Source organism: Aulostomus chinensis, chromosome 1 (assembly GCF_037954235.1).
Source record: "Aulostomus chinensis isolate RoL2024-O1b breed Wild chromosome 1, RoL_Achi_v1.0, whole genome shotgun sequence".
Classification (NCBI taxonomy): Eukaryota; Metazoa; Chordata; class Actinopteri; order Syngnathiformes; family Aulostomidae; genus Aulostomus; species Aulostomus chinensis.
In genome coordinates this window covers 46799600-46871688 of record NC_141320.1, presented here as the reverse complement: position 1 = coordinate 46871688, position 72089 = coordinate 46799600, and the positions used below count along the sequence as shown (strand labels likewise).

Below are 72089 nucleotides of genomic sequence, written 5' to 3'. Positions count from 1 at the left end.
GTACTGCACTCCACTCTGAACAAACCCTTCACTCATTCTCTATTATTAAGCACATTAACGCACCTGTACAGGTGTGTTCACATAATATACATATTATATATTTATGCTTGGCCGTTTTTGATGAACTTGGGCGGTACTCTGGTGCAAAGATGAGGTCATGGAGCTGATCTGGGAGCAGTCCTGATGTTAAATGCTGTGATGAAGGACAGTGTGGAGGAAAAATGGGTCAAATTTAAATTGTCAACAGTTTAACGTTGTTGGCAGGACTCCAACCTGAGCAGGGAGACCCCAATGGATTTCTAGTCCATCGCCTTCACCACTCGGCCACAACGACCACATTCACACACTTTTGTAGGAGACTGAAATTAGACAATGAAAGTTCATGTCAGCACAGTCAAACATTTTTGTCCTCTCTCAAAGACAAACTGTGTGTGTGTGTGTGTGTGTGTGTGTGTGTGTGTGTGTGTGTGTGTGTCAGTGTTGTGACTGAGCAGTGAAGAAGACGACCTTCTGACTCCATTTTCTTTGTTGCTCTTCTATCAGTTCCTCAGTTTCACTCATCAAGTGAAGCAGCTTTGACAGGTTTACTTCTCTGTGTGCTCACAACTTTGGTCTTTAAACTCCTGACAAACTCACCACGTCACACATTTGGTGAATTAAAGCAACAAATAATGACATCATGATGATTCAGGTTCGGGGGCACGGCCTGGAGGCAGAGTGGCCGTCTAGCAGAGTTGCTGGTTCAGTTCTCACTTCAGCTGGTGACCATGTTGAAGTGTCCTTGAGCAAGACACTGAGCCCCTCATTGCTCCTGATGACCAGCATCCAAGACCAACAAGCTTCTGATTGGCTCTGATTCTCTGAGCCAAAATCCAACACAGGAAACAGAAAATCTTGAGGTTGTCTCACATTTTTTAAAGAAACTCAGCACAGGACAGTGATAGGAGGCTTGTTTCCTTGATGTGGGCTTCACCTCCACTGCTGTCCACATTTAAATGCTGGCTGATGCTGGTCCCCTGTTGAAACCTGGACCAGACCAGGGACCTTCAGACCTTCAGTCTAACGCTGTTCCAGCATTGGATGAAAGAGACTGGTGCTCTCATCTTCTTCAACACTGACTTGTTCTACCAGGACAAGAGAATCTGAGCTTGGATGTCATTTAGCAGTCAAAGGCTTGTTAAACTGGTCAACATCAGCTGGTGTTCACTCTGATGATGTAGCGATGGTCTGGATTCTTCCTTCTGGAGCACCAAGCTGCTGGGAAGAAGCCTGATGATGTCAGAGTTGTGTTCAGTGGCTCCTGCTGGGTCCATTTCTGACAACTGGGCTCCAAAGAGTTCACTGTTTAAAAGGCTCAGAGAAAGCAGCACATCATGCTGGTCAGGAGACGAGGTGGCCGAGTGGTTAAGGTGATGGACTGCTGATCCATTGAGCTCTGCAGGCGTGGGTTCCAATCCCATCCTCGTCGTAGGAGACTTTGGTTTCTGCTCCTAGATTCTGGAACGACTCTGAAGTGTGAGGCTTTTCAAGAGGAGATCCTGCAGCACCTGAGAGCTGCAGTTCCAGGACCCCACAGCACCACCTACTGAATTGGATGATAAAATGCAGTTCTGGGACTTTTGTTTTTTGGTGACAGCGCCACCTATCGAATTAGATGATAGCAAATTACTCCTTTCGAACTACAGTATTAAAGGTTTATTCCACCAAAATACTACTTCCTGTCCTTTAATTTCTGACAACTGTATAAAAGGATTATTCCAATTCCTCCAAAATACTTTCAAACAAGTTATAGTTTTAAAGGTTCATTCCACCAAAATACTTTCTAATTTATAGTTTTAAAGGTTCATTCCACCAAAATACTTTCTAATTTATAGTTTTAAAGGTTCATTCCACCAAAATACTTTCTAATTTATAGTTTTAAAGGTTCATTCCACCAAAATACTTTCTAATTTATAGTTTTAAAGGTTCGTTCCACCAAATACTTTCTAATTTATAGTTTTAAAGGTTCGTTCCACCAAATACTTTCTAATTTATAGTTTTAAAGGTTCATTCCACCAAAATACTTTCTAATTTATAGTTTTAAAGGTTCATTCCACCAAAATACTGCTTTCTGTCCAACTTCTCAGTTTTAAAGGTTCCTTCAGTTGAGGGATCCTGGTTCTGTGTGAGGGGTTGAGGGTCGATATGGGATGATGAGGAAGATTTCATGTCACGATGGTCCTGCTAAAGTAACTGAGAGTCATGACATCAAACAATGTCATCAAAATATGCTTGAACTCTTAAAATGGCAATAAAATCTACGGAATCATTTTAGCACAAACACTTTTATTGTGTTTTTGTGAGCATCATTTTTCAAACATTATAACATAAACTTTAAAAAGGGTCCATTCACTAACACTCTTACTTGAAGGTAGTCACTGATGTCAGTAAATAGCAGATAAAGATTTGTGTTCATGTTTTAATTCTCTACTCTGACCTGTGCTGAGACACTGGACCAGAGAGGAAGACCTGCTCAGCCTCCTGCATGGACCAGTTCTGCAGCTCAGTGATGACGACGAGGGATTCAGCATTGAGTTCATTTTTAAACTTTTTGGAGGAAACACCTGTAAATTAACCAGCAGTTACTGGTGATGCTTCACAGTTTCCAAGCTCAAACGGCCTCCTGCTTGTTGGACTCACAATTTCCAAAAAATGTAGACATCAAAAGTCAAATCATGTTTTTGTTTGGTTTTGTGTTGTTTTGTTTTTTACTGGAGGAAAACTTCAAATTGTGATGATGTGTCTGACTTAGAAACTGAACCCCCAAAAATCAAAAAGTCTCCTTCTTCTGTGCCGTGATCTCTGAGCTGATCATGATTGATCTCATCAATAATCCTTGGCAGCCGACCAGTCACACACAGCCCCCCCCCACACACACACACACACACTGAGACATGCAGCAGCTCACAGTAACTGCCTCAGTCACACAGCAGATAGACTCCTTTCTATAACAAGATAAGCAGTAGAAAATGGATGGAAGTGATGATGAACTGATGAACAGGTGATTTGTCCAAAAGTCAACATCAGATTCATTTCCAATCTGTGGAAGCAGTTTCATCTTGAGGTTCCAGGTAAGAACAGCCAGCTGTGGGCTGACACACATCTCTTCAGGAGCACTTCTATGGTCCAAACTTGCCAGGTTGAATTGTGTCTGTATTCTGAGGGCAGCAGGAGGACGGAGGAGTGAGGACACACACATTTGGAACTGAGAGCAGCTGTGTGTGGGATTTCCCCTCCAAAGATAAAACCAGCTCCTTCATGCTGGCTATGAAGGCTCACAGTCACACTGACCCAGCTACAAATACTTTGATATGCAACAGACTGGTTTCTCTTCTGGTAGTTTGTTATCAACTGTTGTCACATTTAAGGATCAATTTAGCTGATAAGATGAAGGCTGTTTAACTGATGCAGTTAAACTGTGACAGTGTTAATATTTAGAAATCCACAGTTGCTCATAACAACTGGTAGTACAAGTACACAGTAGAGACGACTGTAGGAAGTAGCAGTTGTGAGCCTTGAAGAAAATGCAGTAAAGACAGGAAGCCCCCATCACATCGTCAGTGTTTCAGTGACTGGCATTGTGAAGAGACTGAGACAAAGTCAGTTATGAATGGAGGGCTGAGTTGGAGCAGAGGGGGGCAGGATCCTGGGGGTGGACTGTCTTTAGGGGGCTGAGGTGTCTGGTGGTCTTGGTGGACCCTCTGCATCTCAAGCTGAGACAACAGAGTCCTGTGTTCTTGAGTCATTGTCTATAGTCTCTGTTGTTGGAGAGCTCAGTGTGGTCCCTGATGGTCTAGTGGCTAGGATTTCATCGCCGCGGCCCGGGTTTGATTCCCGGTCAGGGAATGAGATATTTAGAGGTTGAAGGAGAGGTGATCAGGTGGTCCACATGATGGTGGAGGTGATGAACTGTGAGTCCATCATGGCTCCAGTCTCACCCCCATTGTAGTGTTCTTGGTTCACTCTGCCATGGCCCCATGTTGAAGGGTGACTGTCTCATTCAGGTTCAACCCTTTGTTAGACACTATTAAGTCACTGACTCCTGCAAGGACAAACTCTGGTCAGTGTGGTCCCTGATTGTCTAGTAGCTAGAATTGGTGCTCTCACTGCCACAGCCTAGGGTTCAAGTCCTGGTCAGGGAAGCTGTGGATACCCTGAGGTTCTAGCCAACTATGGACTGATAGCTAACCTCCCCTCCTCTCTAAAATCCTAGAGAAAGCAGCTGCTAATCAGCTGAGTGACTTCCTCCATAACAAGAGTTGATTTGAGGGTTTCAGCCTGGTTTTAGAGCCCAGCACAGAGACAGCACTGGTAGAAGTCACTGGATATATAAATATATATTATAGATAAATATCGGCCGACTCATCAATGGCTGAGGAATACATTCAGTCAGTAGCATAACAGTCCTCTGAAGCTGTAACGTGAGCCCACTTCTACCGACTAGAGGAGAGGTAAAATTACACCTGAAATCTGAGGTTTGTCCCTCAAAAAGAACCGCGATGTACTAAAAGTTTCCTCCCCAGAATGATTCTATCAACAAACACTTTAAATTGATATTCTGGAGTTTTATTTCAGTCGCCTGGAATGTGCTGTGGAGTGAGTAAGATGGTATTTAAATGGCAGGCCTATCCACTCGCGCTAGCACGAGCATTGCAGATAGCGTCAGCAGGACCAGACCCAATGGGTCCAAAACTGTCTCCAGTTGCTGGTAGCACCCTGGTGAGCTTGGAAGGCCAAAGGTCCAAAAAACTGAACCTCCCCTTAAAGACTGCAGCTGCTCCAGAAAGCAGCTGCACGTGCATGGACAGGAACTAGGAGGAGAGACCACATCACCAATCCAGAACAGAGTTTAAAATCCTTCTCCTCACTCTTAAAGCTCCTAAAGGAAAATTCCAGCTAAAAAGGAACCTCAGGTGTGTTCTTGTGTTTTTATTATTTCCAACGATTGCAAGGATTTGGTTTGAGAGCATCCATGTCTAACAAGGTTTTGGTGCATACCGCTAATTAGCTCCCACCGCAGGTCCTGGGGGCAGCAGATAAACAGACAAATCATAACAAGAACATCCATTCAAAACAGCAGAACACCTCTGTGGTGATCAAGTAGAGCCTCTGCATGGAAACAAAAACACAGAACTTTGAAAGAGAACAGAAAGTTTATTAAAAGACAAGTTTATAAGGACAGTTAAAGGTGTGTAGACGGCTGTTTACACTTTAATTCAGCTGTAGAAGAAGAAGACCTTCACTGTGAAAACTCATCCTGTGTTACAGTCGCCCCTCCAGGATGGTCAGGGACCAACTTCAGTCCTGGTCCTGATCCACCGGAAATCCAACCAATCTCTCCCATAGGAACCATGTATTTGTTAAAGCAGCGCTCGCTGTGTCTGTGTAGGAACCGGTACTGAGCGTATACTGCATGTGTACTACTACTAAAGGTACTTCACCAGAGGCTCCAGCTGATGTCACATATTTCTCCAACAGCTGGATGACATCACTGATATCAGAGACTTCGCCTACTCATTTATTTTCACACATCTCAAAGACAATTCAGTGTTTGATCAGGATCAATACTTCATTATAAAGATCAGTACTTGGTGCCAAGTGGATCTTTGATGGTGACCTCAGAGAAATCAGATCAGCCCTCACACCCTCCTATCCAATGGTGGCTCCATGATTTCAGCTTCATCCTGTTTCTTTCCTGATGTGTTTTCCCTTCTGCTTTCAAAAACTCTTTACACCCACAACCTTCATGTCTGGCCTCCACCACCATGATTAGTTTCAGTTTCTCCTCAGCTTCAGTCACACAACACAGGATGGACAAAGGAAGTTTCTCTGTTGCGTCGTCTCAAGTTTTCCTGACCTGAGGAGCTTTGTTAACTAACTCAGCAAGACTGATGTCTCTCAGCTGTGTGTTCTCATCATTGTTCTCCATGTAGACACGTTGTCTCCACTGACCATAATCCACTCACCTTCCTTCATTCGTTGCAGTGTCCCAACCAGAGACCAGTCAGGTGGTCTCTGTTCCTGCAGTCATACTGCCTGGATATTCACGATGTGAAGGGGACCAACAAAGTGGTGGTGGACGTGTTGTCTAGAGTTCCTCAGTGTGGTATTTGATTGTGACCGGTTTTCCTCTCTCTGGTTCTCCTCTTGTCTTTTCCTAGCCTCTTAAATTGCAACAAGAGATGCTGGACCACCGGAGCAGGCCACTGGTTCCCCTCCTGATAGTTTGACCTTATCTGAGCAGTCCAATGGGGGACGTATATGGTTTTTAGAGGTTTAGTGAATTATCATTTTGGGCATTCAAGAAAAATTGCATTTATGGTATTTTGGTAGCGGGATTCCCTTCAGGACACTGTTCTTGTAGGGGGGTGTGATGGTCCCTTGGCTGGTGTCTTTCATGATGTTCCTTGTGTTGCAGCAGGTAGCTGGAGAGTGGGGAGCCGTTCATTCCTCCTAGTTGGTTAGTTGCTCTCTCCATACAGAATCCTCCTTGCCGGCCAGGAGCCTCTCTTCCTCCTCATCCATTGTCACTTTGATTTTCAGCAGCCAACATCTCTTCCTTACACATCCACAACACGAACTCGACTGACAACCACATCCCATTGTTATCTTAGTTCAATTTTGTTTTATCATTGTGATTTTTGAAAAAATCCTGTATTTGGCCTGCAACCTGCTTCTCCCACTCTTTTGTCACAGCTTCAGAGCAACATTTTGAAAAATGGTTCCTCTCAGGTGTGCGTTCTCATCTGTCTTCTCAGATTACCCGTTTCTGAGAATCTTTTGCCACAAACTGAGCAGGGGAATGGTTTCTCTCCAGTGTGCATTCTCATGTGTCTTTTCAGACATCCCCTTTCTGAAAATCTTGTGCCACAAACAGAGCAGGGGAATGGTTTCTCCCCAGTGTGCGTTCTCATGTGTGATTCTAGATTTGCCATTTCTGAGAATCTTTTGCCACATACTAAGCAGGGGAATGGTTTCTCTCCAGTGTGTGTTCTCATGTGTCTTTTCAGACATCCCTTTTCTGAAAATCTTGTGCCACAAACTGAGCAGGGGAATGGTTTCTCCCCAGTGTGTGTTCTCATGTGTCTATTCAGACATCCCTTTTCTGAAAATCTTTTGCCACAAACTGAGCAGGGGAATGGTTTCTCTCCAGTGTGTGTTCTTATGTGTCTTTTCAGACGTCCCTTTTCTGAAAAATTTCTGCCACAAACTGAGCAGGGGAACAGTTTCTCCACAGTGTGTGTTCTCATCTGTGTTTTCAGATTTCCCTTTGAGAATCTTTTGCCGCACACTGAGCATGGGAATGGTTTCTCCCCAGTTTTTCTTCTCATGAGTGTATCCAAACTCCATGTTGAGCACCTACATGGATGCTCATCCTCACTGACTTCTGTCTGAGATTCAGAAGGGCCAAAGGTCTTTATTTTTTGCTCTTTTGAGCTGCAATGACTCACTTCCTGTCCTGGGCTCAGTTTCTGAAGCAAATTCCTCCTTGAGCCAAGGGGTTCCTTGTGCTCAGAGGTGGCCGTGTTATCAGGTCTGACCCAATCATCCTCACTGACTTCAGTCTCAGCTTCAGAAGAGTCTGACATCTGGTCGTCAGTCTGGGGTTGTACAAGTGGATCTGGATCTACCTTGCTGGCTGGTTCTGGTCCTCCACTCTCTTCTCCATCAGCTTCTGTTTTCAGAGGATGAACTGGGCTGCTGCTCTGAGACTCTTCTTTCAAGTTCTCCTCAGTTAGACTCTGATGAAGCTGTGGGAACTGAGGTTTCTCTTCGTCCCCTTCACTCTTCACAGGGACCAGAGTGAAGGGGAACGTGGTGATATCAGCCTCCTCCTGCCCTTGAAGCTGCCCTCCCTCCTCACTGGTCCAGAGCTCCTCCCACTCCTCTTTAATGTGGGGGGGCTCTGGGTCCTGCAGCTCAGGGGGAACCTCTTCTTTAATCACCAGCAGCTGCTCCACATCTGCAGGACACAAACAGCAACATCAGAAATCTCTTCATTTGACTCTGAAACAGCGGAGCAACAGACAGAAACAGAAATCAACTCAATGAACAGAGACGTCCTGCTACTGACGACCAGTCAGCAAACTGGGAACAGAAACGCTGGCTTCAGAAGCTTGGATCAACGTTGGGTCACCCAGGTCAAAGGTCATAGGTCCCCTCTGCTGAATGGTTTTGTCCATTCATGATCACATCTGCTAGTCAGAATGTTCATTTCTAGAATGAGACCCTGTAGGAGAATGAGAGTTCAGTCCCTAGAACCAGAGGAGCAGACTTACTACATTCCTGTCAGACTCATTTTGAGGTTCGTAGCAACTCTTTCTACATTACTGTCAGCATCACTTTGAGTTTATTAGCAACTATATCTACATTACAGTTAGCATTATTTTGAGTTCATTAGCAATTCTTAGTACATCACTGTCGCATCATTTTGAGGTTCGTAACAACTCTCATTATATCACTGCAAGCATCATTTTGATGTTAGTCGCAGTTTCACTACATCACTGTAAGCATCATTTTGAGGTTCGTCGCAACTCTCATTACATCACTGTCGCATAATTTCTTAGGTTCGTAGCAACTCTCATTACATCACTTTAGCATCATTTTTAAATTAGTAGCAACTCTCACATCACTCTAGCATCATTTTGAGGTTCGTAGAACTCTCACCACATCAGTGTAGCATCATTTTGAGGTTTTTTGCAACTCTCACCACATCACTAGAGCATCATTTCTGAGGGTAGTAGCAACTCTTACTACATCACTGGAGCATCGTTTTGAGGATAGTAGTAACTCTTACTACACCACTGTCGAATCATTTAAAGGTTCCTAGCAATTCTCACTACATTACTGTCAGCATTATTTTGAGGTGAGGAGAACTCTCACAACATTACTGTAGCATCAATCTGATGATAGTAGCAACTCTCACTACATGCATGTAGCATCATTTTGAGGTTTTTAGCAACTCTCACTACATCAGTGGAGCATCATTTTAATGTTAGTCGCAACTCTCACCACATCACTGTTGCATCATTTTGAGGTTCGTAGAAACTCTTACTTCATTACTGTTGCTTTATTTTGAGGTTCGTAGCAACTCTTACTACATGATTGTCAGCATCACTTTGAGGTTGTTCGAAACACTTACTACATTACTGTAAGCATCACTGAGTTTACTAGCAACTATCACTACATTACTTTTAGCATCATTTTGAGTTTATTAGCAATTCTTCAACATCACTGTAGCATTATTTTGAGGTTAGTAGCAACTCTTACTAAATAACTTTCAGCATCACTTTGAGGTTATTCGAAAGTTTCACTCCATTACTGTTAGCATCATTTTGAGTTCATTAGCAATTCTTACTACATCACTGTCGCATCATTTTGAGATCATTAGCAATTCTTCTGACATTACTGTCGCATTATTTTGAGGTTCGTAGCAACTCTTAGTACATGACTGTCAGCATCACTTTGAGGTTATTCGAAACGTTCACTCCATTACTGTTAGCATCATTTTGAGTTCATTAGCAATTCTAAATAAATCACTGTCGCATCATTTTGAGATCATTAGCAATTCTTCTGACATCACTGTCACATTATTTTGAGGTTCGTAGCAACTCTTACTACATTATTGTTGCATTATTTTAAGGTTCGTAGCAACTCTTACTACATTACTGTCAGCATCACTTTGAGTTTATGAGCAACTTTCACTACATTACTGTTAGCATCATTTTGAGTTTATGAGCAATTCTCACGACATCACTGTAGCATTGAATTGAGTTCATTAGCAACTCTTACTAAATGACTGTCAGCATCACTTTGAGGTTGTTCGAAACTATCACTACATTACTGTTAGCATCATCTTGAGTTCATTAGCAATTCTTCCGACATCACTGTCGCATTATTTTGAGGTTCGTAGCAACTCTTAGTACATGACTGTCAGCATCGCTTTGAGGTTATTCGAAACCTTCACTCCATTACTGTTAGCATCATTTTGAGTTCATGAGCAATTCTTACTAAATCACTGTCGCATCATTTTGAGATCTTTAGCAATTCTTCTGACATCACTGTCGCATTATTTTGAGGTTCGTAGCAACTCTTCGTACATGACTGTCAGCATCACTTTGAGGTTGTTCGAAACACTTACTACATTACTGTAAGCATCACTGAGTTGATTCGCAAGTATCACTACATTACTGTTAGCATCATTTTTAGTTCATTAGCAATTCTTCCGACATCACTTTCGCAATATTTTGAGGTTCGTAGCAACTTTTACTACATTACTGTCGCATTATTTTGAGGTTCGTAGCAACACTTACTACATGACTGTAAGCATCACTTTGAGGTTATTCGAAAGTTTCACTCCATTACTGTTAGCATCATTTTGAGTTCATTAGCAATTCTTACTACATCACTGTCGCATCATTTTGAGATCATTAGCAATTCTTCCGACATCACTGTTGCAATATTTTGAGGTTCGTAGCAACTCTTACTACATTTCTGTTGCATTATTTTAAGGTTCGTAGCAACTCTTACTACATTACTGTCAGCATTACTTTGAGTTTATTAGCAACTATCACTACATTACTGTTAGCATCATTTTGAGTTGTTGAGCAATTCTCACAACATCACTGTAGCATTAAATTGAGTTCATTCGCAACTCTTACTAAATGACCATCAGCATCACTTTGAGGTTGTTCGAAACTCTTACTACATTACTGTAAGCTTCACTGAGTTTCTTAGCAACTATCACTACATTACTGTTAGAAATAATCTTGAGTTCATAAGCAATTCTTCCGACATCACTGTCGCAATATTTTGAGGTTCGTAGCAACTCTTAGTACATTACTGTAAGCTTCACTGAGTTTCTTAGCAACTATCACTACATTACTGTTAGAAATAATCTTGAGTTCATTAGCAATTCTTCCGACATCACTGTCGCAATATTTTGAGGTTCGTAGCATCTTTTACTCCATTACTGTCGCATTATTTTGAGGTTCGTAGCAACTCTTACCACATGACTGTGAGCATCACTTTGAGGTTATTCGAAACACTAACTACATGACTTTCAGCATCACTTTGAGTTTATTAGCAACTATCACTACATTACTGTTAGCATCATTTTGAGTTCATGAGCAATTCTCACGACATCACTGTAGCATTAAATTGAGTTCATTAGCAACTCTTACTAAATGACTGTCAGCATCACTTTGAGGTTGTTCGAAACTCTTACTATATTACTGTAAGCATCACTGAGTTTCTTAGCAACTATCACTACATTACTGTTAGCATCATCTTGAGTTCATTAGCAATTCTTCCGACATCACTGTCGCAATATTTTGAGGTTCGTAGCATCTTTTACTCCATTACTGTCGCATTATTTTGAGGTTCGTAGCAACTCTTACTACATTATTGTTGCATTATTTTAAGGTTCGTAGCAACTCTTACTGCATTACTGTCAGCATCACTTTGAGTTTATTAGCAACTATCACTACATTAGTGTTTGCATTATTTGAGTTTATGAGCAATTCTCACGACATCACTGTAGCATCATTTTGAGTTCATTAGCAATTCTTACTACATCACTGTCGCATCATTTTGAGATCATTTGCAATTCTTCCGACATCACTGTCGCATTATTTTGAGGTTCATAGCAACTCTTAGTACAAGACTGTCAGCATCACTTTGAGGTTATTCGAAACGTTCACTCCATTACTGTTAGCATCATTTTGAGTTCATGAGCAATTCTTACTAAATCACTGTCGCATCATTTTGAGATCTTTAGCAATTCTTCTGACATCACTGTCGCATTATTTTGAGGTTCGTAGAAACTCTTACTACATGACTGTCACCATCACTTTGAGGTTATTTGAAACACTTACTACATTACATTAAGCATCACCGAGTTGATTAGTAACTATCACTACATGACTGTTAGCCTCATTTTGAGTTCATTAGCAATTCTTCCGACATCACTGTCGCAATATTTTGAGGTTCGTAGCAACTTTTACTACATTACTGTCGCATTATTTTAGGGTTCGTCGCAACTCTTACTACATGACTGTCAGCATCACTTTGAGATTATTCGAAACGTTCACTCCATTACTGTTAGCATCATTTTGAGTTCATTAGCAATTCTTACTAAATCACTTTCGAATCATTTTGAGATCATTAGCAATTCTTCTGACATCACTGTCACATTATTTTGAGGTTCGTAGCAACTCTTACTACATTATTGTTGCATTATTTTAAGGTTCGTAGCAACTCTTACTACATTACTGTCAGCATCACTTTGAGTTTATTAGCAACTATCACTACATTAGTGTTTGCATTATTTGAGTTTATGAGCAATTCTCACGACATCACTGTAGCATCATTTTGAGTTCATTAGCAATTCTTTCTAAATCACTGTCGCATCATTTTGAGATCATTAGCAATTCTTCCGACATCACTGTCGCATTATTTTGAGGTTCATAGCAACTCTTAGTACAAGACTGTCAGCATCACTTTGAGGTTATTCAAAACACTTACTACATTACTGTAAGCATCACTGAGTTGATTAGCAACTATCACTACATTACTGTTAGCATCGTCTTGAGTTCATTAGCAATTCTTCCGACATCACTGTCGCAATATTTTGAGGTTCGAAGCAACTTGTACTACATTACTGCCGCATTATTTTGAGGTTTGTAGCAACACTTACTACATGACTGTCAGCAGCACTTTGAGGTTATTCGAAAGTTTCACTCCATTACTGTTAGATTCGTAGTAAGAGTTTCGAACAACCTCAAAATGATGCTAACAGTAATGTAGTGATAGTTTCTAATAAACTCAGTGATGCTGACAGTCATGTAGTAGGAGTTGCTTCGAACCTCAAAATAATGCGACAGTGATGTCAGAAGAATTGGTAATGATCTCAAACTGATGGGACAGTGATGTCGTAAGAATTGCTAATGAACTCAAAAAAATGCTAACAGTAATGTAGTGATAGTTGCTAATTAACTCAGTGATGCTTACAGTAATGTAGTAAGTGTTTCGAACAACCTCAAAGTGATGCTGACAGTCATGTAGTAAGAGTTGCTACGAACCTCAAAATAATGCGACAGTAATGTAGTAAAAGTTGCTACGAACCTCAAAATATTTCTACAGTGATGTCGGAAGAATTGCTAATGAACTCAAAATGATGCTAACAGTAATGTAGTGACAGTTGCTCATTAACTCAGTGATGCTTACAGTAATGTAGTAAGAGTTTCGAACAACCTCAAAGTGATGCTGACAGTCATGTAGTAAGAGTTGCTACTAACCTCAAAATGATGCTAATAGTAATGTAGTGATAGTTGCTAATAAAGTTAAAGTCATGCTGACAGTCATGTCGTAAGGGTGCTACGAAACTTAAAATAATGCAACAGTAAAGTAGTAAGAGTTGCTTTGAACCTCAAAATAATGCGACAGTGATGTCAGAAGAATTGCTAATGATCTCAAACTGATGGGACAGTGATGTCGTAAGAATTGCTAATGAACTCAAGATGATGCTAACAGTAATGTAGTGATAGTTGCTAATCAACTCAGTGATGCTTACAGTAATGTAGTAAGAGTTTCGAACAACCTCACAGTGATGCTGGCAGTCATTTAGTAAGAGTTGCTAATGAACTCAATTTAATGCTACAGTGATGTCGTAAGAATTGCTAATAAACTCAAAATGATGCTAACAGTAATGTAGTGATAGTTGCTAATAAACTCAAAGTGATGCTGACAGTAATGTATGTGTAGGTTCTCATTCATCCAGGTCATCGTAGATCGAAGCGAAGTAAAATCTGGTCAACTGGACGTAAGTTTATCTTGAAGACGTTTCACCTCTCATCCGAGAGGCTTCTTCAGTTCTAGTGAAGAGTGTGGAAACTCCAGCTTATAAACCTATGTGGGAGTGGTCAGTGCTATTGTGGTGGAAACGACCCTCCCGAGACTCACCTGGCCTCCCCAAACGACAGTCGTTGTGCGGTGTCAGGGAGTTTCAGGGGTGGTCGTTAGGGAGTTTCACCGACCACTCAGATGCTAATGGGCTGTGCTGGCATCAGCCGTTCCACATGGGTCTTTCAGCTGAGCTCTTTGGGGAAGTTTTGAAAGGACTTGGTTGTAAATAGGTGAAAGGAAATGTCGCAGTCCACCTCCTCTGTTCAAAGATGGTTTCTCTATCCTGACGTGGATGGCTTCTTTAACTCCTCTTTCAAACCATCTGTCCTCTCTGTCGAGTATTTGGACATGGTCATCCTGGAAGGAGTGGCTTTCCTCCTTGAGGTGGAGGAAAACCGCTGAGTCCTGTCCTCCAGAGTTGGCTCTTCTATGTTGGGCCATGCGCTTGTTGAGGGGCTGTTTGGTTTCCCCTATGTAGAGATCCGTGCAGGCCTCACTGCATCTGACAGCGTATACCAGATTGCTTTTCTGGCTGTGAGGGGTGGGTTTCTCCTTGTTCTGATCCAGAAATTCAACAGCTTCTGTCATTGATTTGACAGGAAATGTTGATGACACACTGGGATTTTTGTTCTCCTGCTGTCACTGTCAAGTGCAGCTTAACATGAGAGGTAGCAGGATCATTCATGTGTTCATGTTTCCAGCAGACAAGGAGGGAACCTGGGAGGACTTCAGTGACTTTGATCACTGGTTCTCACTTCATCTTCTCAGTATAAAGTTTAAAGCGAGCTGGCCAGGAGTTGAACCTAGAATCTTCTGATCCATAGTCAGACGCGTTATCCATTGCGCCACCAACCCTGTGAAGAAGCTGCTATGTTCATGTGTGCTTGCTGTTACAGAAAAGCCCAACAAGGTGGTGGCATTTTCAGGGGACACAATGGTGCAGTGGTCAGCACTGTGGCCTCCCAGCAAGAAGGTTCAGCTCTCCTCCTATTTGGTTGCAAGGAACCTGAATCAGTCCTCAGTGGAGCCGTGCTGCTGAGGCTGAGTGAGGCTGAGTGAGGGACTGAGCAGGAGCCAGCAGGTCCAAGCAGGTTCAGGCAAACTCTCCTCGGTCCACCAACATCAAAGCAGAGGAACTGAGTTCATCTAACAAAATGATTCATATCATCTCCTCTTGGAATGTTCTGGAACTACAAGTACACTTAAAATGGCCGACTTATGACAACAGAAGGAACTTTGAAGTAGATTTGATTTATTTAAGTCAGTGACAGTCATTTTTTTCAAGAACTTAGTTCAGGTAACTTGATTGTTTTACCAAGATGAGCTTTAATGTTAAAACATTGAAACAAGACCTTCATGTATTTATGATGACATCACCAATAGGAGCCTTCCCAGTCTGTCAGGGGGTAGAATTCAGTCACCACCAATGACATCAGAGTCAGAGTTTAGACATCAAAGACAGACATTAAAGCCTCTCTTATTAAAAAAAATTAAAGTGTTATATCTTTGAAAATATACTGCAATACATGAAATACTATATTTCCATGGATGGTAACCTCGTTCTTATATTCTTTAATATACTGCAATAGTAATGGACCCTCTATGACACTGTAGTGATGAATCTATCAAGGAGTAAAAATGATTATAATCAGAATTTTGAAGTCAAGTTTGAGATCAGTTTGATCCTCTCTCTCTCTCTCTCCCTCTCTCTCTCCCTCTCTCTCTCCCTCTCTCTCTCCCTCCCTCTATCTCTCTCTCTCCCTCTCTCTCTCTCCCTCCCTCTCCCTCTCTCTCTCTCAGGAGCTTTTAAATGAATATTTTAATAAAACAGAACAGGAGACTGAAGAGTGATCACTCCACAGGCTGAATGGGACATCTCTTAAAAATATTGAACCACTGAGTAAAACCATAGAAGCGCTCCTGTCTAGTCGGTGCTAACAAGTTAGCTGTTGCGTGAGTCCAGCTGTGCTGTCTAGGAATCCTGGTCAAAAGCCTCCACTCATCAAACAGCTGGTGTGTTGGTGGATCTGTGGATCCTGCTGGAAGAAGCAGGATGGAGCTCTGAATGGTTCCTGTCTCAAAGAGCTTCTCTGTGCAGCTCCCATCAGCTCCTAAAAACAGGAAACCAGCAGATTCACTGTTGAACGGTGGCATTAAAATGTCTCAAAAGCTGTCCTGTCCACCATTTGTTGGTGCAAAGACATTTAAAAACACCAGTTGAACATTTTCCAAAGTTGCTCTCACCTTCTTTCAAACACCTGGAATGATTTCCTCCAAATCAAAAGAAACTGGTAAAAAAACAACAACAAAAACCTCCTGGAGAATCAAACTCCAGCCTCTGCTCCAACTGGACTTGGGACTTCAAATGACCCCCATTAAAAGCTTGCCTGCATCCCCATTCACTGACTGTTGTGCTGTGGGTCTCCTGGACAAACATGGCAGGATCCTCTTGATCTCCAGGAGTTTAAAAGAGCAGCTCTTTTAAAATGGGTTCTGGCTCCATTCAGGTTTAGAGAGCTGAGACTAAAATCACACATGAATGAAAGAGGGAACCCAAGAAAACAAGTCAGCGTGAAAGAGGAGCAGATTTTAAAACTCCTCATCATTTCCACCTCCAGGAGTGAAGCCTCCCAGGACCCAAGAGGCTCCAGCTGGCAGAGCTCTCACTGGTTTCTCCACCACCTCGCTAACCTGAGCTGGACAGTGACCCCCTTCATTCCAGAGCAGACTCCACAAACTCTGAGCCCCCACTTTACCCACAGCCAGCAGGCCTCCTCAACACTGCATGACACACGACGACTAAATTTAACACTGAAGCGTCTCATCCAGAGATCTGTGACATGAGTCTGCTGTGGAGGGTCAATCTGTCCGTCCACATTCAGATCATTAACACAGCGACTCCTAAGCACCAGTAGAGCCTGTTCATCGTCCCTGGGTGGGCTCGAACCACCAGCCTCTCGGTTAACAGCCGAGCGCGCTGACCGATTGTGCCACAGAGACTCTGAGTCTCCTGCTTTTCATGAAGAGTTTTCAGGCTAAATTTCAGTGTGTGAGGTCCACACTGCACATTTGAGGGACCATGAAGGACAGAGGAGAGTCTGACTGTCATGGTGAAAGCCTTCAGCACTAGAACTGAAACAGCCCCACCATCTTAACCCCCCCAGACCAAACAGGCTTCATCAGAAACAGACCCCCCTCCTAGAACATCCAGAGATCATCAGTCTGATTAATAGAACATGGCAAACAATCAAGAACATGTTATTGTTTGATCAGAAGCTGAAACAATGTTTCTATGTTTGTCTGTTCTGGTCTGAATGAAAGAGGAGGTTTTCTTGGTCATGTGACGTGGATGAGAGTTCAACTAGAACTTCCTGATTCAACAGGATTTGAGTTTGTTGGGATTTTGTCAAAGCCACCAACCAAACCTCTGAGTGGTGCAGATGTCTGCTGCCTCCTCAGAGCAGACTGGAGCTCAGCCTCACTCACCTGTGGGAGCCCCAGCAGAGCCACCGTGTGATGGAGCTTCAGTTTAGGCTCCAAGGTCCTGGATTGAATTGGTGTTTGTGTGTTTTTAGGCCTCCTGGCACCGATGAATGAATGAACCATTGTTCTAGAGGGAGCTGGTGTCAGGTCAGTCCCTGTTTCTACAAGACCTCCTGCTGCAGAGCCAAACTGGGAAACATTTGAAACTCAAAATCCTGTTCTTGTCACAATCCTGCTCTCCTAAATCAAGGACTGTTCAGTCAATGGTAGAGCAGAGAGGAGCAGAGGAAGAGAGCTGGGACCAGAACCAGAGGTTGATGGATCAAAACAGTCCTCTGCTAAAAGAAGAAAAATAAAATGAACCTGCATCTATAGAAATGTGTGTCTGTTAAAAAGAGGTTCATAAGGATTTTGTCTTCCTCCACAATCACCAACCATTGTGAGAGTTAACAACAGTCCACTTTCTGACTGAAGCAAAAGTTTACTTCAAAAGGTTTTTCTGATTCAACATAGCAGCTAAATTTCCATTTCTCCACTGATTATTTGTTAAGGTTCGTGGGGGGTGGAGCCTATCACAGCTGACATTGGTCGAGGGGCGGGGTTCACCCTGGACAGGTGATTAGTCCATCACAGGACCAACACATAGAGACAGACAACCATTCACACTCACAGTCACACCTACAGTCAATTTAGAGTATCAATCAGCCTCGTCCCCTCTTGATGTCTTTGGACTGTGGGAGGAAGCTGGAGTACCAGAGAGAACCCACACAGGAACAGGAGAACACGGAGACTCCACAGAAAGATCCTGTGATGGAGCCAGGACTAGAACCTGGAACCTTCTTGCTGTGAGGAGACAGTGCTGACCACTGCACCACCGTGCTGGATTTTCTGTAACGTCAAGTACATCTGAACTGGCACTTGACAGTGACAGCAGGAGAACAAAAATCCCAGTGTGTCATAAACATTTCCTGTCAATCAATGATAGAAGCTGTTGAATTTCTGGATCAGAACAAGGAGAAAGGAGCCCCAATGAAAGAGTGATGGTTCTTGATTCTGATTTTGTTCTTCACTCCTACACCAGAGAGTGAAAGTGTGGGCTGGCTGGGAGCAACTGCCTGCTTCAGAGTGGGAGGAGCCTCAGGACTTTCCAGTGAGAGCCGCAAACTTCCACCAGCGCCCAGTGCCAGCAGGTCTTCATGATGGAGCTGAGAAGAACACAACAACACCAGAGCACTGGAGAATTACTGTGTTCTCTTTTGGTGTCCCAGTGTTAATTTGAGGATCTAAACCTGATATTTAGAAAATCAGACAGCACAAAAAAAGAAAATGCCACCACATCATTGAAATTTTCTGTTATACAAATGAAGGTGTTGACTCTTTTTGTATGAGCCCTGCCACTGAGGTCACCAACATGAGCTGGAGTTGGGAATCTTGAACTGAACCTGGCATCACAGCGACCCCTGCTGCTGCAAAATGGAACAGCAACACTGAACCAAGTACAGGATTTGAGGGAGACTGATGGTCTCTGTTTGGGTTTTTGAAGAACAAGGAGGGCGTGGCTTCAAGCTGGATTCTCAGAGATGATTTCCTCTGCTACTCTTACGTCCACTTCTGTCAACGTGCAGACATCTTTCTCGTTTCTGCGTACTTCAGGTGACAGCAGAGCTGCTGAGATGGCTGGTTGCTGCTGGAGGAAACGGTCCAGCATCTCCAGTGAGCTATTCCAACGTGTCACCACGTCAATCACCATCTTGTGCTCAGGAAGCTCCAGCACCCTTTGCTTCTCACTGAGGATGCGGCTCGCCGTAGAGCTACGATGAAAAAATGCAGCGATGCGTCTGACTCTGCCGAGCAAGCGTGCAGCTGTAGGGACTTCAATTAAGAAGGTGTGCAAAGCAACCAATGTGCAACAAGCCCGTCATCTCCGCAGCGCGGACAATATTTGCTGCTGAGATTTCTCGCTGTGTGGCTGGTTTCCACGGCTCTGGTTTGAAGAACATGGCATGCGAGGACCCAGTCGCTAATGTAGTGAGCTGTAATGGTCAGATATGAATGATGATGTCATCAGGGCTTTGACAGTAGCTAGAATTCTGTCTTTGATCTCAGGAGGACATGAAAGAAAGACAATTGAGGAAAGTAGAAGAGAGCATGGCAGCATGATGGTGCAGTGGTTAGCACTGTGGCCTCACAGCAAGAAGGTTCTGGGTTTGAGTCCAGGCTCGGGTGCTCGGGTGCAGAATCTTTCTGTGTAGAGCCTGCATGTTCTCCCCGTGAATGCGTGGGTTCTCTCCGGGTACTCCGGTTCCTTCCCACCGTCCAAAGACGTGTAATTTGGGACGAGGCTGATTGGACACTCTAAATTGACCGTAGGTATGAATGGTTGTTTGTCTCTGTATGTGGCCCTGTGATGGACTGGTGACCTGTCCAGGGTGAACCCTGCCTCTGGCCCGTAGATGCTGGGAAAGGCTCCAGACCCCTCGACCATCAATGTGGGTCTTTTGTTAATTGCATGCCACATGAAATTATTGTTGGTCAGTTTTCTAGCGACTGTCTCACAGTGGCAAGACAAGAACAAAAAATGAACAAAAATGACTGTCACTGACTTAAATAAATCAAATCTACTTCAAAGTACCTTCTGTTGTCATAAGTCAGCCATTTTAAGTGTACTTGTAGTTCCAGAACATTCCAAGAGGAGATGATATGAATCCATTTTGTTGGATGAACTCTGTTCCTCTGCTTTGATGTTGGTGGACTGAGGGGAGTTTGCCTGAACCTGCTTGGACCTGCTGGCTCCTGCTCAGTCCCTCACTCAGCCTCACTCAGCCTCAGCAGCACCGCTCCACTGAGGCCTGATTCAGGTTCCTAGCAACCAAATAGGAGGAGAGCTGAACCTTCTTGCTGGGAGGCCACAGTGCTGACCACTGCACCATTGTGTCCCCTGAAAATGCCACCACCTTGTTGGGCTTTTCTGTAAAAGCAAGCACACATGAACATAGCAGCTTCTTCACAGGGCTGGTGGCGCAATGGATAACGCGTCTGACTACGGATCAGAAGATTCTAGGTTCAACTCCTGGCCAGCTCGCTTTGAACTTTATACTGAGAAGATGAAGTGAGAACCACTGATCAAAGTCACTGAAGTCCTCCCAGGTTCCCTCCTTGTCTGCTGGAAACATGAACACATGAATGATCCTGCTACCTCTCATGTTAAGCTGCACTTGACAGTGACAGCAGGAGAACAAAAATCCCAGTGTGTCATCAACATTTCCTGTCAAATCAATGATAGAAGCTGTTGAATTTCTGGATCAGAACAAGGAGAAAGGAGCCCCAATGAAACAGTGATGGTTCTTGATTCTGATTTTGTTCTTCAATCCTACACCAGAGAGTGAAAGTGAGGGCTGGCTGGGAGCAACTGCCTGCTTCAGAGTGGGAGGAGCCTCAGGACTTTCCAGTGAGAGCTGCAAACTTCCACCAGCGCCCAGTGCCAGCAGGTCTTCATGATGGAGCTGAGAAGAACACAACAACACCAGAGCACTGGAGAGGAGCACAACACTTCTTTGCTTCCGTGCCTCTCTCATGTCTGTCTGTCCATCTGGAGCTGGGGGGAGGAGCTTCACATGTTTTTCTTTTTTTAAAAAGGGAATGACATGACTTCCTCTCTGTGTTAGAATATGAACGACTAAAAATGTTAATCTCCAGTTTAAAGTTAGAATTAAACTGAAAATACAAAACTCTTCCCTCTTCAATCCTGTCAGTCAGTGTTGTAAACTGTTTCAAACAAATTCTACTGTTCAACAGTTCAAGTGTTTCTAATGAAGCTGAATGTTCTCCTCTACTTTCCTCAGTTGTGTTTCTTTCATGTCCTCCTGACATCAAAGACAGAATTCTAGGTACAAATAAAGACACTATCAAAGCCTCGTGATGACATCATCATCAATTCTGTCTTTGATCTGTGTCTGTCCAGCCGGTCCTGAGTGGATCCAACAGTTTCCCATGGGTGACTCTGTCATGGTCTCTCTCCTCCTGCTGTCTCCAACTCTCAGAGCGCTTCTACTGGTTTCTCCCCATCGTCCCTGTTGCTAGGCAGAGCACTGGTGAGGACTGAGGCCAGTGATGTCATCACCTCCAGCTGGGACCTGCCAGGTGGTCCTGCTTCATTCAACTCTGCTGCCTCTGCCACTGCCCTGACTGGTGAGGCTGACAGCAGGTTCTCTCTCATCTAAACTCTCTGTTTACAATGGAGGCTGAAATCCTTGTGATTGGTGGTTCAATCATCAGGTCTGTTGAACTCCCAGGTGCCATCACCTGCTGTCTTCCTGGTGCCAAAGTTGTGGACATTATTGAACGTCTCCAGGACTCATCGATCTCCACCCCTCCTGCAGGTTCTCCCTGTCTCTGTGTGGGTTCTCTCTGGTACTCCAGCTTCCTCCCACAGTCCAAAGACATCAAGAGGGTAGTGGTTACCTGAACACTCTAAATGACTGTGAGTGTGAATGGTTGTCTGTCTGTGTGTGTTGGTCCTGGGATGGACTGGCGACCCATCAAGGGTGAACCCCCTCCTCACCTGATGTCAGCTGTGATAGGCTCCACCCCCACGAACCATTGCAGACAATCAGCATAGAAATGGAAATTTAGCTGCTATGTTGAATCACTAAAACCTTCTGAAGTCTACTTTTGCTTCAGTGGAAAAGTAGAATGTTATTAACTCTCCCAATGGTTTGAATTCTGATTTCCACCTCTTTTTAACAGATCCACATTTCAAAACAACCAGGTTTATTTGGCTCCTTTCTTTTAGCAGAGGATGGTTTTGATCCATCAACCTCTGGGTTCTGGCCCAGCTCTCTTCCTCTGCTCCTCTCTGTTCTACCATTTATTGAACAGGTCTTGATTTAGGAGAGCAGGATTGAGACAAGAACAGGAATGTGAGTGTTGAAGGTTCACAATTTGGCTCTGAAGCCTCAGCAGGTAAAGATTCATCTCTTATTTCAGAGGTGATTTGAAGAATCCATTGTTGCTGAACTGTTGATGCTTCAGTTTCTGGACGTTCACTGGTGGAATGTTTGAGGGTCAGAGGTGAAAAGAGGACAAGTGCACCTGTTGTGTGTGATGGGGCACCAGCACGGAGGAAGTTGTCTTACATTTCCAGCTAAACAGCAGGAAACTTCATGTAAAGAATTAAAATGATTTACTTCAGTGTTTAACTCCCAGGCCTCTGGAATAAAACCCAAGGAACAACTGACCACCTCACCATGACTTCACCCTGATAACCAGGAGGTAACCTGGTAGTCAGAGCAGCGGTGCTCAGGTCTGTGGACTCAGAGGAGGGTTCTTCTTCTGGTCCTGGGTTTGAAGACATCAGCAGCCTTGTTTGAGTCAACTGGGATGTTCCTCTCAACAGACAGCAGCATTAAATCAGAGAGCCTGTCTGCTCCATGGCTCCTCCTGGATCAGCTTCAGTTTGGAGAGTCACTGTTACACTGAAGCAGAGGTCACTGGCAGTGCTGCATATACTGGGAGGAGCCTGTGGCTCTGGGTACACTGTGCCCATGTTGTTGGCTTGAAGGCAGCTCAGCGTTACTGCACATTGTTGAGTGACAAAAGCAGCCAACACCTCCAGCACAGAGAGGAGAGACCTGCCACACCTCTCCAGAGACCTGGGACATGATGGCAGTGGTGGGATTTGAGCCCACACCTCCTCAGAGAATGGAGCCTTAATCCAGCGCCTTAGACCGCTCAGCCACACTACCTCACTGAGCTGTTTAGTGAGTTGGTCTGCTAAAGGCATGTTGAAGAGGAAGTAACAATGATTTCAAACTTATTCTGAAGGGTGACCCCTTCCCTCCACGGTCACAGGAAGTGACGACAGCGCCGCTAGAAGAAGCCAGGAAAGAAATGGAAAAAGGACTCAATTTAAACAGAGCCTTTCTACTTCAGCAGCCATGCTAGCAAACCCCCTTTTGTCTGGTTTGGACAGACAGACAGACAGACAGACTACTTTATTAATCCCTTTTGGACGTTCCGCGAGGGAAATTCCACTCTCCTCAACATACATTCACAGCACTGTTACAATAGATTAGACTAAAAATAGCAAAGAAGAGAAAACAAAGACTATATATATATATATATATATATATATATATATATATATATATATATATATATATGTATATATATATATAGATAGATAGATAGATAGATATATAGATAGATAGATAGATCTATATCTATAGATATAGATAGATAGATAGATAGATCTATATCTATAGATATAGATAGATAGATAGATCTATATCTATAGATATAGATCTATCTATCTATATATATCTATAGATATAGATCGATAGATAGATAGATCTATATCAATAGATATATATAGATAGATAGATATATCTATATCTATAGATATATATAGATAGATAGATATATCTATATCTATAGATATATATAGATAGATATATCTATATCTATAGATATATATAGATAGATAGATATATCTATATCTATAGATATATATAGATAGATAGATATATATAGATATATCTATCTATATCTATCTATCTATATATATATATATATATATATATATATATATATATAGATAGATATATATATAGATATATATATAGATATATATATAGATATATATATGCATATATACACATGCCTGTGTGTACCTGGATGGTTATGTATATATGCATAGTGACAGGAATAATCATAATATTAATTGTTCTTAATTGTTATTATAACAATAATAATACTAATAACACTAATAATGATGATGATATCATATAATAATGGTGATGATGATATAATATAATAAAAATATAATAGTTATAATAATAATCATAATAACAATAATAAGAATAAGAATAATAATGTACAGTCTCTTATATTGCACGAGTGTCCGGTTGTTATTGGGGCAAGCTAATGGTGCTCAGCCCTCTCCTACAGTCCTTCTGTTGGCCCTCCCCCCCTCCAGTGAGGAGTTTAACAGTTTAATGGCTCGGGAGATGAAGGAGGTCTTCAGTCTGGTTGTTGTTTGGTGACTGTGGATGAACACACAGGAGAAGTTGAGCATGAATCTGTGTTCCTGTTCACTTGAATACATGCAGGAGTAGCAGGTGGAAATACTACTGTTTATTTTTGTTCTGATTTCAGAACTGTTGACACAACGGTGTCAGATTAAAGCATCGCCACCTTCCAGATGCTGGTCTCCTTCTGGGGTCCTGACTGACCTCCATCTTGTGTTCTGGATCCACCTGAACCCAGCAGCTCCAGATCCCTTCACTCCTTACAGGGATAGAAAATGGCTGCTGGATGGAAGTCCCCCAACTGTGGCTGTTCTGAAACTCTTCTCCTCAGTCACTCCTGAGTTGACACTGAGATGGAAACTCTGGACCAAGTCAGATCAGCTTTTCTGAACCTGATACTCAATCAGCTGTGAGTACGTTCACCTTGAGTGTCACATGTGTACAACCATGACAAAATGACATCATCAATGGAGCCCTGATACCACGAATCACCATGACAACAACAAACAAAATAACAAGTTATTTCACTTCAATTCACTGAAACAAGACCTTCATATATTTATGATGACATCACCAATATGAGCCTTCCCAGTCTGTCAGGGGGTAGAATTCAGTCAGCACCAATGACATCAGAGTCAGAGTTTAGAGATCAAAGACGGACATTAAAGTCTCTCTGATAAAACAAAAATATAGTGTAGTACACTGGAAAAGAATATTGCAGTATATTAAATATGATGTTTCCATGGAGGGGCAGTTTGACTTTTTATTCTTGGATGCATTTATATTTTAGAATCAGAAAGGCAGTGACAGTGACATCATCAAGACAAAACCTGGTGTTACAAAGGTGAGGGGAACAATTTTAACAGTCAATCCAAAATTTAGGCCTGAAGTTTGAAAATAATATTAGCTAGCTAGCTACATTAGCTAGTTAACGTTAGCAAGCTGGTGATATTTAGCACCACCAACTAGTTAAACAAGGTCAACAGCTGTTATGATGATGGTCACATGATTTAACCTTCCTCCTGTGTGACCTGTTTTAGGATTTAAATGCATCAAAGAACCACATCAATTTGTTTATTGTATCAAGGATTTTTGACTTTGTCAAGAACCTCTAGTTAAACCAAATCAAACCAACAAATGTTTTTCACTGAATGACCAAATAGTGAGGGTCTGTCTGGACCAGTTATCAAAATAAGATGATAAAGCAACAATCAGAGCCAAACCTGAAGTCAGAAGTGCACTGTCAGCAACACTGCCAGCAGCTCCTCTCCCAGTCATGGGAGCTTCAGGGACTCTCATCAGCCTCGTTCTCCCATCGACCTGCACAACAACACAACAAACAAAGACCATCCTTGATGTGTCTGCATAGAATGCATTTGTGTTGTGGACCCACATCCACCAAGAGTGCAACAGCGTCCTCCTCAGCAGCCCTGCCTCAACACCAACCAGAACAGCCACAGCCACAACCCCACTCAGGATCTGGTTCCAGAAGAAAGAGGTGTCAGGACTGCCCAAGCAGTCAGGACAGCAGGACAAATGGATTGTGCTTCAACTGCAGGAAACATCTCTGCAGAGAACACACAGAAGTGTCACACATGAATCTAAACACACACAATCAATCAATATTTCCATGGATAAGGAAGCCTAACAAGGTCACCAAGAGATGGAAACAACTTGGAGGATAGAAAATTGTTTTAGTTTATTTGACAGCTGATTGAAGACGTGGGTCAAAACTGACCGTTACCATAGAGATGGGAACAGAAAGCTGACACAAGAGGAAGGTTCCAGCTCTGAAAAAGGAGTTTGATCAAAATCTTCAACTGCCAGTAGAAATATCCTTTTGTATGTTGACCTTTGTTGACAGAAGTCACTTTAGCTTGGCAGTGACAAGAATGGCTGCTAGCTTGACAAAGAACTGCACAAACCAGGTTCAAGCTGGACTTTGGACCCTGGTATCTGCAACGACTCCATCAACTCCTAATCTAGCAGCTCTGCTGGGTCCAACTATTTTACAGAACATTTGACAGACCTGTGGAGCAGTGAGGACACACATGAGTTGATCACATGATCCACTGAAGCGCTATTTTACCCTGGTACTGAGGTCACCAACATGAGCTGGAGTTGGGACTCTTGAACTGAACCTGGTATCACAGCGACACCTGCTGCTGCAAAATGGAACAGCAACATTGAACCAAGTACAGGATTGGAGGGAGACTGATGGTCGCTGTTTGGGTTTTTGAAGAACAAAGAGGGCGTGGCTTCAAGCTGGATTCTCAGAGACTATTTCCCCAACCTCTACATTGGCATCTACACTGTCATCCAGTCATGTGACTGAAGTCATCAGTCATGTCAGTGATGTCACTCTGCAGGACTGTCATTGCCATCACATTATAGAAAAGAATCCAGACTCCTCATTTCTGGGGCAGTTTTGGTCTTTAAAGACTTGACAGTTCCAGGAGATTTAGTCTGGCTCAAGATCTTCAGATCAACCCAGGACAGAAGGCTATGACTCCATTGGATTGTATCGTTGGAGCATTCAGAGATCTGGTGGATCTCAGTAGGAGCTGTATTTATCCACTGAATGATCCTGGTCAATGTGATCCTGCTCCTCCATCTCTCAGGCTGACAGAGCAGGAGGACCTGACTGAGAAGAAAGCTGCCCTTGAGCAGCTTCAGTCTCTGAGTGACAACACACAGGCAGAAAACCAGAATTTGAGGGAACAAGTTTCTACTCTTGAACGTGAGAATAAAAGAGCAATCCAGGAGCTACAGAACCTCACTGCTGTGGTGGCCAACCTCCAAACGGTCCAGGACAAGAACCAGACTCAGATAGAAGATCTGAACGCAACAGTCCACAGTCTTCAGTGTGAGGGGAGGAAGGTTGATGGAGAGAACAATGAGCTCAGAAAAGAGCTGACCCAGGTTCAGTCTCTGAGGGAGAGTGAACAGGTGGAGATGAAATGTCTTGAGGAAGACCTGACTGAGAAGAAAAGTGCACTTGATCAGCTTCAGTCTCTGTGTGACAAGAGATGGACAGAAAACCAGAATTTGTGGGGACAGGTTTCTAGTCTTGGACAAGAGAAGATTATTGTATATCAGCTGGTAGAGAACATGTCTGCCATGGTGGGCAACCTTGAATCTGTGAGGGAGGAGAACCAGACTCAGATCAGAGACCTGAACACACAAGTCCACAATCTTCAGCTTGAGGTGAAGATGGTTTGCAAGGAGAAGTGTGACCTCAAGTGTGAGCTCAACTCCATCCAGGCAGAGAAGAACAAAATGAGAGAAGAACTCACTGAGAAGAAGACGACTCTTGAACAGCTGAGGTCCCAGAGTGAGGAGAGAGAGGCAGAAAATGGATGTTTGAGGAGACGAGTTTCTACTGCATCTCAGGAGACAGAGACCTTCACTGCTGAGTTGGCCCACCTTGAATCAAGGAAGGACCAGGACCCCACAAAGACTGGCAGTCTGAACGGTGAAGTTCAGAGTCTTCTATGTGCAGTGAGAACACAAAAGAAGAAAAGGAGCAGTGCTCAGTGGGAAATCCTGGGAAATCTTCATGATTTAAAAAGCTGTTTGAAAGAGGAAAATCATGACCTTCAAGTGAAGGTCCAGCAAACTTCTGAAGAGCAAACAGACACTCCCCTACGTCCAGCCAGAGAAGAGCAAGCAGACTCTCCCCTACGTCCAGCCAGAGAAGAGCAAGCAGACTCTCCCCTACGTCCAGCCAGAGAAGAGCAAGCAGACTCTCCCCTATGTCCAGTCAGAGATGAGCAAGCAGACTCTCCCCTACGTCCAGCCAGAGAAGAGCAAGCAGACTCTCCCCTACGTCCAGCCAGAGAAGAGCAAGCAGACTCTCCCCTACATCCAGCCAGAGAAGAGCAAACAGACTCTCCCCTACGTCCAGCCAGAGAAGAGCAAGCAGACTCTCCCCTACGTCCAGCCAGAGAAGAGCAAGCAGACGCTCTCACATGTTCTTCTGCAGAGGAGCGACGGCATTCTGCTGCATGTCCTGTGACTGAAGAGCAGAATGATGGGGGCACCCTGGAGACTGGACCTGCTAGGGGTCAAACCAGAGGTCTACTGAGCCGTGTGACATCTGGTGTTGAAGATGCTCTGTTCATGTTCATAGTTTTTTCTTTGTGTGCTTTTCCTCAACTTTGTTTTCTTTGTTTGTTCTATATGATGATACCTTGATCACCACAGCAGTTGATCCCAGCTTGATTAGCTGAGTGCTTTGCAGTCTAAAGCACTTTAGTGACACCTGTGGGGTCCCTTATCCTCCCTGACCACAGGGATTCAGCCTCACTGAAGGAGAGGGAACCTTCCAGGTTGCAGCTTCTAGACTCTGGAACGCTCTCCCACTGGACATGAGGACGCTGTGGACACCTTTAGAAAGACGCTAAAGACCCATTTGTTTTGTAATATTATTGTTCATGGAATCGTCCCTCTGTACCTGCCCACACAGATCAAGAGGTCAAATGATTCCCTGTTTAAAACAGCTCTTCCATCGCATGGATGTGCATCCCAACAGTCAGAGCTCACAGACGCTCCTATTCCCTCCAGTGTGAGGCACAACGAGTGACTGATGAGGGTCAGGGGGGGTCAGGCTAGTCCAGATAGTGGGTCTGTATGAGGATGTTAGGGAGGGATAAGGTAGTGGCAGAGTTCAGGCTGTAGCTGTGCTCCAACAGTTGAGACAGGGCAGGACAAAAAATGACCTCCTGATGGCGTTAGGAGTGATTCTTACAAGAACCAATCAATAAAAGTGGGTGGTGACCTGCTCATGTGACGCTTGTGTTGATGATTACTGGGTCTCCTCCATGCTCATTTATCATGAATGAATCCCTCTGAGTAAAACACCTGATGACTCCTGAGTTGTTTCACAAAATGTGTGTGTGTGTGTGTGTGTGTGTGTGTGTGTGTGTGTGTGTGTGTGTGTGTGTGTGCGCGTGTGTGTGCGCGTGTGTGGGCAATATGTGTTATGTTTGTTCTGGAGTTTAAGGTTATTATCTCTGTTTCTTGTGTCTTTGTCTTTGTCGTCCTCCCCTTCGTCCGTCCTGGATTTTTGACCTTGGTTGCAGGAAGCCTGTGACCTCAACTCCTTTTTCTGTGTTGCTGAACGTAGAGCCTTGCTTCATTGTCCTCGCTAAAGTGTGATCCTCCCTGCTAATTCCTTATTTCATTGACTAATTACCCACCAAAAATTAATACCTAATTGCTTTATTTGGCTGAAGTTTAAAAGACCATCATTCTGGTAGCAACAGTCTTTCTGCCTTGGAAACACGCTAAGCTAACGATGGCTTCTCCCTCTTGTCCTCCTCTCTCCTGCTCAGAGTGCCACATGTTTTGTTCCTCCTCTGCCTCCTGTAGTGATACTGATAAGTGTGTTAAATGTAGTTTTCTTGTTGTGTTGGAGGTGAGGCTTAGCGATGTTGAATTGGACCTGCAGCGGCTCTGCACCAAAGCTGCGAGAGCTAGCCAGCCCTCATTAGCTGGTGCAGACCACCTTAGGTTAGCTCCTAGCTTAGGCCCAACTAGCGCTCCCCCAGCAGCTCCCAAGCATCTGGGAGAGCGCCAAGAAAAGTTGGGCCTAAGCTAGGATGTGCTTGCTCATGAAGAATAGTTGGGTGTAAATTCATTTAAGGAGTGTGGAACTGGACCTGTTCTACTTGTAAAGTGTTACTGTTGTTATTTTTTGCTTTACAGGGTGATGACTTGACTTCATTGCAGCTTTGACCTGAGCAGGTGTTCATCCACATCTCAGTAACAGGGGACACTTTATCACAGCAGTGGACAAACATCAGCATTCATCACCCAGCAGCTCCTCTGATCAACAGAACAAGTTAAAGTATTCTGGAGAATGAGGGCATTGATCCCTCTACCTCTCACATGCTAAGCGAGCACTCTACCATTTGAGCTAATTCCCCTGTTCAGGAGCACAGCAGATAATGGAGGTTGACCTTCATGCATGGTTGAATGAGCGTCACCAGTTGAAGCTTCTCTGGTTGACCAATGTAATGGAGACCAAGGGTTCCATGACATGAATGATTAATTGAAGGTAGCATTTGTCTTGGTATTAACAGTTTATGTAAATTAGAGGCACACACACATGTTACATGTACCGTAAATGATCAATTTGTAGCCCGGGCGTTTAAAAGAGACCAGGGGCCCGTTTCACAAAGCAGGTTTAGAGTGCTGCTCAGTAAAGTTGCCATGACTTGAGATTCTCTTCCTGCTGGGTCCATTTCAACATTCTTATCCTTCCTATCACTGGAGATAAAGTAGCAGTCAGGGCTGTAGGGTAGGGTTTTCTATGGAGTTTTTCCTCAGTCGATGTGAGGGTCTAAGGGCAGAGGATGTTGTTATGATGCCATGTGAAGCCCTTTGAGACAAACTGTTGGTGAAAACGGGCTCTACAAATAAAATTGCCTTGCCTTGCCTTGCCTTGTACTTGATTAGTACTGCATATAGTACACATCAGTCACTGCCATTACACAGTGGAATGGTAGTTGAAGTACTGTTTAGCAGCAAGCTGCAAACTGTTGTGGTCTTTGACAGTTCTCTTGTTTCTGAATGAAAATCCTGTGAAGGAGAATCATGGAGACATCCTAAAAATGGCTGAGGTCTCTGAGCTGCAGCAGGTCTGAGCTGCTTTTGATGCCCAGATGATGAGGAGGCAGTGAATGGTGGGTTTGGTGGAGCTGGAAAAAGGCTGCAGGTGGTGAGGGGTCTGCTGGTGTCAGGACTTCCTCTCCAGGTCTGAGGGCTCCCCCCTGCAGTTCCCACAAACACCACAACAGTCCTGGAACCCCTGCAGATGGTGGAGGACCATGATGACCCCGATGCACCATCAGGCCATCAAAAACCAGTCCTGATGTTCAAAAAGGTCCCTCCACTCATCCAGGCTCAACTCTAGAAGAAGCTTCTGGAACAGATGAGCAAACACTCTCAAATATAAATCCTGATGTAAACACACTGGCAAACCAACATTTACCACAATGTTGATTTTTACAATTTCCTTCAATGTTTGAAAAACATCAAAGTGGACAGAAGCCCAGATGGTCCAAACCTGTTTCCTGTCTCCTGCCATTGTGGAGAGCCTCTGTTCTGTCCTGCTGCTGTCCAGTTGTCTCTACTGAGCTCCTCTGCTGGTTCCACCTTGAAGAGGGTCTGAGCTAAAACTGAACCTTGGGGAACTTCAACCTTTGATCTCAGAGTTTTGTGTTTGATCTTAGAAGTCTTTGTTCTCTCAATGTCAAGTGTTTTATTCTTTTTGCTGTTTTCCCCACACTTGAAGGAGAGTTGTACCAATCAAGAACATCAGGCAGGAATGCACTCCAAACCAAACTGCTTTTTCTCGTTTTTATTTTTTCTTCATTTTTTCATCCACACCTACTGATCTTGGATCTGCTGCCCGTTCCTGCCTGGTAAAAGAAGGAACCAGCATCTGGTTCTCCAGGCTGAATGAACTCCAGGACGTTGGCCAGCTGGCACCAGGCGCTGACCCAGGTCCTGCATGGGAGATACTGTCAGTTCTGTTCTGCCCTGCTCACAACCACAGGCTGGTGTTGAGGCCTGCAGCAACCAGGGCCCCAGTCACCAAGAGTATAAAGGCTGGACATTGTGGCAGTGGGAGGAGTCAAAATGAAGACAGACCAATGTGAGCAGGACGTTCCTGGAGAAGTCAGAAGAACTTGACCATGTTTCCTACAGTACCCAGGAGGCCTGGTAGTTGTTGAAGGAAGCTCCAAAAGCAAGAGCAGACAGCAGGACATCAAAAGAAAAGATCCAGACATAATCCTCCTCTGAGTCCACAGACCTGAGCACCGCTGCTCTGACTACCAGGTTACCTCCTGGTTATCAGGGTGAAGTCAATAAAATAATTAATAATAATAATAAAAGAAGAAATAAATAATACTAAATCAAGGCCTATTTAATAAATGGTGGTGCAGAGGAAGCGTGCTGGGACCAGAACCCAGAGGTTGATGGATCAAAACTGTCCTCTGGTAAAAGAAAGTAGTTTTTTTTTAAAAATGTGAATCTGTTAAAAAGAGGTGGAAATCAGAATTCAAACCATTGAGAGAGTTAATAACATTCTACTTTTCCACTGAAGCAAAAGTAGACTTCAGAAGGTTTTAGTGATTCAACATAGCAGCTAAGTTTCCATTTCTATACTGATTGTCTGCAATGGTTCATGGGGGTGGAGCCTATCACAGCTGACATCAGGTGAGGAGGGGGTTCACCCTTGATGGGTCGCCAGTCCATCCCAGGACCAACACACACAGACAGACAACCATTCACACTCACAGTCATTTAGAGTGTCCAGGTAACCACTACCCTCTTGATGTCTTTGGACTGTGGGAGGAAGCTGGAGTACCAGAAAGAACCACCACAGAGACAGGGAGAACCTGCAGGAGGGGTGGAGATCGATGAGTCCTGGAGACGTTCAATAATGTCCACAACTTTGGCACCAGGAAGACAGCAGGTGATGGCACCTGGGAGTTCAACAGACCTGATGATTGAACCACCAATCACAAGGATTTCAGCCTCCATTGTAAACAGAGAGTTTAGATGAGAGAGAACCTGCTGTCAGCCTCACCAGTCAGGGCAGTGGCAGAGGCAGCAGAGTTGAATGAAGCAGGACCACCTGGCACGTCTCAGCTGGAGGTGATGACATCACTGGCCTCAGTCCTCACCAGTGCTCTGCCTAGCAACAGGGATGATGGGGAGAAACCAGTAGAAGCGCTCTGAGAATTGGAGACAGCAGGAGGAGAGAGACCATGACAGAGTCACCCATGGGAAACTGTTGGATCCACTCAGGACAGGCTGCTCCAGAGGTGGAGGCACCTGTACAGGGTGCTGGCACAGGTCTGGAAAGTCTTAAAAAAATGTGTGTGAAAGTATGGAAAACTTTTCTCTGGTAGGAGAATTTTAGAGGCACTCAAAGGCACATAATCTTGTCATTGCACATAATCTTGTGGAATCTCTTTCAATACTCCAGTGGTGTTTAAGTGGTGACAATATGGGTTAGTGACTGGGAGGGTGTGTGTGTGTGTGTGTGTGTGTGTGTGTGTGTGTGTGTGTGTGTGTGTGTGTGTGTGTGTGTGTGTGTGTGTGTGTCTGTGTCTGTGTTTGTTTGTGTGTTTATATGCAAATCTTTCCATGGAACAACGTTTTTTATTTGAAGCAAGAGCCTCCAGATCAAAGTCAGAATTGATGATGATGTCATCAGGGGGCTTTTATTGTTTATTTATTTGTACCTAGAATTCTGTCTTTGATCTCAGGAGGACATGAAAGAAACTCAACTTTAAAAAGTATATGAGAGCATTCAGCTTGGTTAGAAAACATTTTGACTGTTGAACAGCAGAGTTTGTTAGAAACAGTTTACAACGCTTTGAATTAAATTGAAGACACAAAAACCTTCCACACTTAAATCCTGTCTCTAACTTCAAACTGGGGATGAACATTTTTATAATCAATCTGTCTCTATGTGTTGGCCCTGCCATGGACTGGTGACCTGTCCAGGATAAACCCCGCCCCTCACCTGAAGGCTGCTGGGATAGGCTCCACCCCCCACGAACCATTGCAGATCATCAATAACCAAAGCTACTAAGGAGGATTACAGTTTGTCCTTGCAGGAGTCAGTGACTTAATAGAGTCTAACAAAGGGTTGGACCTGAATGAGACAGTCACCCTTCAACATGGGGCCATGGCAGAGTGAACCAAGAACACTACAATGGGGGTGAGAGTGGAGCCATGATGGATTCACAGTTCATCACCTCCACCATCATGTGGACCACCTGATCACCTCTCCTTCAACCTCTAAATAACTCATTCCTTGACCGGGAATCGAACCCAGGCTGCGGCGGTGAGAGCGCCAAATCCTAGCCACTAGACCATCAGGGACCACACTGAGCTCTCCAACAACAGAGACTATAGACAATGACTCAAGAACACAGGACTCTGTGGTCTCAGCTTGAGATGCAGAGGGTCCACCAAGACCACCAGACACCTCAGCCCCCTAAAGACAGTCCACCCCCAGGATCCTGCCCCCCTCTGCTCCAACTCAGCCCTCCATTCGTAACGTGACTTTCGCTACGTCCGAACTGCCAAGTACCAACCTACGTCCTCCTGCTACGACCTAAACATGGCGGCACCACTCAGACACCCGAGAAGATTGGTGGTGAAGCACGACCTCTGATGGCAGAGCACAGATACCGCAATTAGGTAGACAGCACCAACGAAAACCCCACCTGCTGGCCTGACTGTGGTACTGCACTCCACTCTGAACACACCCTTCACTCATTCTCTATTATTAAGCACGTTAACGCACCTGTACAGGTGTGTTCACATTATATACATATTATATATTTATGCTTGGCCGTTTTTGATGAACTTGGGCGGTACTCTGGTGCAGGGATGAGGTCATGGAGCTGATCTGGGAGCAGTCCTGATGTTAAATGCTGTGATGAAGGACAGTGTTGAGGAAAAATGAGTCAAATTTAAATTGTCAACAGTTCAACGTTGTTGGCAGGACTCCAACCTGAGCAGGGAGACCCCAATGGATTTCTAGTCCATCGCCTTCACCACTCGGCCACAACGACCACATTCACACACTTTTGTAGGAGACTGAAATTAGACAATGAAAGTTCATGTCAGCACAGTCAAATATTTTTTGTCCTCTCTCAAAGACAAACTATTTGTGTGTGTGTGTGTGTGTGTGTGTGTGTGTGTGTGTGTCAGTGTTGTGACTGAGCAGTGAAGAAGACGACCTTCTGACTCCATTTTCTTTGTTGCTCTTCTATCAGTTCCTCAGTTTCACTCATCAAGTGAAGCAGCTTTGACAGGTTTACTTCTCTCTGTGTTCACAACTTTGGTCTTTAAACTCCTGACAAACTCACCACGTCACACATTTGGTGAATTAAAGCAACAAATAATGACATCATGATGATTCAGGTTAGGGGGGCACGGCCTGGAGGAAGAGTGGCCGTCTAGCAGAGTTGCTGGTTCAGTTCTCACTTCAGCTGGTGACCATGTTGAAGTGTCCTTGAGCAAGACACTGAGCCCCTCATTGCTCCTGATCACCAGCATCCAAGACCAACAAGCTTCTGATTGGCTCTGATTCTCTGAGGCAAAGTCCAACACAGGAAACAGAAACTCTTGAGTTTGTCTCACTTTTTTTTTAAAGAAACTCAGCACAGGACAGTGATAGGAGGCTGGTTTCCTTGATGTGGGCTTCACCTCCACTGCTGTCCACATTTAAATGCTGGCTGATGCTGGTCCCCTGTTGAAACCTGGACCAGACCAGGGACCTTCAGACCTTCAGTCTAACGCTGTTCCAGCATTGGATGAAAGAGACTGGTGCTCTCATCTTCTTCAACACTGACTTGTTCTACCAGGACAAGAGAATCTGAGCTTGGATGTCATTTAGCAGTCAAAGGCTTGTTAAACTGGTCAACATCAGCTGGTGTTCACTCTGATGATGTAGCGATGGTCTGGATTCTTCCTTCTGGAGCACCAAGCTGCTGGGAAGAAGCCTGATGATGTCAGAGTTGTGTTCAGTGGCTCCTGCTGGGTCCATTTCTGACAAATGGGCTCCAAAGAGTTCAGCTGTTTCAAAGGCTCAGAGAAAGCAGCACATCATGGTGGTCAGGAGACGAGGTGGCCGAGTGGTTAAGGTGATGGACTGCTGATCCATTGAGCTCTGCAGGCGTGGGTTCCAATCCCATCCTCGTCGTAGGAGACTTTGGTTTCTGCTCCTAGATTCTGGAACGACTCTGAACTGTGAGGCTTTCCAAGAGGAGATCCTGCAGCACCAGAGAGCTGCAGTTCCAGGACCCCACAGCACCACCTAATGAATTGGATGATAAAATGCAGTTCTGGAACTTTTGTTTTTTGGTGACAGCGCCACCTATCGAATTAGATGATAGCAAAATACTACTTTCTAACTGTAGTATTAAAGGTTCATTCCACCAAAATACTACTTCCTGTCCTTTAGTTTCTAACTATAGTATAAAAGGTTTATTCCAATCCCAACAAAATACTTTCTAATTTATAGTTTTAAAGGTTTGTTCCACCAAAATACTTTCTAATTTATAGTTTTAAAGGTTCGTTCCACCAAAATACTTTCTAATTTATAGTTTTAAAGGTTCGTTCCACCAAAATACTTTCTAATTTATAGTTTTAAAGGTTCATTCCACCAAAATACTTTCTAATTTATAGTTTTAAAGGTTCATTCCACCAAAATACTGCTTTCTGTCCAACTTCTCAGTTTTAAAGGTTCCTTCAGTTGAGGGCTCCTGGTTCTGTGTGAGGGGTTGAGGGTCGATATGGGATGATGAGGAAGATTTCATGTCACGATGGTCCTGCTAAAGGAACTGAGAGTCATGATATCAAACAATGTCACCAAAATACGCTTGAACTCTTAAAATGGCAATAAAATCTACGGAATCATTTTAGCACAAACACTTTTATTGTGTTTTTGTGAGCATCATTTTTCACACATTATAACATAAACTTTAAAAAGGGTCCATTCACGAACACTCTTACTTGAAGGTAGTCACTGATATCAGTAAACAGCTGATAAAGATTTGTGTTCATGTTTTAGTTCTCTACTCTGACCTGTGCTGAGACACTGGACCAGAGAGGAAGACCTGCTCAGCCTCCTGCATGGACCAGTTCTGCAGCTCAGTGATGACGACGAGGGATTCAGCATTGAGTTCATTTTTAAAGTTTTTGGAGGAAACACCTGTAAATTAACCAGCAGTTACTGGTGATGCTTCACAGTTTCCAAGCTCAAACGGCCTCCTGCTTGTTGGACTCACAATTTCCAAAAAATGGAGACATCAAAAGTCAAATCATGTTTTTGTTTGGTTTTGTTTTTTACTGGAGGAAAACTTCAAATTGTGATGATGTGTCTGACTTAGAAACTGAACCCCCAAAAATCAAAAAGTCTCCTTCTTCTGTGCCGTGATCTCAGAGCTGATCATGATTGATCTCATCAATAATCCTTGGCAGCCGACCAGTCACACACAGCCCCCCCCCCACACACACACACTGAGACATGCAGCAGCTCACAGTAACTGCCTCAGTCACACAGCAGATAGACTCCTTTCTATAACAAGATAAGCAGTAGAAATGGATGGAAGTGATGATGAACTGATGAACAGGTGATTTGTCCAAAAGTCAACATCAGATTCATTTCCAATCTGTGGAAGCAGTTTCATCTTGAGGTTCCAGGTAAGAACAGCCAGCTGTGGGCTGACACACATCTCTTCAGGAGCACTTCTATGCTCCAAACTTGCCAGGTTGAATTGTGTCTGTATTCTGAGGGCAGCAGGAGGACGGAGGAGTGAGGACACACACATTTGGAACTGAGAGCAGCTGTGTGTGGGATTTCCCCTCCAAAGATAAAACCAGCTCCTTCATGCTGGCTATGAAGGCTCACAGTCACACTGAGCCTGCTACAAATACTTTGATATGCAACAGACTGGTTTCTCTTCTGGTAGTTTGTTATCAACTGTTGTCACATTTATGGATCAATTTAGCTGTTAAGATGAAGGCTCCAAAGGACCAGCTGGAGATGCCGGGGATTGAACCCGGGGCCTCATACATGCGAAGCATGCGCTCTACCACTGAGCTACATCCCCTCTGTCAGAGTCACTGTTTAACTGATGCAGCAACACAAACACAGACACAACATTTTTATTCTTCATTTTAGGGATAAAAAGGAAGTCAGCCTGTGATCTCAAAGGCTCTGTGATCTCAGTAGTTTCACTGTGATGTCAGCCCACACAGCCTTAGACCACAGAGGCAAGTCAGGCTCCAGGAAGCTGAGGCTGCTCCGTTCTCAGTCCAGTCCAGAGTGAAGGTTTTCCTCTCAGAAGCTTTCCAATCCAGCCCAGATCCTCTCTGACTAGCAGGAGTCTTTGACCAGGAAATGAGAATTATATTGAACATCTGCTCATCCTCAGAATGAAGTAAAAGTATTTGTGTTCCTAAAATAATCTACAGATGCTAAGATCAGTTATTAACATTGATTGACAGCTCTAAACTGAGCCACCATCACTATACAGTTGCAACTGAAATATTTAGAAATATTTCAAGGAAGCAGCAGGCCCTCATCCGCCCCGGTCCACCCGACTGTGTCCCCTGAGACAGATGACAGCTCACTTCTGGCAGAGGCAGTTAGGTTGAGGACCGTTGCTGATGTCATCAACTGATGTCTCCATCACCAAAGGTGACAGACAGGATGGTCATGGACATAAAACAGAGGTCGAAGAATGAGAAAGAATGGTTGTCCTGACTAAAGTTTAGCTTGAGCTTTTTAATTTGTTACTAAAGAAAGTATTGGTACAAGTAAAGGCAGGCGAACTTTCCACAAATATTCAGAATTAACTTTGACAACAAAAACATGAACCAAGACGACAAAATAGTGAACATGAAAAAGGAACCAGTCCCACCCTCTTGTGTGTTCCTGCTGAAGTAAATGTTTATGAAGATTTGTTGTGTTCTTTTTCCAAAGGTCCAGCCAGCATTGCAGGTCTCAGGAGAAGGAGCCACTTCAGCAGGATCTGTGGGACAAATCCCCCCACGGTGAGACCTGTCCAGCTCCCTGCAGCTCTGCAAGTGTTACCAACTCTTCATTCCAGCTGTTTGGTTGAATCCCATTTTTTCACCTTTGAACCTTTTGAACACTGATGAGGAGGTGAGGCTGGAGGCAAAACCACAACCTCACGTCATCTCACAGGATGAACCAAAATGCCAGACACTTCCTGTCACTGCTCCAGCACCACCTGTCTCCCCTCCATGTCTTTACCATCTGTGCAGCTTCCTGCTGTCCCTGGACCCTCACAGGTGATCGCTCCACCTGGAGCCTCACAGATGGGTTCAAACCTCCCAATACCTGCAGCCCAGCCGCGACCCACTCAGACACAGTCACCCGTTCAAGCTGGGCCTGGTACCACACTCCAGTACAGACAGAGAGAAAGAAGACACACGGGATCCTTTGAAGAAAATGTAATAAAGACAGGAAGCCCCCATCACATTGTCAGTGTTTCAGTGACTGGCATTGGGAAGAGACTGAGACAAAGTCAGTTATGAATGGAGGGCTGAGTTGGAGCAGAGGGGGACAGGATCCTTGGGGTGGACTGTCTTTAGGAGGCTGAGGTGTCTGGTGGTCTTGGTGGACCCTCTGCATCTCAAGCTGAGACAACAGAGTCCTGTGTTCTTGAGTCATTGTCTATAGTCTCTGTTGTTGGAGAGCTCAGTGTGGTCCCTGGTGGTCTAGTGGCTAGGATTCGGCGCTTTCACCGCCGCAGCCCGCGTTCGATTCCCGGTCAGGGAATGAGTTATTTAGAGGTTGAAGGAGAGGTGATAAGGTGGTCCACATGATGGTGGAGGTGATGAACTGTGAATCCATCATGGCTCCACTCTCACCCCCATTGTAGTGTTCTTGGTTCACTCTGCCATGGCCCCATGTTGAAGGGTGACTGTCTCATTCAGGTTCAACCCTTTGTTAGACTCTATTAAGTCACTGACTCCCAAACTCTGTAATCCTCCTTAGTAGCTTTGGTTCCTTGCAGCACAGAAAGTCTGTTCACTGATGTAGGAACTGAAAATCTTAGAGCTCCGGTCCTTCGTTCCTTCCTCCACTGAGCAGAAGAAACACAGAATAGTGGGCAGTTCCTCCTACAGTTCTCAGAAAGTCTGAGGGCACCAAAGAAAGGAGGGAAATGCAATCAATGTTGAATTATTTTACATTTCTTATATTTGATCAAAGATAGAACTTAATAAGCGTCCATCAACCTGCAGGACAAACTCCTTCACTGTGTGGGAGGTTCAGAGTCCCTGGTTTGATTGCAGCTTTGACCTGAGCAGGTGTTCATCCACATCTCAGTAACAGGGGACACTTTATCACACCAGTGGACAAACATCAGCATTCATCACCCAGCAGCTCCTCTGATCAACAGAACAAGCTGAAGTAATCTGGAGAATGAGGGCATCGATCTCTCTACCTCTCACATGCTAAGCTAGCACTCTACCATTGGAGCTAAGTCCCCTTTTGAGCTTCCATTTGAGTTTTCTGTTCCCATCTCTATGGTAACGGTCAGTTTTGACCCACATCTTCAATCAGCTGTAAAATTCACTAAAAACAATTTTCTATCATCCAAGTTGTTTCCATCTCTTGGTTTCCTTGTTAGGCTTCCTTATCCATGGAAATATTGATTTGAATATTTTGTTGTGGGCCTCTGGACCTTTTTTTAGTCAGTAAACCCTCGATTTCAATTAAAAAAATGATAAAATGAACCTTTGGGTTTGGCATAAAAGTCTTTTTTTCAGCAACAGAACTTTAATATAAACACTAAATGAAAAGCAGAACAGGCCAGAACACAAACTCTGCTCTGCCGTCCTTCCTGGTTACTGGGCATGGACTGCTGGAAGGGGCATTTTCCTCAGAAAGGGACAAGACGTTCATCCACTCTCACCTCTGGCCCTGGGTTGAATGTTGGTGCAAGGAGCTGCACCCATCTTTCCCAGACATCCCCAATGGGGGCAAGCTTGTCAGTTCTTGCTCCGGTGTCTCTGTCGTCAAATCTGAGGACTCTTGATGTTCGTTGAAAGTTCTGAAGTGGCCTTGTGGCCCGGAAAATATTTCTGCCTGTCGATGCGTCCCAGAGACGATCAGTGGCCTCACTGCAGGATCTGAACACTCCAGGAAGAAGAAGAACACCAATAGAAGCATCCAGGTGTCCCTCATCAATGTCTTTCCACTTGTCACCATGGACTTTTTTTCCTTTGAGGTTTGTCACAGCAATGCTGACTCTTTGTAGTGACAGTGGCATGAACAGAACCATCAGCCATTAACAGCTCCAAACATGTCTTGATGTCACTGCCTCTCGTCACAGCAAACCTTGTGATTCCAGGGCTCATTTTGATGACATCAGCAGCAGCTGCCCTGCCATGTACATCAGGAGACACTGAGCTCCAGCCAATGTTCCCTCTAGTTTTTCATGTGTCTGGTTATCCTCACAAGCTCCCTGAGCTCACTGAGGACCACTGTGAGCACTGAAACTGGGAGACGGTTCCACAGGAGGGGAGCCTGATAGCTGAAGGCTCTGGCTCCATTCTACTTTTAGAACTCTAGGAACCACCAGTAACCCTGCATCCTGGGAGCGAAGGGTTCTAGCTGGATAATAGGGGACTAGGAGCTCTGTCAGGTAGGAAGGAGCCTGACTGTTGAGGACTTTGATGGTAGAAGGAGAATTTAGAATTCTATTCTGAATGTGACAGGGAGCCATGCAGAGAAGCCAGTACAGGAGAGACATGGTCTCTTCTACTAGTTCTAGTCAGGCAGCAGCGTTCTGGACCAGCTGGAGAGTTTTCAGGACCCACTTCTTCTTTTGGTCACAGGTTTGAAGATACCTGTGGAAGTGAAAGGAAAGGCTGCGAGAGCCCTGCCACACCTCTCCAGTGACCTGGGACATGATGGCAGTGGTGGGATTTGAACCCACACCTCCTCAGAGACTGGAGCCTTAATCCAGCGCCTTAGACCGCTCGGCCACACTACCTCACTGAGCTGTTCTCTGAGTTGGTCTGCTAAAGGCATGTTGAAGAGGAAGTAACATAATGATATAAAACTTATTCTGAAGGGGGACCCCTTTCCTCCCACGGTCACAGGAAGTGACGACAGCGCTGCTAGAAGCAGGAAAGAAGTGGTAAAAGGACTCAGTTTGTACAGAGCCTTTCTACCTCAGCAGCACTCAAGGAGCTGAACAATGTCCTCTCATTCACACACACTCACACACTGATGCTGAAGGCTGCCATGCAAGGAGCCAACCTACTCATCAGAAGTATTTAGGGGTTCAGTCTCTTACTCAAGGACACTTTGACATGGTCACTGGAGAAAGTGAGGATCAAACCAGCCACCCTTTGGTTGCCAGACGGCCACGCTACTCCTGAGTCATGTGACCTGGATAAGATGGTGAACTACAGCTGATCGCCATGCTAGCAAACCTCTTTTGTTTGGTTTGGTTGTTGTTTAGTGACTGTGGATGAATACACAGGAGAAGTTGAGCATAAATTTGTGTTCCCTGTTCACTTGAATATCTGTAGGAGTGTGAGGTGGAAATACTACTTGGAGGAGAATGAGAGTTCAGTCTCAGCGCTATGACCTGTGCTGACACTAAAACATGTCAGCCCACAGAACAAAGATGGCAGTCCTCTGGGAAAGCAGGTACACCACACATACATGAAGAAACCCTACAGGAAACAAATATGTTGCCAGAGACTTTTACTCTGTTTTTGTTGTTTACCCAAGTACAGGATTGGAGGGAGACTGATGGTCGCTGTTTGGGTCATGTGACTGAAGTCATCCATTCATGTCAGTGATTTCACTTGGCAGGACTCTCATTACCAAATCGGCCGCTCTGCAGCACAATACACAATCATTAGCTCAGTGCTACGTGAGCCAAGAGCAGCAGGTGAGCAGACAAGCCACGTTACCTGTCCGAAGCAAAACATCCGGCGCGGAAATGACGTCACCCGTCAGGAGCAGCGAGAGAGAGAGAGAGAGAGAGAGAGAGAGAGAGAGAGAGAGAGAGAGAGAGAGAGAGAGAGAGATGGGGCAGGGAGGGAATCGCCCCTCTTATGAGTGAGGGCGCCTCCGGTGGTTGGCTGTGCAATTGCCAATTAGGCATGACAGCTCACAGCTGTCTGTGCTGCCACACACCGATTCAGGCCTGGACTCCTGTCTCGCTGCCAAACTCCGCCTGACTCCGTAGAGCTGGTCAGCCTCCACTCAGTCCTCTTCATTTGGTTGGAGGTCACCATCGTTCATCCTACACACCTTTCCACCTGCCTCTTTGACGTCTACTTGAAGCTCAGATAAATCCAGGCTAATTCATACCTGCTACTCAATATGGGCCTTAATTACTCTGCTGGAATTATCACTCTGTCTTAAGGGTTTTCTTAATTGTATTAAATCCTCTTTAATTTCCAAGAAGTCTTCCAACTCATTCATTCATGCAAGCCACTGATCCACAAGACCTCATTGATGAGCTTCAACCTGAGACTGAGTGTTTCTCGTTGGATGAGACACCCATTCAATGAGACTCATTGTCAGTCCATTGAAATCTACTGGTGTTCCTGGTGAGTTGATTTAACAACATGAGCTGACAGAATCTACGTTCAGGTAGGAACCACCACATCCAGGGGTCTGGACCTTTGAGCAGGCAGAGCCATCAAAGTAGCAGACTAAGCTAGCAGACATTAGCATTGAGAAGAAACTGATACCTGAGTCTACTTTTGGGTCTGGTCAAGTGATGACACAATAATATGACATCATTGTCAGACTGACGCCTGCTCAACACTGACCAAACACTGCCCTATTGCATCGTGGGAAATTTCTGCTTGGCTTGTGTCCATCAACACACACAAAGAAATTTATCTCATGCTGCCGTGACGCGGATTCAAACCAGGGTTGCTGCGGCCACAACACAGAGTACTGACCACTATACGATCATGGCTTCCGCAACAGCAGTTTGAGCTTCTATGTCTTTGTCTCATTGAGTGTTGCGGCGAACAGCTGTTGAACAGCTGATGGGCGACTGCGGCGGCCCCTGATGCAGGAGACGGGCCAGGACCCGTTCAGAAGGTGGTGAATATTATTCTTGGTGTTTTTAGGGCATGTTCCCACCCATCTTCACGTGGGTGACAAAAATGGATTTTTTGTAAAGATTTCGGCGCGAGTTCGGCCTGTCAAATCCTGATCGGGGCCAGTTTGGTTGTGTTGTCTGCAGCGAGAGCACGCCTGGCACGCTCAGCGGGAGCGAGTCCGATCATTATAAAGGTGGGTCAAACAATTTAGGTTGAGACGAAGGATGGCACGGGCAGAGCAGACGCAGGTCTTCATTCCACCCGAAGAGCTGTAGAGCATGGATCATGTCAAGGACTAAATGAGGGGAAAGAGAGCAGGAGAGCAGGGCAGAGACAAAGACAGAGAATGCTCTCATAAAACAAGGACTGTTCCGTCAATGGTAGAGCAGAGTGGCGCAGAGGAAGCGTGCTGGGCCCAGAACCCAGAGGTCGATGGATCGAAACCATCCTCTGCTAGAAGAAGAAAAATAAAATGAACCAGTGTCTTTAGAAATGCGTGTCTGTTAAAAAGAGGTTCATAAGGATTTTGTCTTCCTCCACAATCACCAACCATTGTGAGAGTAAACAACAGTCCACTTTCTGACTGAAGCAAAAGTAGACTTCAAAAGGTTTTTCTGATTCAACATAGCAGCTAAATTTCCATTTCCATTTCCTGAACAGGACAGGTTAAAAAAAAGGGAATGTCATGACTTCCTCTGTATGTTAGAATGTGAACGACTAAAAATGTTCATGCCCAGTTTTAAGTTAGAATTAAACTGAAAATACCAAAATCTCCCCTCTTCAATCCTGTCACTCAGTGTTGTAAACTGTTTCAAACAAATTCTACTGTTCAACAGTTCGAGTGTTTCAAATGAAGCTGAATGTTCTCCTCTACTTTCCTCAGTTGTGTTTCTTTCATGTCCTCCTGAGATCAAAGACAGAATTCTAGGTACAAATAAAGACACTATCAAAGCCCCCCTGATGACATCATCATCAATTCTGTTTTTGATCTGGAGGCTATTGCTTTAATCGTGGCTTTGATCTGACTAATGTTTCCTGACAGGTTGCTGTTTCCACTCCAGAGCAACCAGTAGTTGATCCTATCAGACCAGTCTGATGAACGAAGCTTTTCACTGTCAGTGGAATCACTGGGAAAAGAAACTCCTCCTGTCAGATGAAGGCTTCACTGTGTTGAGGAGGGTTTGTTCAGATGATTCTGGAAGAATAAATCAAAACCTCATCATTGAACATGAACATTAATCACTGATGACTGTTTTAACTGAACCTACTGGATACTGTGGTGCCTGATGAGGAGACAACTTGGGTACAAAGTTGAAGAAGAGGGTTTTTGGAGAGGAGATTTAGATGAGATGGTTTCCAAATCAAATCGGTTGTCACAAGGGAAAGTCTGCATGGAAACACACACACACACACACACACACACACACACACAGAGTCCTACTGACGAACCCATGTTTTTCTTCACTTAAACCACCACTGGAGTATTGAAAGAGATTGCATGAGACACCATCAACTTACATTAAAAACCCCTGACTGCCTTTAATTCCCTCCTGGCTGCAGGAAATTAGACAGACCAGCCCATAGCGGGGCTGCACGGTGGTGCAGTGGTCAGCACTGTGCCTTCACAGCAAGAAGGTTCCGGGTTCGGGTCCTGGCTCGGGCGTGGGATCTTTCTGTGTGGAGTTTGCATGTTCTCCCCGGGCCTGCGTGGGTTCTCTCCAGGTACTCCGGCTTCCTCCCACTGTCCAAAGACATGGACATGAGGGGACGAGGCTGATTGATACTCTAAATTGACCGTAGGCGTGAGCGTGAATGGTTGTTCGTCTGTGTGTTGGACCTGCGATGGACTGGTGACCTGTCCAGGGTGAACCCCGCCTCTCGCCCGTAGATGCTGGGATAGGCTCCAGCCCCCCCCCCCCCGTGACCCTTACTAGTTAGGAATAAGCAGAAGATGACGATGGATGGCCCATAGAGTGGAGGTGAGACCACAACCATGCTCTACAATCAATATTTACATCAAACCAGCAACAACTTAACCTGACCAAATATATACATGATTCCAGACTACTACACCAACTCAATCATACATCCACATAATCATTCAATGAACCTCGCCTGTGATTGTACCCCCTCTCCCATCTGGGAGCAAAGGTTTGCACCTACAGCTCTTAAGGAGCTTCCTTGGGCCACTCTCCCCTTTTGGCTCCACCCCCTTTAAGGAAACCACCAGGAAGAGGTGAGGACTGACGTGACGACTGAAACTGCCACATTTACATAAGACAAACTAGATCAACACTAAATACCAGGCCTTGCACAGTGATTCCCACTGACTGACACTGGGGTCTTCATTTTCCACAGGCAGGATGGCCGGTCCCCCTGTGCTTCCCAGGTCCCTCCCTGGAACACATGGCATAGAAAATGTTTCACATGTTTGCTGATTCAATAAACCTGACCATGAACATGTGTGTGTGCCTCTAATTTACATAAACTGTTAATACCAAGACAAATGCTACCTTCAATTCATCATTAATGTCATGGAACCCTTGGTCTCCATTACATTGGTCAACCAGAGAAGCTTCAACTGGTGACGCTCATTCAACCATGCATGAAGGTCAACGTGCATCATCTGCTGTGCTCCTTAACAGGGGAATTAGCTCAAATGGTAGAGCGCTCGCTTAGCATGTGAGAGGTAGAGGGATCCATGCCCTCATTCTCCAGTGTACTTTAACTTGTTCTGTTGATCAGAAGAGCTGCTGGGTGATGAATGCTGATGTTTGTCCACTGCTGTGATAAAGTGTCCCCTGTTACTGAGATGAGGATGAACACCTGCTCAGGTCAAAGCTGCAATGAAGTCATCACCCTGTAAAGCACCAAATAACAAAAGTTACACTTTACAAGTAGAACAGGTCCAGTTCCACACTCTTTAAATGAATTTACACCCAACAATTCTTCATGAGCAAGCACATCCTAGCTTAGGCCCAACTTTTCTTGGCGCTCTCCCAGATGCTTGGGAGCTTCTGGGGGAGCGCTAGTTGGGCCTAAGCCAGGAGCTAAGCTAAGTTGGTCTGCACCAGCGAGTGAGGGTTGGCTAGCTCTTGCAGCTTTTGGTGCAGAGCCGCTGCAGGTCCAATTCAACATCGCTAAGCCTCACCTCCAACACAACAAGAAAACTACATTTAACACACTTATCAGTGTCACTAAAGGAGGCAGAGGAGGAACAAAACATGTGGCACTCTGAGCAGGAGAGAGGAGAACAAGAGGGAGAAGCCATCGTTAGCTTAGCGTGTTTACAAGGAAGAAAGACTGTTGCTACCAGAATGATGGTCTTTTAAACTTCAGCCAAATAAAGCAATTAGGTATTAATTTTTGGTGGGTAATTAGTCAACGAAATAAGGAATTAGCAGGGAGGATCACACTTTAGCGAGCACAATGAAGCAAGGCTCTACGTTCAGCAACACAGAAAAAGGAGTTGAGGTCACAGGCTTCCTGCAACCAAGGTCAAAAATCCAGGACGGACGAAGGGGAGGACAACAAAGACAAAGACACAAGAAACAGAGATAATAACCTTAAACTACATAACAACCATAACACATATTGCCCACACACACACACACACACACACACACACACACACGCACACACGCACACACACACACACATTTTGTGAAACAACTCAGGAGTCATCAGGTGTTTTACTCAGAGGGATTCATTCATGATAAATGAGCATGGAGGAGACCCAGTAATCATCAACACAAGCGTCACATGAGCAGGTCACCACCCACTTTTATTGATTGGTTCTTGTAAGAATCACTCCTAACGCCATCAGGAGGTCATTTTTTGTCCTGCCCTGTCTCAACTGTTGGAGCACAACTACAGCCTGAACTCTGCCACTACCTTATCCCTCCCTAACAACCTCATACAGACCCACTATCTGGACTTGCCTGACCCCCCTGACCCTCATCAGTCACTCCTAGTGCCTCCCACTGGAGGGAATAGGAGCGTCTGTGAGCTCTGACTGTTGGGATGCACATCCATGTGATGAAGAGCTGTTTTAAACAGGGAATCATTTGACCTCTTGACCTGTGTGGGCAGGTACAGAGGGACGATTCCATGAACAATAATATTACTAAACAAATGGGTCTTTAGCGTCTTTCTAAAGGTGTCCACAGCGTCCTCATGTCCAGTGGGAGAGCGTTCCAGAGTCTAGAAGCTGCAACCTGGAAGGTTCACTCTCCTTCAGTGAGGCTGAATCCCTGTGGTCAGGGAGGATAAGGGACCCCACAGGTGTCACTAAAGTGCTTTAGACTGCAAAGCACTCAGCTAATCAAGCTGGGATCAACTGCTGTGGTGATCAAGGTATCATCATATATCACAAACAAAGAAAACAAAGTTGAGGAAAAGCACACAAAGAAAAAACTATGAACATGAACAGAGCATCTTCTACACCAGATGTCACACGGCTCAGTAGACCTCTGGTTTGACCCGCAGCAGGTCCAGTCTCCAGGGTGCCCCCATCATTCTGCTCTTCAGTCACAGGACATGCAGCAGAATCCCATGGCTCCTCTGCAGAAGAACATGTGAGAGCGTCTGCTTGCTCTTCTCTGGCTGGACGTAGGGGAGAGTCTGCTTGCTCTTCTCTGGCTGGACGTAGGGGAGAGTCTGTTTGCTCTTCTCTGGCTGGACGTAGGGGAGAGTCTGCTTGCTCTTCTCTGGCTGGACGTAGGGGAGAGTCTGCTTGCTCTTCTCTGGCTGGACGTAGGGGAGAGTCTGTTTGGTCTTCTCTGGCTGGACGTAGGGGAGTGTCTGTTTGCTCTTCAGAAGTTTGCTGGACCTTCACTTGAAGGCCATGATTTTCCTCTTTCAAACAGCTTTTTAAATCATGAAGATTTCCCAGGATTTCCCACTGAGCACTGCTCCTTTTCTTCTTTTGTGTTCTCACTGCACATAGAAGACTCTGAACTTCACCGTTCAGACTGCCAGTCTTTGTGGGGTCCTGGTCCTTCCTTGATTCAAGGTGGGCCAACTCAGCAGTGAAGGTCTCTGTCTCCTGAGATGCAGTCGAAACTCGTCTCCTCAAACATCCATTTTCTGCCTCTCTCTCCTCACTCTGGGATCTCAGCTGTTCAAGAGTCGTCTTCTTCTCAGTGAGTTCTTCTCTCATTTTGTTCTTCTCTGCCTGGATGGAGTTGAGCTCACACTTGAGGTCACACTTCTCCTTGCAAACCATCTTCACCTCAAGCTGAAGATTGTGGACTTGTGTGTTCAGGTCTCTGATCTGAGTCTGGTTCTCCTCCCTCACAGATTCAAGGTTACCCACCATGGCAGACATGTTCTCTACCAGCTGATATGCAATAATCTTCTCTTGTCCAAGACTAGAAACCTGTCCCCACAAATTCTGGTTTTCTGTCCATCTCTTGTCACACACAGACTGAAGCTGATCAAGTGCACTTTTCTTCTCAGTCAGGTCTTCCTCAAGACATTTCATCTCCACCAGTTCACTCTCCCTCAGAGACTGAACGTTGGTCAGCTCTTTTCTGAGCTCATTGTTCTCTCCATCAACCTTCCTCCCCTCACACTGAAGACTGTGGACTGTTGCGTTCAGATCTTCTATCTGAGTCTGGTTCTTGTCCTGGACCGTTTGGAGGTTGGCCACCACAGCAGTGAGGTTCTGGAGCTCCTGGATTGCTCTTTTATTCTCATGTTCAAGAGTAGAAACTTGTTCCCTCAAATTTTGGTTTTCTGCCTGTGTGTTGTCACACAGAGACTGAAGCTGCTCAAGGGCAGCTTTCTTCTCAGTCAGGTCCTCCTGCTCTGTCAGCCTGAGAGATGGAGGAGCAGGATCACATTGACCAGGATCATTCAGTGGATAAATACAGCTCCTACTGAGATCCACCAGATCTCTGAATGCTCCAACTACACAATCCAATGGAGTCATAGCCTTCTGTCCTGGGTTGATCTGAAGATCTTGAGCCAAACTAAATCTCCTGGAACTGTCAAGTCTTTAAAGACCAAAACTGCCCCAGAAATGAGGAGTCTGGATTCTTTTCTAGAATGTGATGGCAATGACAGTCCTGCAGAGTGACATCACTGACATGACTGATGACTTCAGTCACATGACTGATGACTTCAGTCACATGACTGGATGACAGTGTAGATTCCAATGTAGAGGTTGGGGAAATAGTCTCTGAGAATCCAGCTTGAAGCCATGCCCTCTTTGTTCTTCAAAAACCCAAACAGCGACCATCAGTCTCCCTCCAATCCCGTACTTGGTTCAATGTTGCTGTTCCATTTTGCAGCAGTAGGTGTCGCTGTGATACCAGGTTCAGTTCAAGATTCCCAACTCCAGCTCATGTTGGTGACCTCAGTGGCAGGTAAAATGGTGCTTCAGTGGATCATGTGATCAACTCATGTCTGTCCTCACTGCTCCACAGGTCTGTCAAATGTTCTGTAAAATAGTTGGACCCAGCAGAGCTGCTAGATTAGGAGTTGATGGAGTCGCTGCAGATACCAGGGTCCAAAGTCCAGCTTGAACCTGGTTTGTGCAGTTCTTTGTCAAGCTAACAGCCATTCTTGTCACTGCCAAGCTAAAGTGACGTCTGTCAACAAAGGTCAACATACAAAAGGATATTTCTACTGGCAGTTCAAGATTTTGATCAAACTCCTTTTTCAGAGCTGGAACCTTCCTCTTGTGTCAGCTTCCTGTTCCCATCTCTATGGTAACGGTCAGTTTTGACCCACGTCTTCAATCAGCTGTCAAATAAACTAAAACAGTTTTCTATCCTCCAAGTTGTTTCCATCTCTTGGTGACCTTGTCAGGCTTCCTTATCCATGGAAATATTGATTGATTGATTGATTGATTGATTGATTGTGTGTGTTTAGATTCATGTGTGACACTTCTGTGTGTTCTCTGCAGAGATGTTTCCTGCAGTTGAAGCACAATCCATTTGTCCTGCTGTCCTGACTGCTTGGGCAGACCTGACACCTCTTTCTTCTGGAACCAGATCCTGAGTGGGGTTGTGGCTGTGGCTGTTCTGGTTGGTGTTGAGGCAGGGCTGCTGAGGAGGATGCTGTTGCACTCTTGGTGGATGTGGGTCCACAACACAAATGCATTCTATGCAGACACATCAAGGATGGTCTTTGTTTGTTGTGTTGTTGTGCAGGTCGATGGGAGAACGAGGCTGATGAGAGTCCCTGAAGCTCCCATGACTGGGAGAGGAGCTGCTGGCAGTGTTGCTGACAGTGCACTTCTGACTTCAGGTTTGGCTCTGACTGTTGCTTTGTCATCTTATTTTGATAACTGGGTCTAAACCAATCCTTATGATTTTATAATTCAGTGAAAAACATTTTTTTCTTTTATTTTGTTGAACTAGAGGTTCCTGACAAAGTCAAAAATCCTTGACACAATAAACAAATTGATGTGGTTCTTTGATGCATTTAAATCCTAAAACAGGTCCCACAGGAGGAAGGTTAAATCATGTGACCATCATCATAACAGCTGTTGACCTTGTTTAACTAGTTGGTGGTGCTAAATACCACCAGCTTGCTAACGTTAACTAGCTAACGTAGCCAGCTAGCTAATATTATTTTCTAACTTCAGGCCTAAATTTGGGATTGACTGTTAAAATTGTTCCCCTCACCTTTGTAACACCAGGTTGTGTCTTGATGATGTCACTGTAACTGCCTTTCTGATTCTAAAATATAAATGCATCCAAAATAAAAATGTCAAACTGCCCCTCCATGGAAACATCATATTTAATATACTGCAATATTCTTTTCCAGTGTACTACACTATATTTTTGTTTTATCAGAGAGGCTTTAATGTCTGTCTTTGATCTCTTAACTCTGACTCTGATGTCATTGGTGGTGACTGAATTCTACCCCCTGACAGACTGGGAAGGCTCATATTGGCGATGGATCCATGAAGGAATGAAGGTCTTTTTTCAAAGTAACTTGTTATTTTGTTCTTGGTTGTCATGGTGACTCGTGGTATCGGGGCTCCATTGATGATGTCATTTTGTGGTGGTTGTGCACTTGTGACACTCAAGGTGAACACACTCACAGCTGATTGGACCAACTCAGATCAGCTGTTCTGAACCTGATACTCAGAGTTTCCATCTCAGTGTCAACTCAGGAGTGACTGAGGAGAAGAGTTTCAGAACAGCCACAGTTGGGGGACTTCCATCCAGCAGCCATTTTCTATCCCTGTAAGGGAGTGAAGGGATCTGGAGCTGCTGGGTTCAGGTGGATCCAGAACACAAGATGGAGGTCAGTCAGGACCCCAGAAGGAGACCAGCATCTGGAAGGTGAAGATGCTTTAATCTGACACCATCGTGTCAACAGTTCTGAAATCAGAACAAAAATAAACAGTAGTATTTCCACCTGCTACTCCTGCAGATATTCAAGTGAACAGGAACACAGATTCATGCTCAACTTCTCCTGTGTGTTCATCCACAGTCACCAAACAACAACCAAACCAGACAAAAGGGGGTTTGCTAGCATGGCGATCAGCTGTAGTTCACCCATCTTATCCAGGTCACATGGCTCAGGGATAGCATGGCCATCTGGTAACAAAAGGGGGTTTGCTAGCTTGGTGTGCTGAGGTAGAATGGCTCTGTTTAAATTGAGTCCATTTACCATTTCTTTCCCGGCTTCCTCTAGCGGTGCTGTCATCCCTTCCTGTGACTGCAGGAGGGAAGGGGTCCCCCTTCAGAATCAGTTTGATGTCATTGTTACTTCCTCTTCAACATTCCTTTAGCAGACCAACTCACTAACTAGCTCAGTGAGGCGGTGTGGCCGAGTGGTCTAAGGTGCTAGCTTAAGGCTCCAGTCTCTGAGGAGGTGTGGGTTCAAATCCCACCACTACCATCATGTCCCAGGGCTCTGGAGAGGTGTGGCAGGTCTCTCCCAGCCTCTCTGTGCTGGAGGTGTTGGCTGCTTTTATCACTCTGGGAAGAAAATGTCCTGAAGTTGAAGTGTTCTCCTCATCTTGAACTCTCCAAAACAACAATGTGCAGTAACGCTGAGCTGCCTTCAAGCCAACAACATGGGCACAGTGTACCCAGAGCCACAGGCTCCTCCCAGTATATGCAGCACTGCCAGTGACCTCTGCTCCAGTGTAACAGTGACTCTCCAAACTGAAGCTGATCCAGGACCAGCTCAGGAGGAGCCATGGAGCAGACAGGCTCTCTGATTTAATGCTGCTGTCTGTTGAGAGGAACATCCCAGTTGACTCCAACAAGGCTGCTGATGTCTTCAAACCCAGGACCAGAAGAAGAACCCTCCTCTGAGTCCACAGACCTGAGCACCGCTGCTCTGACTACCAGGTTACCTCCTGGTTATCAGGGTGAAGTCATGGTGAGGTGGTCAGTTGTTCCTGGTGTTTTATTCTAGAGGCCTGGCAGTTAAACACTGAATTAAATCATTTTAATTCTTTACATGAAGTTTCCCGCTGTTTAGCTGGAAATGTTTGACAACTTCCTCCATGCTGGTGCCCCATCACACACAACAGGTGCACTTGTCCTCTTTTCACCTCTGACCCTCAAACATTCCACCAGTGAACGTCCAGAAATTGAAGCATCAACAGTTCAGCAACAATGAATTCTTCAAATCACTTCTGAAATAAGAGATGAATCTTTACCTGCTGAGGCTTCAGAGCCAAATTGTGAACCTTCAACTCTCACATTCCTGTTCTTGTCTCAATCCTGCTCTCCTAAATCAAGACCTGTTTAATAAATGGTAGAGCAGAGAGGAGCAGAGGAAGAGAGCTGGGACCAGAACCAAAGACATCAAGAGGGGACGAGGCTGATTGATACTCTAAATTGACTGTAGGTGTGACTGTGAGAGTGAATGGTTGTCTGTCTCTATGTGTTGGCCCTGTGATGGACTGGTGACCTGTCCAGGATGAACCCCGCCCCTCGACCAATGTCAGCTGTGATAGGCTCCACCCCCCCTATGAACCTTAACAGATAATCAGTGGAGAAATGGAAATTTAGCTGCTATGTTGAATCAGAAAAACCTTTTGAAGTCTACTTTTGCTTCAGTCAGAAAGGAGACTGTTGTTAACTCACAATGGTTTGTGATTCTGGAGGAAGACAAATTTCCTTTTGCAATCCTTTTTAACAGACACACATTCCTAAAGGTAAGGGTTTATTTTGTTCCTTTCTTTGAGCAGAGGATGGTTTTGATCCATCAACCTCTGGGTTCTGGTCCCAGCTCTCTTCCTCTGCACCTCTCTGCTCTACCATTGACTGAACAGGCCTTGATTTAGGAGACCAGGATTGTGACAAGAACAGGAATTTGAGTTTCAAATGTTTCCCAGTTTGGCTCTGCAGCAGGAGGTCTTGTAGAAACAGGGACTGACCTGACACCAGCTCCCTCTGGAACAATGGTTCATTCATTCATCGGTGCCAGGAGGCCTAAAAACACAGGACACCAATTCAATCCAGGACCTTGGAGCCTGAACTGAAACTCCATCACACCGTGGCTCTGCTGGGGCCTCCACAGGTGAGTGAGGCTGAGCTCCAGTCTGCTCTGAGGAGGCAGCAGACATCTGCACCACTCAGAGGTTTGGTTGGTGGCTTTGACAAAATCCCAACAAACTAAAATCCTGTTGAAGCAGGAAGTTCTAGTTGAACTCTCATCCACGTCACATGACCAAGAAAACCTCCTCTTTCATTCAGACCAGAACAGACAAACATAGAAACATTGTTTCAGCTTCTGATCAAACAATAACATGTTCTTGATTGTTTGTCATGTTCTATGAATCAGACTGATGATCTCTGGATGTTCTAGGAGGGGGGTCTGTTTCTGATGAAGCCTGTTTGGTCTGGGGGGGTTAAGATGGTGGGGCTGTTTCAGTTCTAGTGCTGAAGGCTTTCACCATGACAGTCAGACTCTCCTCTGTCCTTCATGGTCCCTCAAATGTGCAGTGTGGACCTCACACACTGAATTTAGCCTGAAAACTCTTCATGAAAAGCAGGAGACTCAGAGTCTCTGTGGTGCAATCGGTCAGCGCGCTCGACTGTTAACCGAGAGGCTGGTGGTTTGAGCCCACCCAGGGACGATGAACAGGCTCTACTGGTGCTTAGGAGTCGCTGTGTTAATGATCTGAATGTGGACGGACAGATTGACCCTCCACAGTAGACACCTGTGACAGATCTCTTGATGAGAAGTGTTAAATTTAGTCGTCGTGTGTCATGCAGTGTGGAGGAGGCCTGCTGGCTGTGGGTAAAGTGGGGCTCAGAGTTTGTGGAGTCGGCTCTGGAATGAAGGGGGTCACTGTTTGGTTCTCAGATGCTCCAGCTCAGGTTAGCGAGGTGGTGGAGAAACCAGTGAGAGCTCTGCCAGCTGGAGCCTCTTGGGTCACGGGAGGCTTCACTCCTGGAGGTGGAAATGATGAGGAGTTTTAAAATCTGCTCCTCTTTCACGCTGACTTGTTTTCTTGGGTTCCCTCTTTCATTCATGTGTGATTTTAGTCTCAGCTCTCTAAACCTGAACGGAGCCAGAACCCATTTTAAAAGAGCTGCTCTTTTAAACTCCTGGAGATCAAGAGGATCCTGCCATGTTTGTCCAGGAGACCCACAGCACAACAGTCAGTGAATGGGGATGCAGGCAGGCTTTTAATGGGGGTCATTTGAAGTCCCAAGTCCAGTTGGAGCAGAGGGTGGAGTTTGATTCTCCAGGAGGTTTTTGTTGTTGTTTTTTTACCAGTTTCTTTTGGTTTGGAGGAAATCATTCCAGGTGTTTGAAAGAAGGTGAGAGCAACTTTGGAAAATGTTCAACTTGTGTTTTTAAATGTCTTTGCACCAACAAATGGTGGACAGGACAGCTTTTGAGACATTTTAATGCCACTGTTCAACAGTGAATCTGCTGGTTTCCTGTTTTTAGGAGCTGATGGGAGCTGCACAGAGAAGCTCTTTGAGACAGGAACCATTCAGAGCTCCACCCTGCTTCTTCCAGCAGGATCCACAGATCCACCAACACACCAGCTGTTTGATGTGTGTAGGCTTTTGACCAGGATTCCTGGACAGCACAGCTGGACTCACTCAACAGCTAACTTGTTAGCACCGACTAGACAGGAGCGCTTCTATGGTTTTACTCAGTGGTTCAATGTTTTTAAGAGATGTCCCATTCAGCCTGTGGGTTTGAGTGATCACTCTTCAGTCTCCTGTTCTGTTTTATTAAAATATTCATTTAAAAGCTCCTGAGAGAGAGGGGGGGGGGAGATAGAGGGAGGGGGGGAGACAGAGAGAGAGAGAGGGAGAGGGGGGGTAGACGGAGAGAGGGGGGAGACAGAGAGAGAGGGAGAGAGGGGGGAGACAGGGAGAGAGGGCGGGAGGGAGGGAGAGAGAGGGGGGAGGGAGAGAGAGGATCAAACTGATCTCAAACTTGACTTCAAAATTCTCTGATTATAATCATTTGTACTCCTTGATAGATTCATCACTACAGTGTCATAGAGGGTCCATTACTATTGCAGTATATTAAAGAATATAAGAACGAGGTTACCATTCATGTAAATATAATATTTCATGTATTGCAGTATATTTTCAAAGATATGACACTTTAATTTTTTTAATAAGAGAGACTTTAATGTGAGACTTTAATGTCTGTCTTTGATCTCTAAACTCTGACTCTGATGTCATTGGTGGTGACTGAACTCTACCCCCTGACAGACTGAAGGCTCCTATTGGTGATGTCATCATAAATACATGAAGGTCTTGTTTCAATGGTATAACATTAAAGCTCATCTTAGTAAAACAATCAAGTTACCTGAACTAAATTCTTGAAAAAATGACTGTCACTGACTTAAATGAATCAAATCTACTTCAAAGTTCCTTCTGTTGTCATAAGTCGGCCATTTTAAGTGTACTTGTAGTTCCAGAACATTCCAAGAGGAGATGATATGAATCATTTTGTTAGATTAACTCAGTTCCTCTGCTTTGATGTTGGTGGACCGAGGGGAGTTTGCCTGAACCTGCTTGGACCTGCTGGCTCCTGCTCAGTCCCTCACTCAGCCTCACTCAGCCTCAGCAGCACCGCTCCACTGAGGCCTGATTCAGGTTCCTAGCAACCAAATAGGAGGAGAGCTGAACCTTCTTGCTGGGAGGCCACAGTGCTGACCACTGCACCATTGTGTCCCCTGAAAATGCCACCATGTTGTTGGGGTTTTCTGTAACAGCAAGCACACATGAACATAGCAGCTTCTTCACAGGGCTGGTGGTGCAATGGATAACGCGTCTGACTACGGATCAGAAGATTCTAGGTTCAACTCCTGGCCAGCTCGCTTTGAACTTTACACTGAGAAGATGAAGTGAGAACCACTGATCAAAGTCACTGAAGTCCTCCCAGGTTTCCTCCTTGTCTGCTGGAAACATGAACACATGAATGATCCTGCTACCTCTCATGTTAAGCTGCACTTGACAGTGACAGCAGCAATCCCAGTGTGTCATCAACATTTCCTGTCAAATCAATGATAGAAGCTGTTGAATTTCAAAATGAGAAAAAATGAACACCGGAGCACAACACTTCTTTGCTTCCTGGCCACTCTCATGTCTGTCTGTCCATCTGGAGTTGGGGGGAGGAGCTTCACATGTTTTTTCTTTTTTTAAAAAGGGAATGTCATGACTTCCTCTGTATGTTAGAATATGAACGACTAAAAATGTTCATCCACAGTTTAAAGTTAGAATTCAATTTAAAGTAAGAAAAATCTTCCCTCTTCAATCCTGTCACTCAGTGTTTCAAACAAATTCTACTGTTCAACAGTTCAAGTGTTTCAAATGAAGCTGAATGTTCTCCTCTACTTTCCTCAATTGTGTTTCTTTCATGTCCTCCTGAGATCAAAGACAGAATTCTAGCTACTGTCAAAGCCCTGATGACATCATCAGGAATTCTGACCTGTCCAGGGTGAACCCTGCCTCTTGAACAATGTCACCTGGGATCGCCCCCCCCCCCCCCCCCCATGACCCTTAAAGGACAAGAATAGAAAGTGGATGGAGGGATGGACTCAACACTGAAATCAGCTGATCTGATCCACATTCTAATGTTTCCTGTCCCTCTTTAGGAGTCAATGAGAATAGTAGTGTATATAATAATGTATATCCAACCTTGTAGTATCTTTCCAAAGCTTTTAGTATTTCTTCTTGTTTCTACTTGTAGTTTTAGTGTCTGGATCTTTTCTTTTGATGTCCTGCTGTCTGCTCTTTGCTTTTGGAGCTTCCTTCAACAACTACCAGGCCTCCTGGGTACTGTAGGAAACATGGTCAAGTTCTTCTGACTTCTCCAGGAACGTCCTGCTCACATTGGTCTGTCTTCATTTTGACTCCTCCCACTGCCACAGTGACCAGCCTTTATACTCTTGGTGACTGGGGCCCTGGTTGCTGCAGGCCTCAACACCAGCCTGTGGTTGTGAGCAGGGCAGAACAGAACTGACAGTATCTCTCATGGAGGACCTGGGTCAGCGCCTGGTGCCAGCTGGGGCACCGCTTTAACCTGGACCCCTGGAAGATCTTCTCCAGGAACTCGCCTTTTTCAATCGAAACAGCGTGAAACTTCAAGTAAAGAATTAAAATTATTTAATTCACAATGAAGCCTCTGTCAAAAAACAAAGGAACAACTGACTACCTCACCATGATCACCAGGAGGTAACCTGGTAGTCAGAGCAGCAATGCTCAGGTCTGTGGACTCAGAGGAGGGTTCTTCTTTTGGTCACAGGTTTGAAGATCTGAGTGGAAGAGAGAGGAGAGGCTGTGAGAGACCTGCCACACCTCTCCAGTGACCTGGGACATGATGGCAGTGGTGGGATTTGAACCCACGCCTCCTCAGAGACTGGAGCTTAAATCCAGCGCCTTAGACCGCTCGGCCACACTACCTCACTGAGCTGTTCTCTGAGTTGGTCTGCTAAAGGCATGTTGAAGAGGAAGTAACATAATGATATCAAACTGATTCTGAAGGGGGACTCCTTCCCTCCACGGTCACAGGAAGTGACAACAGCGCCGCTAGAAGCAGGAAAGAAATGGTAAAAGGACTCAGTTTGTACAGAGCCTTTCTACCTCAGCAGCACTCAAGGAGCTGAACAATGTCCTCTCATTCACACACACTCACACACTGATGCTGAAGGCTGCCATGCAAGGAGCCAACCTACTCATCAGAAGTATTTAGGGGTTCAGTCTCTTACTCAAGGACACTTTGACATGGTCACTGGAGAAAGTGAGGATCAAACCAGCCACCCTTTGGTTGCCAGACGGCCACGCTACTCTTGAGTCATGTGACCTGGATAAGATGGTGAACTACAGCTGATCGCCATGCTAGCAAACCCTCTTTTGTTTGGTTTGGTTGTTGTTTAGTGACTGTGGATGAATACACAGGAGAAGTTGAGCATAAATTTGTGTTCCCTGTTCACTTGAATATCTGCAGGAGTGTGAGGTGGAAATACTACTTGGAGGAGAATGAGAGTTCAGTCTCAGCGCTATGACCTGTGCTGACACTAAAACATGTCAGCCACAGAACAAAGATGGCAGTCCTCTGGGAGAGCAGGTACACCACACATACATGAAGAAACCCTACAGGAAACAAATATGTTGCCAGAGACTTTTACTCTGTTTTTGTTGTTTACCAAAGTACAGGATTGGAGGGAGACTGATGGTCGCTGTTTGGGTTTTTGGAAAACAAGGAGGCTGTGGCTTCAAGCTGGATTCTCAGAGACTATTTCCCCAACCTCTACATTGGCATCTACACTGTCATCCAGTCACGTGACAGAAGTCATCCAGTCACGTGACTGAAGTCATCCATTCATGTCAGTGATGTCACTTGGCAGGACTCTCATTGCCGTCTCATTCCAGAAAAGAATCCAGACTCCACCTGTGGCTCCATGATAACTGAGGGACCTCTGGTTGGAGGCTGGACGATGATGTTTGGACTGGAAGGAAAACTCCTTGTCCAAATTCCATTGTGTTCAAGTTTAAAGTCCCACAATCAGAAGTAGCTGAATCTGACAGGTGGAGGTTTGGAACTACAAGATGGTGATGTTTTCTTGACTTGATGCTCTGACTGTCAGGGTGGATGTCAGCTTCTTCTGCTGCTGCATCTGAGTGGCTATGATTGGAGGTTTTACCCTCCAAGGTTGTTTGGTTCCAGGGGACATTTTAAAATTCCAGTCCCCAACCTGGGCTGTTCTGAAACTCTTCTCCTGAATCACTCCTGAGCTGCAGCAAGAACAAATACCAGTGCCAACCAGATCAACTTCATGGCTGCTAACAGCCTCAGACACTTGATTTCCATCAATCTGGAGCCAAGAAGGCCCTCACCTGTGGTTCTCCTCCAGGAGGGTCCAGGTTCTGCCATTGGGGCTCCTGGTGCCACTGCCAGAGAGCCTCAGCTGCACACTGCAACATTTCAAAAGGAGATTGACATTCCTTCAAATGTCCTGACATCTGATTCCAATGGTTCTGTTCCATCTTTATATTTTAAAATGAATCACACAATGAAAGCTGCCTCAGCTGGTTTAAGAGAGAGAACAAGCTAAGAGATCTGAAACCAGTAAAATATGCTTTTCTGTGTGCAAACTAGTGAGGGGCATGGAAGGATATTTTACCACCAATACAGAACCCAGACTTTAGTCATGTGATGAGATGGCGACTCTGATTATGAAGTTAATGGACAAAATGTGAATTGAAAGAAAACACATTCCTTCAGCAGACTTTGATCCAACATTGAAGTTAGAGTTTGGTGGCTGCTCCATGTTGGAGGAAACCAGGCGATGTTGGGACATCACAGGGAAGCTCCTTTGCCTCCTCTGCTGCCAGTTCAACCACTCACTCCCCTCAGTGGAGAGCAGCTTCAACTGGGTTTGGAATTTACCATTGTGGATGCATAGGAATGTGGAGAAAATGTCCTTTGTCAGAAGTGGGATTCGAACCCACGCCTCCAGGAGAGACTGCGACCTGAACGCAGCGCCTTAGACCGCTCGGCCATCCTGACAGACACTGAAAGTTGCAGACTTCAATATCAAATGAATTCATTCACTGACAAAGTAGAATTTTTTTCCACAGGAGCTCCTGGCTCCTTAGTTGTTACATTTATTGTTAACATTAAACACACAGTCTGAGTTCATGGCAGTAAGAAATGAACCAGAACATTTGAACCACGTAACATCTCTTGATCAGTTTGTTACATGGGACACATTCCAGACAGGAAGGTCCTTCTGAGACTTGAACTCTGATCACTGGATCCAGAGTCCAGAGGGCTCACCCTTCCACCATGGAACCAAACACAAGGAGGACGTTCCTCTAAATACCACTTGACATCACCTGCAATCAACCTGTTGATATTTGGAGGTTCATCTTGCTCTTGTTCCAGACTACATTGGCAAAAGGAACAAGAACCACAAGGAAATCATGGAACTCCAGATTTATTCAGGACTTTCTAACTCCATTGTATGACCTGGGAGCAAAGACTGGCCAGGCCTTCCTTAATTTATCAGTTAATTACTGCTTCAACAAACATGCCACTTAATTAAGTCACCAGAATTTCTCTCATTGAAAAACCCACCAGCCTGATTTCTTGACATGACATGAAAAATTCTCCAAGAACCCACAGTTGGGTGGAAAGATACCAGGTTAACCAGGAGGAGTCCTGTTCCTGAACCATGGATGGAACAAAGTCCACTGGAAAACTCAGCAGTTCCTGAGTGCCAGATCCATCCGGGAGCTTGGGTCTCCCCTTGACTGTGGTGATCCATGAGATCAAGGAGGACAGAGGAAAGAAGGATCCTGTTGGAGATCTCCTCCCTTCTTCCTCCACTTCACTACTACTTGGATGTCAGGAATATGAGGTACTTTACTCAAATGAGGTATTAGGAGTTTCCTGTTTGACAAGAAGGAAGTCAGAGGTTCATACCTCACTTGTTGGTGGTGCCCTCAACCTGCTGAGAGCATCACTTAGTTCTCTACAGAGAAACATGGCAGCTCTGCTGAAGGCTGCAGGAAACCTGCTGGAACTGAGACTTGGACTCAGGTCACTGGATTCAAAGTCCAGGGTGCCAACAGGTCCACCAGGGCATCTGTGCTTTACTTACCGTGTAAAAAAGGACCACAGTGGTCGTCTGGTTTTAATTTAACAAACAAATACGGTTGAAAACTTTGAGACAGTGACACAGGGCTCTTATTTGAAGGGCCATGGGATGGGAAATATCCCAGACCTCTGAGATCAGAGCGCTCACTTTGATCTCAGGGTCCTGACTTTGGGGGTTCTTCCTTTTGTCTTCAAATACTTGTGGTTTTTATTGGCAGAACTTTCAACTTGCATGCAAAAAGAGAATCACAGTCAATGTAAACCCAGCAGACAGTGTTTATTTCTAATAAATCAGACAATCGCACAAATGAGAATGAAAGGAAAAAACAATAAAATGTTTAAAATCCTTCTCCACTCTAAAGCTTTTTAAAGTTCATTTGAAGGTTCAAAGGTGGAGGTGAGGAGGTCACCCTGATCCTCCCTGTCGTCACTGCCAGGATTCTTTCTTCTGGTGCTGTGGTTCTTCTGATGAAGGGGGCGTGATGTTTGCTGTCTCAGGCTCCACCAAATGTCCTCTTTAGGACGCCACAATGTGGCCTCTTCACTGCTCCATCTTCCCTGCATCGGAGACACCAGGGTTCCTCCTGGTGCCGACCCCATCGTCCTTCTACCCAATGGTGTGGCCATGGATCCTCAGAGGAGGCTGGGATCCTTCTTCTCATCAGAGCCACAGTTTTTCCTGGAGGGAACAACAGGAGCTTTGTTGTAATGTTTTGCTCGGTGTTTCCTGCTCAGAGCGTCAGGATCTGTGACGCCATCTTGTGGTAGGGGGTCATCATCTTGTTGTGTGGTAGTGGATTCATTGATCTGCTGTTTCAACACATTCAAGTTCATTATCCTACAAGTCAAAGTACATTTGGTGTGGAGTTTTAGTTTCTGGCCTCAATCATAACGTGTGCCTTTCTTCTTCATGAACATTTCTCAGCTTTGTAAGTTTATTCTAGTTTTTCTTCCTCACTTTTCTATTCCATTGTTGTTGAAGATTCTACTGCAGGTTGGAGTTCCCTGTTGACTGAAGCAGAAACAGGAACAACAAGCTGGAGGCTGTCAGAGCTCCAAGTTGGGGGCTGATATTAAAGTAGGAGATGAACACATCCAGGTTAGCATCCCTCTCAGAAGCTGCTACTTTAGCTCTTCAGGATACAGCAGCCTAGCATAGCTTCATCTGGCCAGTTAGTGGCCCACTTTGATGTCTGGGATATCAGGTTCAAGGTTCTTCACAGCTCTGAATGAAGGCTTTCTGAAGTGTTAACCAGTACTCCAGTTGTAAAAAACAATCAGGGGGGATGGTAGATTTTGATGTTTAGGAACAGATCATTTGTGCTGATGACAGCGCATCAGGTGAGAGACCAACAGTGTACCCTTACTCCTCTCAAACAACATGCATGCTATGGATATTACTTGTCTGCTACTCCTGTCATTGATCTTGACCAAGCCCCCAGGCTGACACTGCTACCACTGCTCCTACATAGTTAGAGTCAAATGCAGAGGACATTTTCCCACCGGGTGCAAGGGCAACTTCATAATCATGCTACCTATAAATCTGGGAATTCTTCTATATTTTGAAACAAAACGTTCTCAAGTCAAGTCCATTTTAATGAAAGTGCAAGAGCAAAAGAATGAAACAAATGTACTGTGGCAGGATGGCGCTACACTCCCCACCATGAGGGGCAGTGTGGCAGACGATAGTGAGTGGTCACCTAGAAATAGACCTGGTCCGACCCTTCTCCGTCCTTTCCACTTCCTCTCCCTCCTTTACGGAGCCGACAGCCGTGCGTGGTGGCGTCTCGCTGGTCAGCAGATCGGTTACAAACAAAGGTACCTCAAAACCTCAAAATAATGCTACAGTGATGTCGGAAGAATTGCTAATGAACTCAAAATGATGCTAACAGTAATGGAGGAAGAGTTGCTAATAAACCTCAAAATAATGCTACAATGATGTTGTAAAAATTACTAATGATCTCAAAATGATGCGACAGTGATGTCGTAAGAATTGCTAATGAACTCAAAATGATGCGAAAAGAAATGTAGTGAAAGTTTCGAATAACCTTAAAGTGATGCTGACAGTCATGTAGTAAGAGTTGCTACGAACCTCAAAATAATGCTACAGTGATGTCGTAAGAATTCCTAATGATCTCAAAATGATGCGACAGTGATGTCATAAGAATTGCTAATGAACTCAAAATTATGCGAACAGTAATGTAGTGATAGTTGCTAATAAACTCAGTGATGCTAACAGTAATGTAGTAAGAGTTGCTACAAACCACAAAATAATGCTACAGTGATGTCGGAAGAATTGCTAATGAACTCAAAATGATGCTAACAGTAATGTAGTGATAGTTGCTAATGAACTCAGTGATGCTAACAGTAATGTAGTGAAAGTTTCGAATAACCTCAAAGTAATGCTGACAGTGATGTAGTAAGAGTTGCTACGAACCTCAAAATAATGCGACAGTGATGTTGGAAACATTGCCAATGATCTCAAAATGATGCGACAGTGATGGAGTGATAGTTGCTATAAACTCAGTGATGCTTTCAGTAATGAAGTGAAAGTTTAGAACAACCTCAAAGTGATGCTGACAGTCATGTACTAAGAGTTGCTACTAACCTCATAACAATGCAACAGTAATGTAGTAAGAGTTGCTACGAACCTCCAAATAATGCGAAAGTGATGTCGGAAGAAATGCTAATGATCTCAAAATGATGTGACAGTGATGTCGTAAGAATTACTAATGAACACAAAATAATGCAACAGTAATGTAGTGATAGTTGCTAATAAACTCAGTGAGGCTTACAGTAATGTAGTAAGTGTTTCGAACAATTTCAAATGATGCTGAAAGTCATGTAGTAAGAGTTGCTACTACCCTCAAAATAATGCTACAGTGATGTCGTAGGAATTGCTAATGAACTACAAATAATGCGAAAGTAATGTCAGAAGAATTCCTAATGATCTCAAAATGATGCGACAGTGATGTCGTAAGAATTGCTAATGAACTCAAAATGATGCTAACAGTAATGTAGTGATAGTTGCTAATGATCTCAAAGTGATGCTGACAGTCGTGTAGTAAGAGTTGCTACTTACCACAAAATAATACTACAGTGATGTTGGAAGAATTGCTAATGAACTCAAAATGATGCGAACAGTAATGTAGTGAAAGTTTCGAATAACCTCAAAGTGATGCTGACAGTCATGTAGTAAGAGTTGCTACTAACCTCAAAATAATGCGACAGTGATGTTGGAAGCATTGCTAATGATCTCAAAATGATGCGACAGTGATGGAGTAAGAATTGCTAATGAACTCAAAATGATGCTAAGAGTAATGTAGTGATAGTTGCTAATGATCTCAAAGTGATGCTAACAGTAATGTAGTGAAAGTTTCGAATAACCTCAAAGTGATGCTGACAGTAATGTAGTAAGAGTTTCGAACAACCTCAAAGTGATGCTGACAGTCATGTAGCAAGAGTTGCTACGAACCTCAATTTAATGCTACAGTGATGTCGTAAGAATTGCGAATAAACTCAAAATGATGCTAGCAGTAATGTAGTGATAGTTGCTAATAAACTCAAAGTGATGCTGACAGTCATGTAGTAAGAGTTGCTACGAACCTCAAATAATGCGACAGTGATGTCAGAAGAATTTCTAAAGATCTCAAAATGATGCATAAGTGATTTAGTAAGAATTGCTAATGAACTAAAAATTATGCTAACAGTAATGGAGTGAACGTTTCGAATAACCTCAAAGTGATGCTGACAATCATGTAGTAAGAGTTGCTACGAACCTCAAAATAATGCGACAGTGATGTCGGAAGAATTGCTAATGATCTCAAAATGATGCGACAGTGATGGAGTAAGAATTGCTAATGAACTCAAAAGGGTGCTCACAGTAATGGAGTGAAAGTTTCGAATAAACTCAAAGTAATGCTGACAGTCATGTAGTAAGTGTTGCTACGAACCTCAAAATAATGCAACAGTAATGTAGTCAAAGTTGCTACGAACCTCAAAATATTGCGACAGTGATGTCGGAAGAATTGCCAATGAACTCAAAATGATGCTAACAGTAATGTAGTGATAGTTGCTAATAAACTCAAAGTGATGCTGACAGTCATGTAGTAAGAGTTGCTACAAACATTTAAATAATGCAACAGTAATGTAGTAAGAGTTGCTCCGAACGTCAAAATAATGCGACAGTGATGTCAGAAGAATTGCTAATGATCTCAAAATGATGCGACAGTGATGTCGGAAGAATTGCTAATGAACTGAAAATGATGCTTACAGCAATGTAGTGATAGTTGCTAATAAACTCAGTGATGCTTACAGTAATGTAGTAAGAGTTTCGAACAACCTCAAAGTGATGCTGACAGTCATTAAGTAAGATTTGCTACGAACCTCAAAATGTTGCGACAGTGATGTAGTAAGAATTGCGAATAAACTCAAAATGATGCTAACAGTAATGTAGTGATAGTTGCGAATGAACTCAAAGTGATGGTAACAGTAATGTAGTAAGAGTTGCTATGAACCTTTAAATAATGCAACAGTAATGTAGTAAGAGTTGCTACGAACCTCAAAATAATGCGACAGTGATGTCGGAAGAATTGCTAATGATCTCAAAATGATGCGACAGTGATGTAGTAAGAATTGCTAATGAAGTCAAAATGACGCTAACAGTGATGTACTTAAAGTTGCTAATCAACTCAGTGATGCTTAAAGTAATGCAGTACGTGTTTCGAACAACCTCAAAGTGATGCTGACAATCATGTAGTAAGTGTTGCTACGAACCTCAAAATATTGCGACAGTGATGTCGGAAGAATTGCTAATGAACTCAAAATGATCCTAACAGTAATGTAGTGATAGTTGCTAATTAACTCAGTGATGCTTACGGTAATGTAGTAAGTGTTTGGAACAACCTCAAAGTGATGCTGACAGTCATGTGGTAAGAGTTGCTACTAACCTCATAATGATGCTAACAGTAATGTGGTGATAGTTTCTAATGAACTCAAAGTGATGCTGACTGTAATGTAGTAAGTGTTTCGAAAAACTTCAAAGTGATACTGACAGTCATGTAGTAAGAGTTGCTACTAACCTCAATTTAATGCAACAGTGATGTCGTGAGAATTGGTAATAAACTCAAAATGATGCTAACAGTAATGTAGTGATAGTTGCTAATAAACTCAAAGTGATGCTGACAGTAATGCAGTAAGAGTTGCTACGAACCTTTAAATAAGGAAACAGTAATGTAGTAAGAGTTGCTACAAACATTTAAATAATGCAACAGTAATGTAGTAAGAGTTGCTACGAACCTCAAAATAATGCGACAGTGATGTCGGAAGAATTGCTAATGATCTCAAAATGATGCGAAAGTGATGTAGTAAGAATTGCAAATGAACTCAAAATGATGCTGACGGTCATGAAGTGATAGTTGCTACTATCCTCAAAATGATGCTACAGTGATGTAGGAAGAGTTGCTACGAACCTCAAAATGATGCTACAGTGATGTAATTAAAGTTACTAATGATCTCAAAATGATGCTGAGAGTGATGTCGTAAGATTTGCTAATAACCTCAAAAAATGCTACAGTGATGTAGGAAGAGTTGCTAACGACCTCAAAAACAATGCTACAGGGATGTAGGAAGAGTTGCTAATAACCTCAAAATAATGCGACAGAGATGTCGTCAGAATTGCTAATGAAATCAAAATAATGCTAACAGTAATGCAGTGAAAGATTCAAATAACCTCAATGATAATAATGAACTCAAAATGATGCTGACAGTGATGTAATGAGAGTATCTACTAATTTCAAAAAGATGCGAAAGTTATGTCATGAGAGTTGCTACTATCCTCAAAATGATGCTACAGTGATGTAGTGAGAGTTTCGATGAACCTCAATATGATGCTACAGTGATGTAATGAGAGTCGCTTAAAACCTTAAAATGATGCTGACAGTCATGTAGTGAGAGTTGCTACTATCCTCCAAATGATGCTACAGTGATGAAGTGAGAGTTGCTTAAAATCTCAAAATAATGCGACAGTGATGTGGTGAGAGTTGCTTCTGTCACGACCCGGCTCAGAAATCGTGACATCGAAGGAGGGAGACGCGGACTAAACGTGACACACAACTAATAATTTATTATTAGTAACGCAAAATCAACACAAGGCAAACCATAACGTACAGTGGAGTGTGGTTATCAGTAGTGTCAGTGGTGAGTGCGAGTGTGTGCATGAGTGTACAGGGGGTGTATGTGTGCGGTGTGATGGATGCAGAGAACTAAACAAGACATAACTCAAGAAACACAACCATCGCTCCGACGTGGGCCAGGAGGAGTGAGCGAGAGACAGCCGGCCAGGTTGGCCGCCTGCTTTATAGCTGGGAGACGCCGGGCCCAGGTGCTCCCAATTAGTCAGCAGCTCCGCCCCATGAAGCTCGAACCCGAGAAGGGAAGGAAGTCAAAAATAAAGCAACGCCCCCATGCCCGTGACCATGGGGACGTGACACTACGAACCTCAATATGATGCTACAGTAATGTAGTGAGAGTTGCTACTAATCTAAGAAATGATGCTCCAGTGATGTAAAAAGAATTGCTTCAAACCTTAAAATGATGCTGACAGTCATGAAGTGAGAGTTGCTACTTTCCTCAAAATGATGCTTCAGTGATGTTGTGAGAGTTGCTTAAAACCTCAAAATGATGCTACAGTGATGTAGTGAGAGTTGCTACGAAGCTCAAAATGATGCTACAGTGATGTAGTAAGAGTTGCTAAAAATCTCAAAATGATGCTTCAGTGATGTTGTGAGAGTTGCTAAGAACCTCAAAATGATGCTGACAGTCATGAAGTGAGAGTTGCTACTTTCCTCAAAATGATGCTCCAGTGATGTAGTGAGAGTTGCTTAAAACCTCAAAATGATGCTAACAGTAATGTAGTGAGAGTTGCGACGAACCTCAAAATGATGCTACAGTGATGTGGTGAGAGTTGCGAAAAACCTCAAAATGATGCTACAGTGATGTAGTGAGATTTGCTACGAACCTCAAAATGATGCTACAGTGATGTGGTGAGAGTTGCTACGAACCTCAAAATGATGCTACAGTGATGTAGTGAGAGTTGCTACGAACCTCAAAATCATGCTCCAGTGATGCAGTAAGAGTTGCTTAAAACCTTAAAATGATGCTGACAGTCATTTAGTGAGAGTTGCTACTATCCTCCAAATGATGCTATAGTGATGTAGTGAGAGTTGCTACTATCCTCCAAATGATGCTACAGTGATGTAGTGAGAGTTGCTACTATCCTCCAAATGATGCTACAGTGATGTAGTGAGAGTTGCTACTATCCTCAAAATGATGCTACAGTTATGTAGTGAGAGTTGCTTAAAATCTATAAATGATGCTTCAGTGATGTAGTGAGAGTTGCTAAAACCCTAAAAATGATACTGACAGTAGTGTAGTGACAGTTTCTGCTTAACTCAAAATAAAGCTACAGTCATGTAGTGAGAGTTGCTACGAACCTCAAAATGATGCCAAAGTGATAGAATGAGACTTGCTACTAACCTAAGAAATGATGCCACAGTGATGTGGTGAGAGTTGCAACTAATCTCAAAATGATGCCAAAGTGATGTCATGAGAGCTGCTACGAACCTCAAAATGATGCTAAAGTCATTTAGTGAGAGTTGCTAAAAACCTAAAAATGATACTGACAGTAATGTAGTGTGAGTTTCTGTTAACTCAAAATAATGCTACAGTGATGTAGTGAGAGTTGCTACCAACCTCAAAATGATGCTACAGTAATGTTGTGACAGTTGCTAAAAACCTCAAACTGATGCTCCAGTGATGTAGTGAGAGTTGCTACTAATCTCAAAATGATGCTGACAGTGATGTAATGAGAGGTGCTACTAACCTAAGAAATGATGCTCCAGTGATGTGGTGAGAGTTGCTAAAAACCTCAAAATGATGATTACAGTAATGTATTGAGAGTTGCAACTCACCTAAAAATGATGCTGGAGTGATGTGGTGAGAGTTGCTAAAAACCGCAAGATGATGCAACAGTAATGTCGTGAGAGTTGCTACGATGCTCAAATGATGCTACAGTGATGTAATAAGAATTGCCATTAACCAAACAAATGATGCTACAGTGATGTAGTGAGAGTTGCGACTAACCTCAAAATGATGCTGATAGTGATGTCATGAGAGTTGCTCCGAACCTCAAAATGATGCTGATAGTGATGTCATGAGAGTTGCTACGATCCTCAAAATGATGCTACAGTGATGTGGTGAGAGTTGCTACGAACCTTTAAATGATTCTTCAGTGATGTAGTGAGAGTTCTACGAACCTCAAAATGATGCTGACAGTAATGTAGTGAGAATTGCTACGAACCTTTAAATGATTCTTCAGTGATGTAGTGAGAGTTCTACGAACCTCAAAATGATGCTCAAGTGATGTAATGAATGTTGCTACTAATTTAAAAATGATGCTAAAGTGATGTAATGAGAGTTGCTACGAACCTAAGAAATGATGCGACAGTGATGTAGTGAGAGTTACTAGGATGCTCAAAATGATGCTGACAGTAATGTAGTGAGAGTTGCTTAAAACCTAAAAATTGACGTTAAAGTCATGGAGTGAGAGTTGCTACGAACCTCAAAATGATGCAGTGATGAAGTAAGAGTTGACACTATCCTCAAATTGATGCTACAGTAATGTAGTAAGAGTTTCTTCTTAACTGAAAATAAAGCTACAGTGATGTAGTGAGAGTTTCTTCTTAACTGAAAATAAAGCTACAGTGATGTAGTGAGAGTTTCTTCTCACATAAGAAATGATAATCAAGTGATGTAATGAGAGATGCTACGAACCTAAGAAATGATGCTACAGTGTTGTAGTGAGAGTTGCTACTAATATCAAAATGATGCGGACAGTGATGTAATGAGATTTGATACAAACCTAAGAAATAATACTCCAGTGATATGGGGAGAGTTGCCAAAAACCTAAAAATGATGGTGACAGTGATGTAGTGAGATTTGCTACGAATCTCAAAATGTTGCTAAAGTGATGCATAAGAGTTGCCACTAACCTAAGAAATGATGCTGCAGTGATGTGGTGAGAGTTGCTACGATGCTCAAAATGATGCTAAAGTGATGTAATGACAATTGCTACTAACCTAAGAAATGATGCTACAGTGATGTAGCGAGAGTTGCTACTGATCTCAAAATGATGCCACAGTGTTGTAAAGAGAGTTGCGACGAACCTCAAAATTATGCTTACAGTGATGTAGTGAAACTGCGACTAATCTCAAAATGATGCTTGCAGTGATGTCGTGAGAGTTGCTACGAACCTCAAAATGATGCTTACAGTGATGTAATGAGAGTTGCTATTAACCTAAGAAATGATGCGACAGTGATGTAATGAGATTTGCTTAAAACCTCAAAATGATGCTACAGTGATGTAGTGAGAGTTACTACGAACCTCAAAATGAATCTGCAGTGATGAAGTAAGAGTTTCTGCTTAACTGAAAATAGAGCTACAGTGATGTAGTGAGAGTTGCTACTCATCTAAAAATTATGCTACAGTCATGTAATAAGAGTTTCTTCTCAAATAAGAAATGATAATCAAGTGATGCAATGAGAGATGCTACTAACCTAAGAAATTATGCTACAGTGATGTAGTGAGAGTTGCTACTAATGTCAAAATGATGCTTACAGTGATGTAATGAGAGTTGCTACTAACCTAAGAAATGATGCGACAGTGATATAGTGAGAGTTGCTAGGATGCTCAAAATGATGCTGACAGTGATGTAGTGAGAGTTGCTACTAAGCTAAGAAACGATGCTAAAATGATGTAATGAGAGTTGCTACAAACCTAAGAAGTGATGCTACAGTGATGTGGTGAGAGTTGATAGTAATTTCAAAATAATGCTAAAGCAGTGTAATGAG

General features: G+C 44.1%; 8 non-coding genes across 8 annotated transcripts; 2 read left to right on the top strand and 6 right to left on the bottom strand.

Annotated features, from left to right (window-relative positions):
* Window positions 1–14726: 14726 nt before the first annotated feature.
* trnah-aug (transfer RNA histidin (anticodon AUG)) lies at window positions 14727–14799 on the bottom strand. The gene has a single exon. It is a non-coding gene; the product is annotated as a tRNA-His (tRNA).
* Window positions 14800–16870: 2071 nt separating this feature from the next.
* Window positions 16871–16944, bottom strand: trnan-guu (transfer RNA asparagine (anticodon GUU)). The gene has a single exon. It is a non-coding gene; the product is annotated as a tRNA-Asn (tRNA).
* Window positions 16945–20436: 3492 nt separating this feature from the next.
* On the top strand, window positions 20437–20509 carry trnar-acg (transfer RNA arginine (anticodon ACG)). The gene has a single exon. It is a non-coding gene; the product is annotated as a tRNA-Arg (tRNA).
* Window positions 20510–38035: 17526 nt separating this feature from the next.
* trnaa-cgc (transfer RNA alanine (anticodon CGC)) lies at window positions 38036–38107 on the bottom strand. Its single transcript has one exon. It is a non-coding gene; the product is annotated as a tRNA-Ala (tRNA).
* A 3839-nt stretch (window positions 38108–41946) lies between these two features.
* trnal-aag (transfer RNA leucine (anticodon AAG)) lies at window positions 41947–42028 on the bottom strand. The gene has a single exon. It is a non-coding gene; the product is annotated as a tRNA-Leu (tRNA).
* Window positions 42029–57323: 15295 nt separating this feature from the next.
* trnar-acg (transfer RNA arginine (anticodon ACG)) lies at window positions 57324–57396 on the top strand. Its single transcript has one exon. It is a non-coding gene; the product is annotated as a tRNA-Arg (tRNA).
* A 1503-nt stretch (window positions 57397–58899) lies between these two features.
* Window positions 58900–58981, bottom strand: trnal-uaa (transfer RNA leucine (anticodon UAA)). The gene has a single exon. It is a non-coding gene; the product is annotated as a tRNA-Leu (tRNA).
* A 2024-nt stretch (window positions 58982–61005) lies between these two features.
* On the bottom strand, window positions 61006–61088 carry trnal-cag (transfer RNA leucine (anticodon CAG)). Its single transcript has one exon. It is a non-coding gene; the product is annotated as a tRNA-Leu (tRNA).
* Window positions 61089–72089: the final 11001 nt, after the last annotated feature.